The 54001-nt window shown below is 33.1% G+C and overlaps 2 protein-coding genes across 3 annotated transcripts; one reads left to right on the forward strand and one right to left on the reverse strand.

Annotated features, from left to right (window-relative positions):
• Window positions 1–6138: 6138 nt before the first annotated feature.
• LOC132741419 (C-type lectin domain family 10 member A-like) lies at window positions 6139–11880 on the forward strand. Its single transcript, XM_060729573.1, has 5 exons — window positions 6139–6271; window positions 6572–6654; window positions 8004–8094; window positions 11179–11398; window positions 11767–11880. The coding sequence occupies exons 1-5, from the start codon at window positions 6196–6198 to the stop codon at window positions 11786–11788; spliced, it is 492 nt and encodes a 163-aa protein (XP_060585556.1). The 5' UTR covers window positions 6139–6195; the 3' UTR covers window positions 11789–11880.
• A 1833-nt stretch (window positions 11881–13713) lies between these two features.
• LOC132741420 (uncharacterized) lies at window positions 13714–38744 on the reverse strand. 2 transcript variants are annotated; one of them, XM_060729574.1, is made up of 6 exons: window positions 38703–38744; window positions 26746–26784; window positions 26326–26367; window positions 24163–24190; window positions 19911–22411; window positions 13714–19514 (listed from the first exon to the last, which is right to left on the reverse strand). In XM_060729574.1, the coding sequence occupies exons 1-5, from the start codon at window positions 38706–38708 to the stop codon at window positions 19929–19931; spliced, it is 2598 nt and encodes an 865-aa protein (XP_060585557.1). In that variant the 5' UTR covers window positions 38709–38744; the 3' UTR covers window positions 13714–19514; window positions 19911–19928. The 2 variants fall into 2 exon arrangements, with proteins under 2 accessions (XP_060585557.1, XP_060585558.1); XM_060729575.1 differs by lacking the exon at window positions 26746–26784 and having other exon boundaries at window positions 38703–38742.
• Between the last annotated feature and the right edge of the window lie 15257 nt (window positions 38745–54001).

A 54001-nucleotide genomic window follows, 5' to 3' on the forward strand; every position in this document is an offset into this window, starting at 1 on the left:
CTTGTCTTCAGAACGTAATTCTGGTTGCTTTGCTTTATCTGCCATGCTGTTATAGTATATTTCTATTGCATTTTAAGGTAATCACACATTCAGATATACACTCACTTAAAAGCCTGTTAGAACCGTATCTTATTTGCCAATTCCGTTAAATGTACGGACAAAAGGCTCTTTTTTTTCTAGGTATTCGCTATAAAAAAAACCCGTCAGGTAGATAGGCAAACAGCATAATGTTTTTTTAATAAAAAAATTCTAAGAGATTTTGAAATATAAACGTTGCAATTTTCTATTAAATAACTGTAGAGTTCTAGGACCTGACAGTCACCGACAGGACGACCCTTATTTTGATCTTTAAGTGAGTGAATCGTTGGTTTCTATCGCGTCTCTGACACTGTATCAGTTTTTTACTTAATCAAAATTGTTAACGTGACTTTAACGATTTCAAGGTATAACGAAAGAACAGAATTAGCGGCGTCAGATGTAAAGATGATAGAATGTAATATTCCACAGAAATTATATTTGAAATATCTACTGATACGTTTCTTTTTCTTTTCTAACAAAATTAATTACTTGTCAGAGTTCACATACAACTTTGTATTGTGACGTCTTGTATGTGATATGCAGGCTTCATAAACTCTAATCCCCTTTCGAAATTCAATTTTTACAGTTTCGCCGATTGTTTTCTAGTTCAAGCCACGCATATTCTATTATTTAGGGACAATACACCGCTTTTCACGATATGGCACTTTCTTTAGGAATCCTCTAAACTTAATTCTGCGTATCGACTTGATTCCGAAGGATCACCATTCTTCCAGAGTTTTTAAAATTAATAATATTATTCAGATATAGTAGATGGCGGTCAATATTCTACAAGTTTTTGAATAAAGTATAATGTTTTCATTGGGAATCGGTATAGAAAAGAAGGTTTCACACCTTTCGTGCTGCTTAAGCCGATGTAAGGGAGCAAGGATGGTTGCTTGCACTTTCTAGTACCGTTTATGAACAGAGGCTGAATTCAACTGAGCCTGCAACATGTTCAAATTTGTTGTTTGAGAATATTTTTTGCGATTCTGTTTTTGACTACTTTAGAATGGGCGTGTCCTAAAGGAAACAATCAATCGACGAAACAAAAATATAACAGGCGAAACTAAATAAAATACAATTTTGTAGACTTCCACGTTTAATAGATCGTCAGCAAAAGATATATTATATCATTTCTATCTACAATTAAAACGATATCATAAAGATAAATTTATATATGAATTGCTTAATCAGCAACTTTGTATTAAATCTCAAACATATATCTATCATTAAATTGTCCGCCGCACCAGGAATAATAATAACTTACCTTACGCTAAAAGAATGTTTGGTCCACTTAAATGCATGTTTATTACACATTTCTTATGTTCTTTTCTCACAATAAATCAATGAGAAAAAAATCGTAAGACAATCATGTGAATATATATCTTAATAATCTGAAGCCGTTGAAACTGACACATGGCTTCACATTTAACGCATCGAAACTCTAAGAGGCCCAATCATAAAACTCTTTCCGTATTTTATGATAAAAGGCCTCTTAAGGTAAACCATTGGTAATGGGCACTATAATGAACTGTGAAATTGACAACATAAGACAGCTATGTTTCTTAAAGGTCACATGTATGCAAATTTAAAAAAAAATACCGTGTGGTTTATGAGTTATGGATATATTTCTGAACTAAAACTTTGCTCTATAATATCATTATAATGCAAAATGTTTTCCTATTGTTCCTTGTTAAAAACAAATAATAACATTCAGGTTACAAATAACAAGAATAATGATTGTTTCTAAACAAAATATTTTCATGAAAAATTATGTATAAAAAATTACTCTACACCACCCACTTAAAATACTTTTTTGATCATTTCCCAATATAAAAAGCCTTATTCAAAATATCCCTAAACTTGACCACAGTAAGGGGCTGTTTTCAAAGTTTGCCTTACTTTTCTTTAAAGTATATTAATATAGTTGATTATACGAGATATGATATTCTTTTACCTTATAGCATTGATTTTTATTAAACTTTGAAAATATCTGGTATCATATTTGCTATTAAATGTGGCATTATAAAGCAAATAAATACATACAATAATTATATAATTAAAATCAAACAATTTTTTCTTTCATAAGGGATCTGAGAGATACCTAAATAATGTAAAGAGGAAGAAAGAAAGAAAAAATTGTTGTCCCTTCTGGGGTTTGAACCCACGCCCCTCAATTTCAATGTAGTTGACAGGTGATTCTAGCCTATTGAAATACTCTTCAACAAAGTGGAGGTAATGCATTACCCATGGTCTACCTTAAATAGAACATGAATACACACTGGGTTTTAACGCAATGTATATCCCTTAGTATGGGGGACCGCTCAATCAATATGAAAATTAGCATTTTCGGGGTAATACTCTTAAAGTTACTTCCGTTTACAAATATATGGGACTTTTATTTACATAGGGTTATCATGAAGTTCAGCACAGGATAAATTATGTGCACAAGCACAACGTGCAATACTTTTTTATTTATAGTTATAAAAAACCATATGGTTATTTTCCAGCAAACGAACTTTTCATTTTATTTGATAGTATGGTTAAACCTATTTTATGCTATGGATCACAGATATGGGGATATGAATTTGTTGATTCTATCGAGGCAGTTCAAAATAAATTTTGTAAAAAGCATTAAGTGTAAAAAGAACAACTAATTTTAGTTTTAGGTGAATGTGGACGTTTGCCATTGTGTATAACTTATTTTGTTAATTGTATAAAATACTGGACAGGTGTAAATTGTTGACTATGCCAGATAATAGATATCCCAGACAATGTTATAAAAATGTTGAATTCCCTAGATGAGAGCGGTCGAAATTGTTGGGCATCTAAGAAAAAATCACTACTTTATACTTATGGTTTTGGATATGTATAGCTTGCACAAGATATTGGAAATATAGACATATTTATTTTAACTTTTTGTCAACGGCGGAAAGATTGTTTGAACAAATATGGCATAATGATATAGATATTGCGTCCCGTTGTTACCATTAAAAAAATTTTAAGAGTAAATTAAATCCTGAACATTATCTTTACTGTGATATTCCAAGAAAATATATGGTTGCTCTTGCAAGGTTTCGATGTTCCTGTCACAAATTAACGATTGAAATGGGAAGACAAAATAATATACCACTTCATAAAAGAATATGTTTGTATTGTTTTAACCAAAATAATGTAACTGCTATTGATTGTGAATTTCATGCCTTTTTTTCAATGTTCTAAGTATAATGACGTCCAAAATAATTATCTCTATAATTGGTTTTCAAATGGTACTACAATTAACGATTTTTATCCGCTGATGAATACACAAAATGACGAAAATATTTGTAAACTATCTCTGTTTGTATTTCACATGTTGAAAATTACCAGCTATTGACTTATTTTTTTTCTAATTTTATATGTTATGCAACAACATTCAATACATGTATACAATATTATATTTATACTGATGTGTATTTTGGGCCGGAGGCCTTTATTTACTTAAATAAAGTTGAGTTGAGTTGAGTTGAGTATTTAGGGTATCTATCTTTGTGTCACCTTCCTCTTTTACTTTTTTATTTGACCGAGTCGCATAGATGAAATATCAAAAAATAATGACTAAATGTTGAAATTTTACAACTGACATCATATACAATTACAAAATGACTTAGTTCAAAAATGTCGCCTAACTATGTCAAAGGTCTATTGCGCAACATAGGCGCTGACGATATCATAAAGCTAGAGGACATAAAAGTTGTTGAACTATACTTTTGTAAGCAGAGTCAAGCCGAGCCTGCAATTTTCACGTGTGATATTTCTATTCATTAGTTTAGCGCGTTTACTTCTTTGACATTAATATTTTGACTAACAATTATTTGTTACAGCTGTTAAAAGTTGATTAGTACGTCAGTTTTAGAGACTCTGTGTATATGTTTTGTTGTTCGACGTGAAAACTGACAACAATGTTGTTTAATGCTTAAATATGTGCTTCAATGTGTGAGATATGTACCTTCAAATAATGTTGAAATACCCCCACTAAACCGAGTCTGCAATTTTCCCTTACTTAACTGTTTTTTTTCTAGTTTGTCCCATTCTCTAGTTTTCGTACGGCGAGAAAGCTGTGAAGGGAAAAATTGTTGGTTTGGACATTAACGTCTTCATATGAGATATAAAAACTAACGAGTACATTATATCTGAATACATCTAAGGTCAATGCCACAATAGTTAGGTGCAGCACGAAAGTGATACGAAATTAAAGGTTAAGTACATACGGGTTGTAATGAGTACAGTCTGCTCACGATATAGATTAACTATTTACGCTATATATTTATATGCAAGGTCGTAAATATAACAACATTTGTATGTGCATGCATCGTGTTTATGTCCTAACATGAATACGGTTAACATAAAAAATTAAGTCTATGCATATAAACGTCAAGTCGTTATGATAACGAATATTGTATTATCATGCCATTGTATTTTTTGTTTGTTTGTTTTATAATTTGGTAAAATGTACATCAGCTAAGGGAAGGAAATCTCTTAGAGATAAATTTGAACATATGTGTTATATATTCACTTGTTTATCTTTTAACGTATTTTTAACGGAATCCCTAAAGAACGCCCAAAACGACAGAATGAAAATCATGAATATTCGGTTTGAGCCTGTTCATAGACGTGTACTTAAGTGTTCAACGTATAACTTAGTATTCGAAATGATATCTGAAATCAAGTAATATTTAGGTAATCATGTTCTTCCCATGTTTTGTTCAGCACCAAACTTCTCACTATAATACGAAACGTATAAAAATGATTTTATCTATTTTACATATATGGAAAATGTTTTATATCGAAAGACTCGCCATGGAGTCAAGGAAATCATGCATCTCCTGTTTTTATCTCGTTTTTTTTGTTTTAGTTGGAGCAGACGCATGACTTTCCCTCTACACAGATATAACAAATCTATGACTTTTCAAAGGTCATACAGTTTATATTTGCAAATTTGGCATGGCAATCGCTTTGATAAAGCAGCATTTTGATGTAACAAAAATTTGAAGAGCTGAATTGATAAAGGATAATGCGAGAGGGGTGCTCGTCGTCATGGTTTGCTACATCAAAGTATCATTGTAATGACCTTTTTAATGCTTCTGGGGTCAACGATACCTAGAAACTTACACAAAGGAAGTCTGGGATAGTGAAGACCCTGTAAAATGAATTCCATTAAAATTTTGTTACCGTCTCGTTTTGGAATGGGCGAGGGCGCATGTTAGGCAGACTAGATAAAACTGGAGACATGTTCCCCTTGATGTAGGTTTTTTCTAGAATTTTATTGACAGACGTGCGAGAGTACATGGGAAAATGTCTTAAGCCTGAATGTCTAAGCATTACGTTATGAGAATGTGTCAGTAATGATGTGAGGACCAACGTCTTTGCAAGGCTTAGCCTTGGAGCACTTAACAGGAATTGGTACTAAAACAAAGGTTTATCGTATTCTTATAACCAACCTCTTATAAATTATCTAATTAAAATAATCTAAACTTAATAGTAAATAGGGTTTTTATTTATAAAAAGCAATACTTAAATAAATTTTTTTTTAACCTACCGTCATGTCATTAAACTATACGTAACAAGATTGTTGGTCAGCATGTCTACCTGTGCATCTTGGGTATGTTTGTACATTTATTTAACATTTGTAGTGTTATTGTCTATTGACTTAGTAAAAAATACAAATTTTAGCTTTCACATAGTCTTAAAACTTTACAGAAATGTTTGTCTGCATGTGTTGTTGTGCACCTGGTTTGTTTGTGGAGTTATTAAGTATTACTTATTTCCCTTGAATTAGATAATTGCATTTTTCAACTTGTGTCACGCGTCTTCCAGAAAGTATCTGACCTTGAGTCATGAAACGTTACAGAAATGTTGGTCAGCATGCCAATTTTGCTTTTGGATTCACTTAGAAGGATTGTCAACCGCATACATAATTATATATTCATGCATGGAATCATTGCGAAAACGTTGTCTGTCAATATCTGTTACAATTTTTATAAAGTAGTCTGTAGAATGTCACAATATTGACCTTGGCAATTACAGTGTAACTTTTCTTTAGATAAGAAGTTCAAAATACACCATTAGCCTTATCTGATGTTAGTATATAGTAGAGCAATGTGGAAGATATATTTCATTTTTTGTATATTATGGCTTCACACGGACCAAATAGGTTGTGTTTTTATTACAATGATACATCTTTAACTTTTATAAGATGTGTTAAATTTTGATATTACAATTGTATTATTATTTGCCATCCTTTATTTAATTAACGCTATCTGTAAAGATTAGGGATAATATAAAAAAGTAATTGTTTCTACATTAGATCTTGGTTTGTTATTTTGGTCTTAAAATACATATTTTTATTGATAAACTATAAAGCATATGTTAACGTCTGGGAAACGTACTGAATTTTGTTGATGCATTTTTATCTTGTTCGTGAAAACAAATATCTTCTCAATGTTGAACATAGAAAGTTGCCAAGACGGCTGGGTGTCTCACGATACAAGATGCTACCATTTTAGTCACGATGAGGAGTCCCTCCCTGTGGCAGCCGTAAGTACACCTGCATATATTGTTAAGGCATCCATCTTTTATATGACTATACACAGATGTGGCCGAAAGTACAATTGCGTCTATTGTTGAGGCAGCCATCTTTTAAATATCTGTAGACAGGTGTGTCCGAAAGTGCAATTGCATCTTTTGTTGAGGCAGCCATCTTTAATATAACTGTAGACAGGTGTGTCCGAAAGTGCCATTGCGTCTATTGTTGAGGCATCCATCTTTTATATAACTGTAGACAGGTATTGCCGAAAGTGCAATTGCGTCTATTGTTGAGGCAGCCATCTTTTATATAACTGTAGACAGGTGTGTCCGAAAGTGCAATTCCTTTTATTGTTGAGGCAGCCATCTTTTATATAACTGTAGACAGGTGTGGCCGAAAGTGCAATTGCGTCTATTGTTGAGGCATCCATCTTTTATATAACTGTAGACAGGTGTGTCCGGAAGTGCAATTGTGTCTATTGTTGAGGCAGCCATCTTTTATATAACTGTAGACAGGTGTGTCCGAAAGTGCAATTGCGTCTATTGTTGAGGCAGCCATTTTTTATATAACTGTAGACATGTGTGTTCGAAAGTTCAATTGCGTCTATTGTTGAGGCAGCCATCTTTTATATAAATGTAGACAGGTGTGTCCGAAAGTATATCTGTGTCTATTGATTAGATGGCCATATGTAAATGAACTTTGTTCATGTAAAAATACATATGTGTGGCCGAATTTGGATTTCACCTTCTAAATCTAAAGAAAAGGCAGTCAAAATCTAGAAACCATTATTAGAAATCATTTGATAGTAAGAAATACAGATAATGAACTTTAATGAATGACTGAATATAAAGAGCGTATTTTGTATATTTAATACACAAGGACCGTGCTAAAGTTGATTTGATTATTAATTATAATGTGGAACTGTTTTTAAATATTGGCAATTTTTGTTTTTCTTCTAATAGTCAGTGGTATGGAATTCCAAATAACCATTGCATTAAATTTGAATGTGTAAAATTATAAAAATTAGTACATGGTTTGTAAGACGAAATTGAATTTCCGTGAACTATTGATCTTAGACTATACTTTGATAATTAGATATGGCAAGTAAGTCTCGGATATATTGAGGGACATATTATTCATTGCTTTTAATACTTGTACACCGGTGTGAAAAATACATCTTTTCATAAAGGACACTATTTTTAACATGTTATACACATTTTCTGGTCTTATATTAGATTTGAAGTCAGTCCAGAGGGCTGAAATTATAGGTTTTTTTTAGATCAGTCATTATTTTGTTAAATCTTGAATTAATGCTATTATAGCTAATTCAGTTTATACACAAATTACAGTTTTGTTTTAGCTTGTATGCCAAAACATGGGTGGGGAACTAGCAGAAATAGAAACTGCAGAGGAAAATGTTTTTCTGATAAACAAGGTTAAAATTTTGCAAAGTAAGTAAATTCTATGTTCTCTTAATATTCGGTGACAATTTTATGTATTAACAATTATCAAGACTTATAAGTTTATTTCATAAGTTTCAAAAATAAATATGAAAAAGTATAACCGTTAAAAATGTATTTAGGTATTTTAAACAATGCTAATTGAAAAATGGAAAGGGTTAATAGGAAATGATTACGGCATTTGTTGCATTCAAATCAAATATCTAAAACGAGGTGAGCGCATATGAGAGATATGTAATCGAATAAGAACATACCTGATAACAAGAGTACAAACAGGTTGTAATATTGAGAATAAGTTTGAGTGCATTATTTCATCATAATTTAATAAGTTCAGTTACTTAGTTATATAACCACAAATCATTGTCCCGTGCGTCATAAATTAACAAATTATGGATACTTCGGAGTTGAATGCTAATAATAATAATGATAATAATAACAATAAAAATCATAATAATAAAACACAAAAACAAATTTTAAAAGTAACGAATTTTAAAAGTAACATTAAAAAAAACATTTCATGTATTCTTTTGATTGTTAATTTATTTGCAGTTTCAAGATTTTATAATGCAGGCGTAATACTGTCCAGAAATTGACATCAAATAGGCATACGAATATGGAATTTGCTAATTCGCGCGAAGATGGCCCCGAAATTGGTCGACATCCCCTCAACAGCCGAAGCAAGTACGATTCTTTAGGTCACGCGTTCGTATCCGGTCTACACACGATTCCTACTGAAGTTCACACACTGGTTATTGTTGCTGGCTCGTGTACGGGTAGCGTTCATTGAACGCCGCCTTTCCTTTTTGATCTTGTTTATCATATTTTATTAAACTTTATCATGCCACCCAAGGTAGGCTTGTAGGAGTTGCTCATCATGTTTTCTTAGGTGTATCAAAATAAGCAATGCTGCTGCATTTTATTTTTCGGTTGACATCAAAGCATGCAATTCTACAAGAAATAAACTGAAAATAATTGATAATTAATTGCACATAATGGAGGTTTTTGGTGTCTCAGTACAGATGTGCAAGACTGACAGATAAGGAAGATGATCTGAGGCTAGCCTTTTAGATGTCCAACATCTTAAACATGCATCGCATGAGCCACTCGAATTTGCTGCCTTCGTTCTAATCGTGGTCCCATTTCGATGACATTGTACCAAAATACGATGGCGACATGACGGTATTGCGGGGGCTTCACGTAGTTGTGTACCCTTCTTAAGGCAGTCGGGAATGTTCGTATTTCCTTCGTATTGTCTTCTTTAGGCGATTGCACCGATACTCACACGAAGTAATGACAAAGGCTACATGATTTTAAAAGATGGGTTTACGAAGGCCTTACTAAGCGCAAAATTGGCATACGAATTCAACAAGAAAATTAACTTTCTAAATGTATTCCGGCAATATTTTGGCATGCCAAAAAGTCTAAAAAATTAGCCGGGGGTCATATGATGGCAAAAGATGCCCTCACGAATGACCTGATGTTGTAATTTGAACATTTCCTTATTCGTGTTACCATCTGATGCCTTATTCGGGACAGTTTGACGCCTGCTAAGTATTTCCCGTTATTGTAAGATGTCGTGGTTGATATGTACATACATTGGAATAAACACTTTAATGTAAATAAAAAAGGAAGATATCACATCACATGGATATCATTATTTTATATAACGGGCACTACAAACCAGAGTATATAATAAAGTGACAATTGTTAAGTGTAGTGGATGTGTGCATAAGACGCTTGAAGCTGTTGAAATCCCGTCCAGGTTTCTATAAGACAGATTTTTTCTGAAATTACACCATTAAACATGATGTCAGTAGCATGCCTCAAGGTCCATACTTATTTGTATAACAATTAGGAAAATTTAGTTTAAAGTAAATTATTGTTAAGTGTACAAAGTAAGTAATTTGCACATTGTATACAATCCACGTGAATTACCAAACAAATGTCAAATTAGACAAACTAGCCCGTACTGCATCAGTCACGCAGTAAACATATGGTGATATTTTATTTTGTTTGCGTTGTTGTTATATTAAAAGTACTCTGTCAAGTCGTTGTAATACTTTATGCTTGTAAGTGAAAGTCTGGCTTTTTATTTCGTAATATCCCATATCACTCATAGTATACATGATTCACTCATGGCGTTGTGAACAAAGCTTTGTCAAACTTTTTTTGTGGCAGTCGTATAATTTTACGATTCTGTTAATTCTAAAAGTTATTTGTGCATCTTGTTCTTTGAAGTATTATAAGTAAATGTCTTGATACAAAGACAATTACTGCGCTTAACTGTATATTAAGTCTTAAACTCTAACACAAGAGGGCCATGATGGTTTCAGGTCGCTCACCTGTATAAAGGCACCCGTTGCTGGGCCAGTTTAAACACCAGGGATTTTATTTAAACAAACTTGGAAGACACCCATTAGAAGATGTTTCACGATGTTAAGTTTAAAAAACACACATATAATGAAAAACAACAATCTACCCCTTCCTCCCCCCCCTTGGCAGGGTCAATTTTAACCCAAGGGCTTTTATTTGAACAAACTTGGTAGACACCCATAAAAAGATGTTTCATGCTAAACAACTAAGCTCTAGCTCATTGGGTTTTTTAAAAAGAAGATTTTTAAAAAGTTTTTACTATATGCGTATAGGGAAAATCAAAGGCCTCCTTGGGCGGGGGCCAATTTTGACCCCTGGGCTTTTATTTGAACAAACTTGGTAGACACTCACTAGAAGATGTTTCATGCTAAATATCTTAGCTCTAGCTCTTTGGGTTCTTTAAAAAAAGATATTTTAAGTTTTACTATATGCTAAATTGATAAAACAGTATAATCAACATTTAAAAATTTCCACGGCGTAAATAAAATTATCAAAAAAATATTCACACTCAAAAATATGGTGCTTAGCAAAATAAAATATATAATGTAACGTTATCTTATGTAAATGAACACTTTTCCTTTGGCGTGTTATTTATTGTATTTTCAACGTGATCAGAATGCAAATCGTGTTTGAAAATATATTATCATTTCATTGGACAAATAGCTATAAATAATTGCTATGTAAGTTTTTGATTTATTTTAGATTATTTCTGGATTGGCCTGACAGATATTCAAGAAGAGGGAATTTGGCGCTGGTACTCAAGCAAGCGTTTGCTGACTACTACTGGATTCTCAAGTTGGGCTCCAGGACGGCCAGACAATATTGGCGGCAAAGAAAATTGTTGTCAAATACGATCAGACGGTCTTTGGGGTGATGACCAGTGTCATGTATTTAAATTCTATATCTGCGAGAAGCCACTAGGGTATGTATTTAAGTATCATTGTTTTGTGTGTTTGGGGCGGGGATGGCAGTGTGGCAGGGTTTGGGAATGTAGTATACTTATCCTTATGGATTTTTCAATCATCATAATGATATTGCCTGCATTTTTCAGATCGTCTATTGCGACCTGTCTAGGATGCACATACATTGTTTCCTCTTTTAGGGCACGTGCATACGTTTACTATAGCCCATACGCCAAATTTCTAATAGAGGGCGTAGACCTGCCCACTGTGTCCTTCAATCAGTCTCAACCAAGCCCAGCATAATTTTCAATTAAAATTGAATTTAAAAGAGATTGTTTTTTTTGTTTTTTTTTGTACTTGTAAACTTGACAAAGCATTTTTGTTTCAGAAACACTGAAATCATCGGATGATGAATGATATGCATGATGAAAAGCAAGAAAATGTATATGTCAGTGCATTTTTATTCCTAATTGATTACAGGAAATAAAATATTTTCAAAGATTGCATTTTCTGTTGTCATATCTCTTTTATTGTATATCCTTATTTTGTTTATCATTCTTAAATACAGACACGATGCTCCACCATTGGTTACTTTTACTACTTACATCCAATGATTTTTTACAAGGGATATTCTTATGTCGACTCGTGGTAAATTATCTATAAAACAGTATACATTAAACACTTAATATTTCAAATTGCTCTGTAAGATTTCTTTATTTTTAATTATTATTGTGTGATATGTCGATAATAGTCAATGGTTCATGCTAGTATTTAATGTTATCTATTCAGATTATTATTGCATAATTACTGGGAATAAAGGGGAAGGGAATACGAGTTTGACTAAGTTAATATAATGTTGACATTTTATTTTATAATATCTCTAAAATCAAAAAAAAAACAAACAAAAAAAACACACAAACAAACAAAAAAAAAAAACAAACAAAAACTTAAAAAAACAAATTTATACAAAATAAAATTTGTACTTTCAATAAATCATTAACTGCACAGCTTCTCATAAAAAATTTGTACACAAGCTCAAATTAAATTGCAAAAGTATTTACAGTAAACATTAAATAGCGTAATGTGCACATACATTGTTGTTATTCCTTTTGCGTTTTGTGTTTTGATTGTCCAATAATTGACAATTAACTCATGACCAGATGGAAGCCTAATTTTCTCTGTTTTGGAATAGTTGGCAGATTAGATTTTTTAAAATTTTCCGCCGATGGAATCGGGAAGGGGATATTGCATTGACGATGTCCGTCCCTCCGAATTTCGTTTCTGCGCTCGCTACTTCTCTGCAACTACTGACTGGAAATCAACAGAATTGCAACCATCAATAGGAAGAGGAGATGCGCACATTATCGCTTTGTTCCCGTCAGACCCATCCATACAGAGTTATGGCCTTATTTATTATTATATATTATTTATGTACTATGCATAAATTGCAAATATCGTTCACCGCTACTTCTCTGCAACTACTGGCTGAAATTCAACTTGATAGGAAAAATCAATACCAAAAGGAGATGCGCATATGGTCGCCTTGTCCCTGTCAGACCTTTCAACACAGAGGTAGGACCCTTGAAAAGTTATTCAGTATGCATATATAGCAATAATCGTTTCCATTTTATTTCTCTGCAGCTACTGGGAGGTATTCAACGAAACGTTATTGAATCCTTGAATACCAAGAGGAGATGCGCATATCATCGCCTTGCTCCAGTCAAACCATAATAAAAGTTATTGCCATTGATTAGTTATGCATTATGCATGTAGGACAATATCGTTTCCGCGCTATTTCTCTACAACTATTTGTTTGATTTCAAGGAAACTTTATGGGAAGCATAACTACTAAGAGGATATGCACACATCCTCCTCTTGTTAAGGTCAGACCTTTCAACTCAAGAGTTATGGCCCTTTAACAGTTATGCAGTATGCATATTGAGAAATAGTCTTTTATGTGGTATTTCTCTGCAACCACTGGCTGGAATTTAAGGACACTTTGTGGATACAATAAAATACCAATAGCAACTGTGCATATAGTAACCTTGGTCCTGCCAGACCCTCCAACACAGAGTTATGGTCCTTGATTAATTATGCTGTATGCATAGAAAGCAATAATCGTTTCTGCGCTAATTCTTAGTCAAACCGTTAATACAAAATTATGGCAATTGATGCATTATGCATGTAGTGCAATATCGTTTCCGCGCTATTTCTCTACAACAACTGAATGGAATTCAATTAAACTTTATGGGAACCATTAACACTAAGAGGAGACGGGTTTGTCGCTGCCTTGTTCAGGTCAGACCCTTCAACACCGAGTTTGGCCCTTGATTAATTATGCTGTATGCATAGAAAGCAATAATCGTTTCTGCGCTAATTCTGAGTCAAACCGTTAATACAAAATTATGGCAATTGATGCATTATGCATGTAGTGCAATATCGTTTCCGCGCTATTTCTCTACAACAACTGGCTGGAATTCAATTAAACATTATGGGGACCATTAACACTAAGAGGAGACGGGCTTGTCGTTGCCTTGTTCAGGTCAGACCCTTCAACACAGAGTTTGGCCCTTGATTAGTTATGTAGTATGCGTATGGTTCAATATTGCTGTTTCTTTGCAACTGCTGGATGGAATTCAGCAAGACTTTATGGGACCGTCATAACAAAAAGGCAATTTGCATCTCATTGGCATATCCATATAATACTGCATAACGCGAAAGTATGGCGTTTTATGGCCCTGAATGTTGATCATGTACACAGCATATACTATTTTTGCCATGATACAGGCAACGTTTATAAGAAATAAATCTAAATGAACTAGTCGACACTCGTATACCATCAGACATGATACCAAAATATACCAGAATAAAACTAACATAAACAATTGGATTTATTCCTATCTAACAATTGCCAATGGCACTCACATATTGACAATATTAGTAATAAAGAATGGAACAGTTAAACATAATGAGAAAATTAAAATTTATATATGAAAAAATTCTGTCGAAAAATTGTATATGTCGTTTACAAATGCAATTCTCAAATATGTAGACGTCGTATGGGGAATGAACTGGATCTTTTAGATGAAACTGGGACTAATATAATCCAAAGTAATTTAGGAGAAACAACACACATTCAGGATATCTTATATTTTTAATGTAAAGGAGAATTAATCATACTTAATGAGACCTAACTTTGCTGATTCATCATGAAACAGCAAAGTGGTGTCATAACTTTCTAATTCTTTAACAATATAAGAATCATCAGTCAAAACAATTTTTATACAAATTTTCATTATTATAACTAACAAGTTACTGTTAATATATCTTTTTGATCATATATAAACTTCTAAGGCACTTTTGATTTTACTGCATCTAAGTTCATTCAATCTATTTTATAAATAAATAAGCTAGTCTATATTATCAATCGATCAGTTTTGTTCAATAAGAATATTTTCTTATTGTAATAGTTTTTCATTAACATTTCTTACATTTGCCTTAAATGAGCTATAAGAAAAAGTTTTACCTCTAATTTTCATTAGAAATGTCTCCAGAAAATTTTCAGCATTAATAACAAAATATTTGTATTTAATATTTAATCTATATAATAAACTGGTAATTTATATTATAATTTTCTTCTTTCTATTTTCTAAGTTAAGACATAAATATCATATGAATAAGCATAATTAAATTTTCAAAAAAAACAACTTTTCCATGATTTATAGAAACAAAAGAAATATCTAAAAATGTTTATGAATGACAAATCTATATAACTTACATCTATGTCACATTTACATATACACAGATTAATCTAAAATCTAATCTACCTTGTTCTATTTGGTTAGTTCGTTTCTATGTATATTGTTTGACATCACCAAGCAATTCTCTAAAAGGAATCATCAACATCTTTTAGTGAAAAGAAACAAGCCTTTATACAGTCGACTCCGCGTATAACGAAATCGCTTATAACGAGCTATCGTCAATAGCGAACTAAATATGACATCCCCGGCCAATTCCTTCATTATTTTATATAAAATCACATCGCTTAATACGTACTCGCTTAAAACAAATTTTCGGCTATAGCGAACCATTTTTGCTAGTCCCAAACGGCGAAAAAGATGTCAATTTCTTCGGTTAAAACAAACTGTTAATTATAATTGAAATATCGTGATGCTCTCTATTAAGATTATGACTACCGCTATCCGATACTTATTTAATTGAGTTATTTCACAGGTAAGATTAAGATTTTGATAAAATGTTCTCACGACATAATTTCCAATTTGTCATGGAAAATTTGTGTTTCGCAACCTCAGTTGATAAATTGCTGTCAATACCCAATAATTACCAAATAACCGATTTGTTGTTTTCAATATTAATAATAACAAATAAATAGTAAAAGACAACAAATAATAAGCACTTTATAGACAAGTACTACATGTCTAAATACATGTACCATGTACATAATATATTGTTCAATAAAATGACCTGCATTTAATTACCGCTGCCGTAAAATATCGATTATAACAGTAACCAGTGACAGGTATGCCTTTTTCACGGCAAATTTACCCACCTAAACAAGTCAGCATGTTTTGCACATTCGCTTTAAGCGAACCTCGGATATAACGAACGATATTTAAAGTCACACTAAGTACGTTATAAGCGGAGTCGACTGTATTATGTTTTTTTTATTGATAATCATGGTAAACTATGTCTGGATTCTAAACAAGATTTAAGTCACCACAAAATATTGCAAATTTCTTATCAATACAAAAAACTTAGTCATAAAAACTAAATAAAATAAAAAAATAATTATTTCAGTTTTTGTTGAATATGATTTAAATTATCACACCTATTTATGTTATCATTTAAACATCCGAAATTACAAGTGGAATTTTTAAAAATTACTTATTGACAATTGTTATCATAATGATATATTCATCATTGTATAGACATATGTACATTGTACAGAACAACTACATCTGACCAAACCTAATCCCAGTGAAATAAATCTTGATAATCTTCCTACCACAAAAAAGTTAAATTATACATGTACTTTAGCACGAATAAACTAAGGATATTTGGGACCTGTAACAAAATTCATTATGCATGAAATTACATATAAAAATAAATATAAGACAAGTTCTCGTACAGAAAAAAAACTTTATAAACAAGCAAATGAAATACACGTTTAAGAACTCAATGATAATTAATTCCTTGTGTCATGTTTTGTAGATTGTCTTTTAAATGTTAGTTGCAACAAGAACAGTTATCTTCTACTGTATGATAATATGTGCAACATAAACACTTTTGCTTAATAAAAATTGTACGATTTTAATGTAGAAGATGTTTTATAATAAAAGTGTTTTAAATAAATGACTGAATAGAAAATATATACTTGTATACTTTTTTTTGAAGCAAAAATTATGTATATTAGAAACTTTAATTCCAATTTGATTTGAGATTGGATGAAAAAATCAGGCAACTGTGCATGTACATGATTACGCAGTAAATATACAATATATGATTGTATAGTATATATAATAATAATTTATATAGTAATAATTTATACAAATGCCTTACATTCTACAAAACACATTAATTGTACTAACAATATTATGAAATCATGCCTTCTTCAATTTGTACACGCTATTTCACAATATAAAAATTGTACGACCCTGAGGTGAATTAAAGCTCCAAAATGAGTTAACATTTATATGACATATGCAAACTAAAAGAATTTAATAATAAATAATAATTTATCAGAAACCAATCAATAAATCAAACGGTGTTGAAGTACCTTTATTGATATAAACAAATTGTCTGTATACGTGTATAGTTTTTCGGAGGGGGGGGCAAAATTCTTCTTGTTTTGGATAATTTGTTTGCAATTTCATATTCCAATTTCCAAAATGCACCTATTTGCTACGCCATGATTTGATGAAATCTACAATCTAGAACCAACATGCAATAGTTGATAGTTAAACAATATTAGATTAGTTTCATAAAATAAGACTGACATATGTTTTCTACAATACAATACTACATAAACTAAGTGGCCCCATGGGCGGGGCCAATATTGATCAAATGGCCAACAAGGCAATGCTAAAAGTCAAATATCCAAGCAAAATATATTGCAATTCCACCAAAATAACACTTAAAAATGGATTGCTCATATACAAAACCTCGGGGGGGGGGGGGCCCAATATTGATAAAAAGGGGCATGAATAATGCCAGTTTTTTTCTAAAAGCGATGTTACATGCCAAATATCTCAGCGCTGGTCATCATAGGTGTCAGAGATGTCTTCATAAATTAAGTGACCCTTTGGGCGAACCGATATTGAGCCATGGGGCATAATTCATATCAGTTTTGTAAAGGTCAATAAGGTAATGTTACATGCTAAATATCTAATAAACATTGCGGAAATTTTAAAATTGATACAAAAGCCTTAGTGTGACCTTGACCTTTACACGGGAATTGTTAAACCAGAACTATGCACATCGTCTCATTATGATAAATAATTCACTGCCAAGTAGTTTCAAAAGAAACAAACCGACTTGAAAAACTGTTTACAGACAGACACCCGGACGACCAGGCGCATAACATAATACACCAACATTTTACGGGCAAATCAAATGAAACATTTTCAAAATAATTTAGAAATTCATTCAATGCACATATCTTGTCAAAGTATTTTACTCGTGAACACTACAAGTTTTTTTAACAAAAATCCGTTTAAAGCGGTACATCCTTAGATTTTCTTTCCAAAACATGAAAATGTAGAAAACGATAATTTTCATATTTGTGATGAGATGGGTAAATTTGTTAAGGACATAAACATAGGTTTTCACTGAGATCTTATAAAGTTACAGATTGATAAAACTGTATATTCCAAATTACGAAAGACATGTAATAATTAAATAAGAGGACAACTATAGGGCATTTGTGAGTAAAATAATGAAGTGCTTAAACATTAAAATTATATATTATATATTTCTAGCACCAAAAATCTTATTAAACTTATATGTGTAATATATGATATTTGATAGTTAAAGAAGTAATCTAAGTAAAATGTTAGCCTCACACTGTTAAATAAGGCTTATATCTCCACATTAACCTCTATAGAAGTTGCAACTATTTGATAATAAACGATGCTATATTTCAACATGCGATACATATGTATTTGTATTTTAAACTCTGTCACAGCTAACATATAATAACTCATAAAGCACAAATAAGAAAAAACAAAATCATTTGTGAAAACAAGATTGCTTGAAATCATTAACATTTACAGACAATAATACAATTATATTGTTATATGAATCAGTAATTACAACAGGTAATTGCTGGTATGGCTTTAAACAAGCATATTTCTATATTTTCTATATTTATTTATATGAGTTTTTAAAATACAACATTGAAAATTAGCTAATATTGTTATTAATCATTTATTGTTACCAAATATTGTCCTTAAATGCTTATTCGATTGCAATTCTAATAAGCTTGTTTGAAATTGAATTAATCAAGCTTCATGTTGTTTGTTTGTTTAATTTTACGCCTTTTTCCAACAGTATTTCAGTCATATAGGCGGGTAGTTTCCTAAGCATCGTTTCTGGAGAGTTACACCAGTACTAGACTACCTTCCTCCGCGCTAAACTACCAAAGCATCTCCCGGGGATCGAACCCACGCCAGAGAGGTAACTGGATTAGAAGTCATCGACTCTAACCCCTCTACCACTGAGCTTCTTGTATTATTAACAATATTGACGAATATTAAAATAACTGCCTAAAACTCGTCTGGCTCTATTGCTCAAATATTAATTAAAAGTAAGTGTTTAAGAAATAATAAGCATTAGAGAACCAAACACAAATGAACAAAAAGACTTGCCTGAGAGTCCGTAAGTAAAACACATATACAACTAAACATACTTATTATATACAAAATATTCAAAGACACTTGACTTGCAATGTCACAAAAAATGTAACATATCCCACTGATATGCAAAACAATTCATGACTTCACATGTGGCTTTTAGTATTCCCTCCCTAAGTGCAGATTTGGAATACAATTAATACTGTGAATCCAGCCCTATGCTTCACGACAAAACACTCAAAGTAGTCGTCACATCTGCTTAAAACTAGAAATGAAAAAGAATGAACAACAAATTTGATATGTATAAGTAGAAGTTTTGTTAAAAAAACATGTTATAAACTTCTTTACATTGTTTTAATATTAATACATTTAATTATAGATATTTTCAGTTTCGAAAGGGATATTTTATAGAAATTTTATAGAAAACATCGTTAAGAACCGTGATTTCAATTAAAAGTCAAATACTTAGGATTTCGGAGATAACACGCATTTTAAGCAATAGCTAAACTACATATATCTATAACACCGAAGAACATTTTATCTGCTCACCAAATGACACATTTTTGAGCTGATATGACATCATATATAAATTGACTAATTTTGATAGGAATTGATTGTAGATATTATACAAAAAATACTATCAACATAAAAATTAACATACCTGTTTAAAGATGTGTAATTATTTATCTTGTGTGGATGCTATTTCCTCAATAATGTTCATCACTTCATCCCATTCAACGGTGAGTGACTTTGTTGACTTCATAGCTTGAATGAGTCTATTGACGGTGGCATTTCCTTGCTGCCTTGCTTCCCATTTCAATAGCATTTTGAAGATTTTCATACTGCTTGTTTGATTGTCCATTGATATTTGATTAATTTCGGCATTACTCAAATCAAGTTCACTTCCAAGGAGTTCCCAGTTATATCCAATGGTTTGTGCTATTTTGCTAAGTTGTTTTTCATTAACCTGGCAGTCTTCTAAAAGTCCTATCGTTGAGATATCTTCAAACCATTCAGACAGTGCCTGTTTTGGGTGTATTTCGTGACTGACTGGCATATGAAGGCAGGGTTCAATGCTTTTACCTTTAAGGGTTTCCATCTGCAAGATTTCATGACTTCCATTTAGCCCATGGCATTCATCGTTGCATCTGAAGCATGTATGGAAAGGTTTACCTTGGATTGTAGATGAATGCCGCAGTTTACTGAATTCGCTGATAACCACTGACTCTGCAAATCGTCTGAACTTGTCTGCAGTAATGCTGTCTACATTTCGTGATGTGCAAAGGCTTATTACACGCATTTCAATTCTGTTCTGTTGTAATTCAACAACTCCAGCGTTCAGACTGTCCAATCTAAATGCTCCTAAATTTTCGTACAGTAAGAATTCCTTTTCTTGTTCCGATACGCTTATTTGGACAACTGACCACTTTGCTACCAGAGCGGCAACAAGACGACAATATACAATTTGCACAACTGGTGTGTACTGAAATAACATCAGAAACCTCAAAGATGTCTGCCTCTTTCCTTTAAGGAACTCTATAACTGTGTTGTTATCACTGTGGTCACGTAGAAAAATAGGGACAATATACCAGCCGAGTCCATTTGATGTTCCAGTGTTTTCATCGAAACTTTTAACTTCAGATATGATATAATGCCTTTGCATAAACATCAGAATTTCTTTCTTATGTTTGAGAAAATCATAGTTAGACTCCCAAACTCTGTCAATAAGCTCCATTGTCAACTTTCCTTGTTGTTGTAAAAGATTCCAAAAGTAGCGATATTGTGGTTCCTTTTTGCAAAATCTCTCTGAAGTAACAATACCTTTGAAGGCATCAATGAGATACTGGGTATCAAGTACAACATATGCCGATATTGGTTCTTCGTCAAAGAAAAAAAGTGTTCCTTTTGTATGGTGATAAATAAGGAACAATTTTATTTGCTCTTCTTCCTTTAATGGGAAATCATTTTGTGAATCGATTTCCACAACTTTGCTAAATGGAATTATCTTCATATATCTTAACTTAATTAGTTCTTTTTCAAGGGCTATCCACTTCGCCGGAAGTTTGATTTCAGATTGTTTCATACCAATACGTATGATTTCCTTTCGCAGCTCAACGATTTCCTTGTCGTTGATGTCAACGCTATTGACTACAAAATCTTTCGCCTGAATATGATTAAGAATGGGTGAGTCCTCAAAAATTTTTCTAATTCTTTCAAAGTATGCATCTGCATATTTTGATTTTTGTAATTCGTCCCCGGCTAATCTATCTTTATGTGTTCCAACAAGAATAACAGGAGGTTCTGAACCGTCATTTGACCCAACATATGAATGAATAGAGTTTATCCAAAACTTTATGAATTGTTCCATCGTTTTACCACCGGTTTCCATAGGGAACTCAGAATCTTTTACGACTTCTGACAATGGTGTCGATAAATCAAACACCAAGAGGTATACAGCGCGTTTGCTGTGGAATAATGTATGTGTGGCATAGAAGATAAACTGGCCAGCAAAGTCCCATATTTCAAGATTTCCAGCAATATTTGACACATAATCGTCAGATGAAAGACAAGTCGAGAATGTCTGAATTTCTTCCGGTGTGACGGTAACTTTTGCTTTTGATTCTAATACATTCTTTGTTTTCTTTTGTCTCTTTTTAGTCTTCAATGCTGATGTTTTGTTGGTATCTTCTGTAAATAGTTGTTTTGAAAATAATTCATCAGACGAATCAGTATCATATTCGGAAAATCCTTCGGAATATAATGACAATCGTCCATACTCGGATGCTTCAGTGAGATTTAGATCATCCTCAATAAACCAGCCAGACTGATTTTTTGCGACCTCAGCAATGCGGTCAATAATTTCAGTATCATCAACCTTAGACATCCTTTCAAAGAAGCTTACATCACCATTAGCCTCATAATATTTACATTGGTTAATTTCGACTCCATTTGTACTCTGAACATTTTCACACGTCTTTCCAACAAGTATTTTTGTCAACGATGTTTTACCTTGTTTAAAGTTCCCAACTACGTTCACTCTAATAGCTTTGTCAATTTCAAAACCACAAGAAAGCGCCTCTTGATACAAGTCAAAATGTATAGGATTATTTACAAACGCCCCCGGTACAAAATGTCCTCCAAAATTGATATCGCCATCCTTAACTACATGGAAATATATAAAACAGTTTCGCATTCAGTTCGTTTATATCTAAAAAGAATATTAAATTTCGGTTTTGATGATGAGTAACGTAAAATTTAAGAAATGGCAGTTGGTCAATTATGAATGCCTTGTCTGAAAATTTATTTTCTGGTCTAGTTATCATATTTGACGCTGGTTCGTCATGTTTACAAATTCAGCTAGTTACTACTATGATAAACAAAAAGGACACACTGCCACTATCTCATATAATGCAAACAAAAAAGGTTGCCCGATTTTGTAAGTCAGAGTAATAAATATTATCTCGCATGATATACATGTATAACATGTAAGGCTGCAGTTAGCATAAAGTGCCTTACCATTTGCAAAATAATTTAGAGGAACAAATGAGAATACTGAGGGTGATAGACTCAAATCATTGTGCGTCTAAAAAATTCAATATTGCGTCCAATATGGCCGCAACAAATCGACAAACAATATTTTACTCTTTATTACTTGATATTAGTCAGATGGAACATTCAGCACACATTTTTATATCCCTGTTTGTTATACACATGTTTTATTTACCATTGAAAGTATGATATCTAATAATAACAGAATTGCATTTGTGAAAAATGCTATTCGACCGCATTATATTATACAACACTAAATATAAGTTTAGAAACAGAAGTGTCGTTTTTGTTTCTATATTATTGAACTTTGCCGTAATGCAGTAAATTTGGTGATTAAGGTTATATATCAAATGACCTAGATTTCATGGCTGTACATCAAAGGAATAAAGAGTAGGTGACAACATCAAAATCTGGGTCAGCTGATAACAAAGTTAAATTTTACATTTAAAAGTGTACATATGGTCCTAATTCCATAGCTTTATATCCAAGGACAGGAAAGAAGGTCACATGTCAAAATCTAGGTCAACTGATATTTTACATTTCAAAATGAGCACATGTCCAAATTGCATGGCTGTGCATCAAAGGACAAGTAAAGATCTCATTGTCCCCTTGGGCAGGGCAACATTTTGACCCAAGGGTTTAATTCAAACAATCTTGACTCAGGTCTATTGACATTGACTTTAACCCCGAAAGCTCTTACTCCATAAAAAGTTAGATGACAACTCAAGGTATCAATCTACGAAATATGAAAGACATAATTAATAAGTGAAGGAATTAGGACAAATTTAAGATAATTCTAACTACCCGGAATGAGTTATTAAACAAGGCCGATTTTCAAAGTGATAAAAAGGGAAATAACTAGAGAAAATTAGACGTCACAGTTATAAAACTTGCCAATATCATGAATAATTTTTATTGATATGAGAGTGTGAAAATTAAGAAGCCATTAGTATATATTGAACTATACAGAAATATTCTAATTGCCGGTAAAGGTTAATTCTAACAAATTGCTGAAAAGGGCAAGAACTTAAAAAATAGAAGCAAAAGTTTTGTTACTTTCCCATGATCATGTACTTTTGAACATTATATAGCCATCAGTAGAACTTAATAATAAAAAAATGCAAGTTTCCATTAAGTTTAACCTCGTACGGACAGACGGATATAGGGATTAATTTACTGTATGCCAGGGGTATACAAATGCGCACTGATGTTATCAATTTTTCACATGTCATATGGATTCATATGAATAAAAAAGAAATATGCATGACATTGTATAGTAAATATCAATGTTTCATATTTATAATCTTGAATAAACAAACTTTCAATAGTGATAGAAAAGGAATGCACACATTTTTTATACTTACAAAAGTCGTAGTTTTCACCATCTTGGAGCTGAAAAAGAATTATAATTACATTTTATTCATTCTTTAATGAGTAATATTGTTGTGTACCTTTGTACACAAAATTAAAATTTTAACGTTTTAATAATGTAATTTTATGAGTAAAAGTACGTCTTAATTAATCTTTGCTACGCGGACAGCCAAACAAAACAAGGCCGTATACGCCTTCTCGAATGAGTTGAATGCCTTTTTTGTGATGGTTATGTTACCAGTACACAATAAAAGTGGATGCGCTAATAATAAACAAGACGAATCTTTTTAGGTTTTCACTGACCATGTATATACAAATAAGCAAAATCAATGACCAAGGGGCGGGCCAATTTTCAATCTATGTTTTTTTATGTGAACAAAATTGGTAGACATTTACTATAAAATGTTTCATGCCAAATATCTTAACTCTAGCTCTTTTGGTTATTTAGAAGATTTATTTTAAGTTTTCACTATATACATATAAGAAAAATCAATGACCCCCGGGCGGGGTCATGTTTTACTCTATGACTTTTATTTGAACAAACTTGGTAGACATCTACTAGATGATGTTTCATGCCTAATAACTAAACTCTAGCTCTTTCGGGTTTTTACAAGATTTTGTTTTTAAAGTTTTCACTATATATACAAATAAAGAAAATCAATGACCCAGGGGCGGGGCCAATTTTCAACCTAGGGCTTTTATTTGAACAAACTTGGTAGACATTTAAAATCTATTTCAGTTCGCGAATTCAGAATTTCCAATTCAGGAATTCAAGATTTCAAGTTCATAAATTAAGGATTTCAATTTCAGAATTTCACGATTTTTATTCATGAATTCAAGTTTGCAAATTTACGTTTTAACTTCCATTGAAGTTAAGATCGTGAATTCGTTAAGTTCATGAAGTTGAAAATTTGCCAGTTTACGCAAAGGAAAACATAGGTTATGAAGTTGAAGTGTGCTCTCCAGTTAATCGTACAAAACAATAAACTATATCCTACTAAGAGGTTCTTGGGATGGCGACAAGATTGTTTAAAGCGATGTATATTATTAGCTACTTCTTCCACGGCTTTATTATCAAATGTACTTTCATCTACGTCTTGTCTTTTGTTCGAAATTCTAAATATTGTGTTTCGCTTTTAAAGCTTCATGTATAATTATAAATTACAGAAAGAAGCGGTGTTACATGTGTATTATTAAATGTAATATACTTTTTCAAACACAAAATGAAATAAATGATTGATTGCAATTCATGTTACTGACTTTAGGAACACAACAAACGGATACAGAAACAAATGAGCAAGTTTAAAATGAGTAGAAACTGAAGAATAAATATGTGAACGGACACACATATCACGCAACAGGCAACGCATAATTGAACAGTTTTTACCACTGATTCTACTAGAATTAAAATTCTACAAGTATAATTCAATATTCAGTGATTCGGTGCATGGAATTGACTTTTGTCTTGTATATTGTGAATAAAAAAGGATTGAATGCTCCCTTATCGCATTGATACCGATGAAACTTATAGCAGACACTATAAATGTCTGATAAATACAGATATCCTGAATCAAATAACATTAGTATCAAGTCACCAGCAAACGACCTCGCAACGACTTAATGTTTTTTTTTTTGTTCATCCGTTTTTCCTAAATCCTCGTACAGTATTTGTGGGATATATGGTCACTGTTTTCTTTGAAAAAAAACAACATAAGCAGCAGTCATTTTTGTTTCAAGTTATGCGGTCTTAACACTTAAACTAGTAATTTTACAATATTTACTCAGAACTGTCCCTGTTTACATGTTTCTAACATTTATTTATAAGGACATATTACTAACAGTCCCAAATATAAATATCGTTAGATAAATACTGTAAGGCAAAAAGGGTCTACATAGAAATGTTAATTGAATAAGCATAGAACTAACAGTGTGTCCAAAGGTGTCCGTTGCACCACCATTCCTCTGTTTTGTCAGATACATCCTAAACAAATACTCAAGTGACTTTACTACTTTACTGGTATTGTTAATTGTAAAAGTATTTTATATATACTGTAATGTTTCAATCAGACAATTATCTAGTATCTTGAAAGAAAATACTCTGCAAAAAAATTCTTATAACACAGTTTTTGTTTACATTATTGTTATAATGTACAAACCGAAACTATGCTCCAACTGTCTGCATTGTCTTCATGGCCGCCCTACAATAAGAAAGTAAGAGAAAAAATATAATGCTTGGATTTCTTTTCAATCAAGAATTAAATGCGATCACATGACTTCTTTATAATGAAGACATAAATGTCTTTAAGCAACATTGTAATGTATTTAAGCCTCATGCCGCGTTTAAGCCCGTTTAGATGAATTATAGTTTTGCTTTGATATATCAAGAAAACAATAAAACAATCTGGCTTATAATCTGACTTACAGCCTTACTAAAACATATATTACATACATTTAGCAAAACGTAAAATTTAAGATAATATTTATGGTTTGATGGCGAAACTAAACATTTTAAATCTACAGTTTAACTGCTCTTTAACTGAATTAACAAAATTTTTTAGTGTTTTAAAGATACAAACGTGTTCCCTCCTTTTCTCTTTCTTTCTGCGGCGAAAAAACTAGAAGAGAAATATCAAATATCTAAAGCAATCACATGACCATTTTACAAAAAAGAATTTTATATTGTATTTATTTTAAATGGCAAAATCAGAATTGATTAACTGTAATGGGATGAATCTAAATACTTATAAGTTACATCAATTCTACAAATGTGTCTGAAACACAGAAATGGTTCAGAGGTTACTCTACAAACTTTTGCGAAAACTTTTAAGGCAATGCCACATGGCAAATGTTAAGCAGAATTCAATGTGTTTTCATCTACAATAAGGAAGAAATTATTGACGCGGGCCGAGATAATGGGTCGAGCAATTAGCGATCAAATGTGTCAGCCTTGTTTTGTCAGCGCTCCGGGCTAAATTGTCCTTAAGGTGACGAAATGTCATAACAAAACAATTTCATTGAGTGATTAGCACAAAGGAAGCGGCTAATTTCTTGCGGTGTTATTCGGTGTTCGTGAGAAATGCACTGCGTGACTTTTGAAAACGAATTTTAAAATGTACATATTAATGAAAAAACACACGCGGTTAGACGTAGGTTGTGTTTTCATGTTTTGTTTAAATTCTATGATAGCTAGATATATTTATATACATGTATATTTAAATAAAACAAAAACTTCTGATTGCAAAGAGTTACCTCCCATTATATACTCTTCAAAAAGGATGCACGCGAAAGCGAAAGTAGAAATAAATGATGCTCGACGGTGTCGGATTTCTCAATTTGTTCTGTCCCGGTTATAACGAGACCCGGTTATAACGAGGAATCGTCCGAAGTCCCGACGATCTCGTTGTATCCGGAGTGCACTGTACATGTAAATGAGTACATGTAACGAATGATTTAGGGCACCAATGTATCAACATAGTTTTTGTAGAGGGCAACAAGGTAACGCTACGCGCAAAGTGGCCGTGTTTAGGATATCTGTCCACGAATTGCATGTACCTTTGTAACACCATAAACTGCAGGCCTCCAAATATGTTTCATTCATTTGAATTGAAAGTTGAACAGTGAAACACAAAGCTATTATAAATGACCATTATAATGTGATTGATATACATGTATAATCACCTACAACTAGTTGTTACTAAATATTAAGAGGATATTTTTCGTTTGCGTGAAATATGCCACGAGCCAGTACGGCGAGTGAAAATATGTGGAATTGTATCATGATGAGTGAAAATATATACCATATTTCACGAAAAACGAAAACAGAAACTTTTTATTTGCGAAATCGGCTTTTTGTGGCATAACAGGTAATTGGACCTCATATAAACATGAATTAAACATGAATTACTACTACTCGCTTTAAACCTAGACTGATATCCGTTCAAGCACCATTTGTATTTTCAATATAAGACGCCGATGTAAGGACAAAACTCCACCTGCACCAAAGCACCTCCCGTCCTGCAGAAATGATGGAGCTAGTCGTATGCCGCTCTCACAAAATACTCCTGCATTAAAGTCAGTACCATATGTGTCAACATTAACGTACATAAACTTGCGTCTACCAGAGCCAGCATGATACTTGATTATAATACTTTGTAATCGAAGTAGACGCCATCTGACACATGCGGAGCCTTTATGCTTAAATATTGCAATCAATGCTGCAACAAAAGTAATGGAAACTCCATTGTTAGGAGAAACCATGTGCCACTTTTAACTTCTCTCCTGTTGTCAGAAATTTGAACATGACAGTAATCATATACGGCCTGACTTACCTCTCGCAACTTTTAGCGACGGTGATATGGGCCACCCGGAACCAACATGATATCACATGTCCGAATTCCCTTTGGCACGGTACATGCAAAAAATGTCAAGCCTCAATTCAGTGGACAGCTGATGTTTTTTTTTTCAATTGATGTTTAAGGCCTAAATGATTTATATGTTGAATTATTCCATTAAAGCCGTTCTCTTACCAATACATTTCTCCATTTCATGATTGTCTTCTTCTTCGCTATCTGACTGCTGTCAATGCATTTTATATCGCAACAGTAGCAATGAGACATCCTGAAACTAACAGCATGGCAAAGTCGAACTAGAAATGTGTCCATAGGACACGGGTGCCCCCACCGCGCCACTGTCCTGTCAATTTTTTTACAAAGTCAAAGGAAATAACTCTACAAATACTGGATAAATCCACAAGCGAAACCCCAGGTGCAAATCTAAATATGCTGAGCAGCCTGCCCGGAAGGTTTAATGAATATGTCAAATCCTTTTTTAGTGACTTGCGACACAAGTTGAAAGTTGCAAAAATTTTCTAAGTGAAGGACAATAACTCTAAAAATACTAAATAAATCCAGACGAAAATACCTGGTGCACAACTGCACATGCTGATCAATATTCCTGTAAAGTTACATGACTCTTGGTCAAATACTTTTTGAGTTACGTGCGACACATGTTGAAAATTGCAAACTTTTACTAAGTCAAGGGCAATAACTCTGAAAATACTAAAAATATCCAGAAAAAAATACCCAGGTGCACAACTACACATGCTGATCAACATTCCTGTAAAGTTTCATGACTCTAGGTCAAATACTTTTTGAGTAACGTGCGACACAAAAGTGAACGAACGGACGGACGGAAGGACGGACGGACGGACAAGGGTAAATCTATATGCCCGCCACTAACGTGGGGGCACAAAAATAAGCGTCCAGTGGTTGGTCCATTTCAATGATGCCTTACCACTGAAACTCGAATTTTCATCGGGCTTCTATTTTTGTTAGGCTATTCTTATTTCTTTATTGCCTTTCGAAACAGTCATACGATTTTCGCATGAATTTCATGCGTAATTCGCAAATACAAAATTTGGAAATCATGCTAAAAGAAGACAAAAGAATATCGTGCGATCGTCGGGCGATATTCTCGCAACATATTTGAGAACATTTTGATATAGATTACCAATCGCAACTTTACGGCCCTTTCTGTCAGTCTTCGGGTAAGGACCTTGAACACAGTTTATGACCATCTAAAATGAGTAAATTCATAAAAATAAAGGTAAACGATACATTATTTCAAAACTTGTTAGTTTGGTTGTAGAAACCGAAAGTACAAAATGCAACCATGTTGTCCTTTAGTCAGATTCGTTTAAAGTTGTACATAAGTGGGTATATTTAAATTTAAAATGGCTGTCCAACATTTTTTAAATAATTTTTGTACCGGGAAGCCTTTATATAGACCTTTGGATGTCAAATATGTATACTAATCAAAAGTTCTAACGCTCGTCTAAAAATTGACTTTATTTCAAAACAAAACTAAAACAAAAACATATGAAATATTCACCACACGTATATTATCATATTTAGTTATTGTCTACATGTACGTTTTGATAATAGCTTCATGCTTGAAAGCACACAAGCTTGGCCAGTCAAAATCGTTTTTTCTTGTGCATAAACGCTTCATGTGAAATTTCAATCAATAAAATTCGAACAAAACACTTCTAAGCGTATACCAACATGTAGCCATTTTATTGAATGATTCCATTATCATGCCTAAGCATTGAAAAAAGAGGACGTGTGTTGCAACCACTATTGAAATAAAACCACTATTGAAATAAATTATTTCAATAGTGGTTGGGAATGCATTTCATTAGAAAAATCACTTTGCAACCACTATTGAAATAAAACCACTATTGAAATAAATTATTTCAATAGTGGTTGGGGATTATTTCATTTGAAGAATCACTTTGCAACCACTATTGAAATACAACTACTATCGAAGTAATTATATCAATAGTAGTTGGGGATGCATTTCATTTTAAGAGTCACTTTACAGACACGTTTAAAGACTAATGTTTCTTTTTTTTATTGTAGACGATAATGAACTTTTTAGAAGTATTACTTTGTTATTACTATTGTAACGCAAGAAACACTTTATCTAACGAACAATATCAGATATAAAAAGTGGGTATTATACTTGCATATTTTACGGTATTAATAATCAAGACTAAAAGGAAATATGGTATAATGTTACAATTTTCACGGGTGTGCAAAAATATATAACCAATTCGCGCAAATTAAAATGCAAATAAAAGGTATTAAAGACTTATATTTTACAGTAATTATAACCGAGACTATGAATTTAACGTACCTCTTTTCGGATTTTTACTGTTGTGCAGAAATAAAAAAAAAATCTCGTAGAATGATGTATAGAATTGTTTACATATTCTTTTTTTACCTTTTTCTTTCTATTGATATATTATGTGAAAATCGTAAATTATTTGTACAAGAATTAACACATTGGAAATTACCGGAACTTCAACTCAAACCCCCTGTATATTAAAATAAATCAATTAAGGATACATGTAATTATTAACATCACCATTAAGATAAATTATTTCAATAGTGGTTAGTGATGAATTTCATTACGACCACTATTGACATAAATTATTTCAATAGTGGTTAGTGATGAATTTTATTACGACCACTATTGAAATAAATTATTTCAATAGTGGTTGATGATGAAGTTTATTACGACCACTATTGAAATAAATTACTTCAATAGTGGTGGGTTATGAATCTTATTATGAGAAATAATTTGCAACCACTATTGAAATAATTTATTTCAATAGTGGTTTTATTTCAATAGTGGTTGCAACAGACGTGCGATTGGGATGTTTCAAACCGGATCGCGCTTAAGCAATGCAGCAAGGCAAATAAGATGTGCTGAGAGTACAATACGTAGACTGTACAGAAAGTTTTTAGCTACAGGTAATTTCTTTTATTTTTTATTTATTTGTGGTTTTGTCAAAATTAATTTAATTTTATCACACAAACAGCATGCTAAATCAAGGAACAACACTATCGAAACAATTGATGGAAACCCTAGTGGTTTTCTAAAGTTACTTTCTCTAATCTTATCCCAGGTTCTGTTGCCGATCTCCGGAGAGCACCAAGACGGCGAGTTACTACACTTGCGCAAGATAATAGACATGAAACATCCCAGATGCAAAATCGCACAAGACCTGCATCTAGCGCATCGCTGCCGTTACCATCGGAATACATGGCAGGCCCATATCTGGCCAAACTGTGAGAACCGTTTATGTGAACGTGGTATTAGGGCTAGATGTCAGTACGTAGGCTGCGTCTTGACGCAACGCCATCGAGCTGGAAGGCTGAACTGGTGCACACTACATCGTCGGTGGACCAGACAACAGTGTACAAACGTTCTTTTCAGTAATGAATCAAGGTTTACGCTATATAGCAAAGATAGTCGCACTATGGTTTACAGACGTCATGGGGAACGTTATTCGGATGCATGAGTAAATCCGGTCAACCATTTTCTCGCAAGCCTAATGGCGTGAGGTGGGATAATGTAAAATGTTTGATGTATACTTATCAAAAGTTCTAACGCTCATTATAATTTGGAACTATTTTTAAGAACTAGAACTCCGCGAGTCGGATGTGTCGCCTTGTGAACAATGTAGTTTAGGGGAAATGGCCAGGACAAAAATGAAATATGAAAAATAACAAAGGGCGATAACTCAAAAAATAATAAGTGCAGAGCAGCAGTTTCTGTACACTGCACTTCTTATCAATAAGATCTATCATTCTATGATGTTTCAAGTCCATAGCTTTCATACTTGAGGAGAAATGACCAGGACAAAAATAAAGTAAGAAAATCAACAAAGGGCAATAACTCAAAAATAAGAAATGCAGAGTATCAGTTCTTATGCACTGCACTTCTTTTTAATGAGATCTATCATCCTATGAAGTTTCAAGTCCATAACTTTTATACTTTCGGAGAAATTGCCTTGACAAAAATTAAGTATGAAAATTAACAAAGGGCCATAACTCAAAAATTAAGAAATGCAGAGTACCGATTCTTGTGCACTGCACTTCTTAATAATGAGATCTATCATCCTATGAAGTTTCAAGTCCATAGCTTTTATACTTAAGGAGAAATGGCCCGGACAAAATTAAAGTATGAAAATAAACAAAGGGCAATAACTCAAAAAATAAGAAATGCAGAGCACCAGTTCTTGTGCACTGCACTTCTTCTTAATGAGACCTATCATCCTATGAAGTTTCAAGTCCATGGCTTTTATACATTAGGAGAAATGGCCCGGACAAAAATAAAGTATGAAAATTAACAAAGGGCAATAACTCAAAAATTAGGAAGTGCAGAGTACCGGTTCTTGTGCACTGCACTTCTTAATAATGAGATCTATCATCCTATGAAGTTTCAAGTCCATAGCTTTTTTAGTTGAAGAGAAATGGCCCGGACAAAATTAAAGTATGAAAATTAACAAAGGGCAATAACTCAAAAAAATAAGAACTGCAGAGTACTGGTTCTTGTGCACTGCACTTCGGGTTATTGAAAGAAGCATGCATACCAAGTTTGAAGTCAATCAGACTTATAGTGACTGAGTTATGCTCCGGACAAGCTTTAGGGGACGCCGACAACGACGCCGACGCCGACAACGACGCCGACACCGCCGCCGACACCGCCGACAAAAGTAACCCCTATATGTCACCTTTTCAAGGCGACACAAAAACGGTATAAAGTACACGATTCCAAAATTTAAAATTTTAAACGGTTTCTCACAGTTTGGCTGCATTGCTTACGCGCGATCCGGTTTGTAACATCCCAATTGCACGTCCTCTTTTTTCAATGCTTAGGCATAATAACGGAATCATTCAATAAAATGGCTACATGTTGGTATACGCTTAGAAGTGTTTTGTTCGAATTTTATTGATTGAAATTTCACATGAAGCATTTATGCACGAGAAAAACAATTTTGACTGACCAAGCTTGTGTGCACTCAAGCATGAAGCTATTATCAAAACGTACATGTAGACAATAACTAAATATGATAATATACGTGTGGTGAATATTTCATATGTTTTTTTTTAAATAAAGTCATTTTTTAGACGAGCGTTAGAACTTTTGATTAGTATACATATTTGACATCCAAAGGTCTATATAAAGGCTTCCCGGTACAAAAATTATTTAAAAAATGTTGGACAGCCATTTTAAATTTAAATATACCCACTTATGTACAACTTTAAACGAATCCGACTAAAGGTCAACATGGTTGCATTTTGTACTTTCGGCTTCTACAACCAAACTAACAAGTTTTGAAATAATGTATCGTTTACCTTTATTTTTATGAATTTACTCATTTTAGATGGTCATAAACTGTGTTCAAGGTCCTTACCCGAAGACTGACAGAAAGGGCTGTAAAGTTGCGATTGGTAATCTATATCAAAATGTTCTCAAATATGTTGCGAGAATATCGCCCGACGATCGCACGATATTCTTTTGTCTTCATTTTAGCATGATTTCCAAATTTTGTATTTGCGAATTTCATGCGAAAATCGTATGACTGTTTCGAAAGGCAATAAAGAAATAAGAATAGGCTAACAAAAATAGAAGCCCAATGAAAATTCGAGTTTCAGCGGTTAGGCATCATTGAAATGGATCAACCACTGGACGCTTATTTTTCGACTTTGCTTTCAGGATGTCTCATTGCTACTGCTGCGATATAAAATGCATTGACAGCAGTCAGATAGCGAAGAAGAAGACAATCATGAAATGGAGAAATGTATTGGTAAGAGAACGGCTTTAATGGAATAATTCAACATATAAATGATTTAGGCCTTAAACATCAATTGAAAAAAACAACATCAGCTGTCCACTGAATTGAGGCTTGCCATCTTTCGCATTCACCGTGCAAAAGGGAATTCGAACATGTGATATCATGTTGGTTCCGGGTGGCCCATATCACCGTTGCTAAAAATGTGCGAGAGGTAAGTCAGGCCGTATATGATTACTGTCATGTTCAAATTTCTGACAACAGGAGAGAAGTTAAAGGTGGCACATGGTTTCTCCTAACAATGGAGTTTCCATTACTTTTGTTGCAGCATTGATTGCAATATTTAAGCATAAAGGCTCCGCAGGTGTCAGATGGCGTCTACTTCGATTACAAAGTATTATAATCAAGTATCATGCTGGCTCTGGTAGACGCAAGTTTATGTACGTTAATGTTGACACATATGGTACTGACTTTAATGCAGGAATATTTTGTGAGTGCGGCATACGACTAGCTCCATCATTTCTGCAGGACGGGAGGTGCTTTGGTGCAGGTGGAGTTTTGTCCTTACATCGGCGTCGTATATTGAAAATACAAATGTTGCTTGAACGGATATAAGTCTAGGTTTAAAGCGCGAGTAGTAGTAATTCATGTTTAATTCATGTTTATATGAGTTCCAATTACCTGTTATGCCACAAAAAGCCGATTTCGCTGTAAGATACATATAACAGGCATGTCAAACTTATACCCCTAGGGGGTAATTTTAAATGACAACGTGATTATTTCACTCAGTGCAATTTACAGAGAGTATCAGCCAAGGAAATGAATTTTATGTCAACAGCAGGTCATTGGATATCGGTCAATGAAAACCTAAACGTATAGTAACCGGAGACAATACCAACAGTTAAAGCAGCCATGATAAAAATTGCTGGAGCCAAGAAAAGAGTCTGTCTGCCTAGACGTCACTGCTTACCGCGCCTGCTTATCTGTCTGTCTGTATCAGTCGTTTCCTGCACAAAGGGTACATAACCTGGACAAGTCGTCATTCATATATTTTAGGGTTATAATCTGCCTAAATGTAATCTTTAAATTTAAAATTCATTAAATGATACTTAATATGTACTTAGTCTACCTTTGTAATTCTTATTATTTTAACAGGAGGTCAATATGACCATTATAATATGCATCATGACGACAAACTAGGTGTTGAAGACAAAATAAATGATCATGTCTTTCGGACGGACTTAACTGACTGATAAGCTTTTGCAAACTGGTGAAATATTAATTGCATTATAATACATAGTGAGAGTAACCATATGACATAGAACAGATGTGTTATTTTGTTTGCTTTTCCGCTGAATGTAGCTTTAGTGAAACAGGTGCTTGTCTCTATTCTATATCATACTTCACAGATAAATTGAGGTGAACTTATACGGCTGTATTTGTTACGTTTTGGGCCACGTACCGTGCATATTCTAAAGAATATGTCTTATAAGGGGTCTGTCGCACGAATTTTGTTGATAATTCAAGTGACAAGAACACTAGAAAAAAATCAGAACTTTCGAAACATTTTTAAACTATTTCGCGAATGCCGTTAGCAGCTGTGTTACTCACACTCGAAGCCCATTGTGATATGGGTTTAAGATTTCGCTTTCGTGCTTTTAAATAAGAAGCTCTTTTTTAACTACGTTCAAAATAAGGAAAATTAATGACGCCCGAGAGGGCAGGGCTATGATTTGAACATACTTCCAGGAAGTCCATAACACAATCTTTCATGCAAAATATTTAGCAGGTTTAGTCTCCATAGTTTTTTTAAACGTAGAAATATTTAACTCTATACATTATATATAAAGGAAAAAATGACCGCCCTGGGATGAAACCAGTTTAGTCCCCGGGTCATAATTTGAACAAACTTGGTATATGTATGTATACTAGACAGAGCAAAATAATGTTGATGTTAAACTTTAATTATATACATATATAGGAAAACGCACAGAACGAAATGACACAAGGGCTGTAAGTCGAACCAATGTTATAGAGGTTCACTAAATAATGATGCATGCTAAATATCTAAGATGAGCCAATGGACTCCTGTGGGATGCAATATAACCCATGTGCTAAAAACGATTTTCGTAGAGTGTTATGCAAGGAAGATACCGGGAAAACTATCAAATTTGGGCGAGTTGAATCAGGGGAAATATCATTTGAAAACTACGTTAACAGCGGACGTACATATGCGCTATCAGACGACATACAAATTGTAATCACAAACGCTCACATTGGGCACGTGTTCAGACGATCTAAAAAGCGATAACCCGACCGCCGTATTGTGAATTACATTCATTGACAAAACAGTTAAATGATTATGTTTTGATTGTTTTCATAAAAGATAATGTTAATAAGCTGTCTTTACTAATAGTAAACAACATAAATATTTTTAAGTTAATCTTAGCATTTCATAAAGAATGCGTTTAAAGGATATATTAACGTAGATATATTTGGAAAAGTAATTTATTCCTGATGACTACCATATTTTAAGGGTTTTCGCTTTACACTTATTAAATCTGAAAAATTATTTGGCATTTAAAGCTAATTCGAATTCTTACACACTATCATTTGTGGTAGCTGGTAAATGACATATCGAATTTAAACCGTGTCGTTTCTTAGTGTTGCTTGTATGTCCGCACTTTTGCGGTGAAGAAAACGAAATAACGACAAGATCAGAAAAGCACACGATACATAAAATAACTATGTTTTATATTTTTGACACGCCTGTTTTTGGCAAATTCAACCTCTATTTTTACACACTTTATAAAAATGAAAACTGCATTACATTGTTATATTTACTAAAATGTTGTAAAGTTTAAATGTTTTGTTTACTACGTTCCCGTGAATTTATAATATCAGTTATGTCTTTGATTTTCCGGAGAAAATGCAACAAAGCGAAACAGGAAGATACGACACTTATGATGCTTAGTTAAATTTTCGATTTTTTAAACTGTCACATTTTCTTGTTTCAAATCCTTGTATCGTCAATTTTTTGCAGTTGTTACTTTTTTGATACATTGTCATGTTCCGGTTGTAAAAGAGCACGCATCGTTTGAGGATGATAGAATTTACAAAGTGGCATAACATATGATACTAAATAAGATGTTAACATTATTTCAACAATTGTAATTTCAGTTCTAAATCAACTTGCTGTTAAATCCGTTAAATGTGTCGCCATTATTCAATTATGCTATGACATGAACCACATATGCAATATATGGACATGCATAATCGTTAAATTATACAACCGCATTATAAAAGAAAATGCGAAAAAAGCAGCAAAGCAAACAAAAAATAAAGTATACAAAAACACCGGCAATGTTACAATATTAAAATGTTACAATGCGAAAGAGCGAAAATACGAAAAAGTAAATAACCCAACTTGCTTTTTCTTGTGTTTTTAGAGATGCTACCATTACTTTGTGTCTTTTTGTGTGTTTTTTTGTGTTTTTTTTTTGTGTGTGTGTGTTTTTTTTCCTTATTCCACATTTGCAATTTCATGACGAAAAGCAAAAATCAGCATGGCCTTAAAAGCAGCACGCCTCCAGACTAATGCTTATTTTCAAAATTTTGAAATTTTATTTAACGGTATAATATTGTTTAGTTACCAAAAGGTAGCAACTTACACGTTATCAACTGTACTTACCACCAACGTAAATTACAAAAGGAGGTAAAAAAATGCAAAAAATACCCCCATACTGCGTTAGTAACGCAGTAGGACTATAGTTAAAAAATAATGAAAAATCAGTAATTATAGTATTTTATTTTATGTAAAATTTTACTTGAACCTTGCATTTTTCTACTTTTTTTGAAATCTTAGTACATTGTTTCAAGGTTGATTTTATGGAAATATTTTGGAGCATCTGGATGCATGCCGCTTTAATCAGTCTTCATTCACATGTATACTGTATTGGATATTGAAACTGAACACAAAACAGTTGTTTAACAACAAATAAGGTCATGGTGAAGGAACCACCTTTTGTAGGAAAATATCAAAGCAGATATAAGTTCTACAACGTAATAAATTAAAAATAAGATTAATATACTAAACATATCGGGTATATTACTAAATACATGAAATGTAACTATTATTCCTTGTCTTTAGTTAGCTCTTAAAGTGATTAAAATAAATGCAATTTTATAAGTAAGATGCTTCTGATCATCCAATATATACACTCGCTATGACGAAACATATAATAAATACTTCAAGGCGAAGGATCAATAAATGGCATTTTTAATACATTGTTAATGAGAATATAGCTTGAAAAGCACTGTATAGCTAATTATTTTTCAATCTACAATTTAGTTAATTGTCAATGCAGGATATAAGTCAGGGAGTCTTACCTCCATTTTGTTTCAAGATGTAACACAAATCTGCTCCAATCTGAAAATAAATAAATATATAAAAAAATAGATAAAAAGAAAGAAAGAAGGAAAAAAAATTGCCGTCCTTAAAAGGGGTCAAACCAATTATTATGAGCATATTTGATAAAAGACTACCTTACAATGCTCAAACGGTTTGGTGTTCATCCATCAATTAATTCAGTAGAAGCAGACGTTTATATTTTTATGCTCTAGAGGCCCCTAAAAGGGACCGATCAAATTATTTTGAACAAGTTTGATAACATACAATATAAAAATGCTACAAACAAAGTTTGGTCATCACCCATCGATTAGTTCAGTAGAAACAGGTGTCTCATTTATTTTTAGCTTTAGCGGTCCCTAGCAGGGGCAAATTTAATCAATGTGATCAATTTTGAGAAAAGACTGCATAAGAATGCCACAAATAAGTTCAATAGAAGAGATATGTAGAGCTTTTTCCAATTTTAGCTTCAACCCGAAAAGGAGCCAATCATAATAATATGAGCAAATGTGATGAAAGACTACCTGAGAATGCTACAGACAAAGTTTCGTGATCATCCATCAAATTTTTCAGTAGAAAAAGATGTTAAGAGATTTATCTATGTTTAGCTCTGTTGATCCCTTAAAATGGCTAATTAGAATGAAACGACTAAATTTAAGTGTGACTGTCACAAGGATGCTACAGACATATTTTGAAATAAATCTGCTGACCAATTTCAGAGATGAAGGTGAATGTTGACGCATGACGACAGACAACGGACGCAGGAGCATCCCCCTTTGATAATAATAGCTCACCCTGAACTTTCGGTTGTAGTGAGCTAAAACGGCGAATGATATATCTAGAAGGCATTTACAGTAACATTCGAGCGTATCTAACTCGCTCCTTCTACTGGCTAGATCTTAAGCATTGGGTATGATCCGGTAGTTATTCGCCTAACTTTCAATTGATTCTTCAGAATCGTATCGGTTAACCCTTATGACATGTATGATATCCATGCGATATGGGCTAACTAAAAAAGTCAGAGTCTTGCATCTTTGTCACGATAAACTGGACTGTATGAATCGATAATTGAATTGTGTCCATTTTTGAATGTATGATTTCACTATCTACACAGTTGCCTAAGATGCTTTATTGTTGCCATAAATGTTACAAATATCACTATTATTATTTGTTATAAAAGATGTTGTTAGTTTTGATTGGGCTTCTGTGTAAGCCATATTTTACATTTACTAATGTAATTACGAAATCCATATAGTATCACATGAAAAAAAATATAATATTGGCAATACGTGATTATACAACACAAAAGGCGTTATAACGCGAATTGAAAGGCGTTATTAAGCGGATCAAAAGGGCGTAAAAACGCGAGCAAAGGCATTATACCGCTAATCAAAAGGCGAAATAACGCAAACAAATGCGTTACAACGCGAAACAAAGGCGTAATAACGCCAATCAAAAGGGTTGTAATGCCAATAAAGGCGTTATAGCGCGAATCAAATTGCGTAATTACGCGAAACAAAAAGTGTAGTAAAGCGTATTAAGGCATTATTACGCGAATCAAAAGAAACTTAACTACGCGAACCATAAGGCGTAATAACGCGAATCGAATAAAAAGGCATTATAATGGCATTGAATACAATATCCTTACTAATCAAATGGCCTAGTAACATGATAAAGTAAGAACAATATTGATCTGAGTTTATTGCTAAAAAAAAACACTCGTATATAATAAAATTATATACATGTACATTTACAATAACCATAATTCCATTTCCGCAGTAATAATGAGAACCTGTTGATATTTGTCAATATAAGGTGACTTGATGACTCATATGTCTATCGGTCTGGATGTAGATACAGTTGCTCTGAATTCACATGTATCACATCATTGATTTATAATAAATAAATTTCCTTATTCCTGATCTTTTCTCATCTTATCTTATCGTGTTCTATATGTGCGTCATATGTTCAATTATAAGACGCCACGTGCGTGTATTCAGCAATGGGGAAAATTTTTGTCTTGCTTCTGTGTATTTTTTAACAAAATCACAATGTTTTCATTTTTTTTATAAAAATAGCTTCTTTTTTAATGTCCAAAATGTCATCGAGCCTTAAGGAATTAAAATAAACGTTTAACTGAAGTGATAGTGCCTTGTTTGAATATCATATTCTTTTTATCATTATCTAATTGTATTATCCTAATAAATTACATGAAAATAAGCCAGTCTATAGTCTATCGTTATAAAACATAACGGTTGAAAGAGGTAACTCACTTCATTTGCACCGCCTCTGTTGAAGTACGGCTCCGCTTTAAATTGTCGCCAAATTTAATATGATGCTCTGTATGCTAGCATTTACTTCGTTGACGGAGGGAAGGAAACCAGGGCAACTATAATCAATATCATTTCCTTACAAAATTAGGATGAATCATTGAATTGCAAGTTACAAAGCCTGAAAAAAAGCCAATTATCAGAGAGGCGGGTCTCTCTCAACCGTTAAAAATTTCAGCACGGGAACCAAATTCGGACAGGGAACACGGGGTATGACTTAAATACGCGACGGAGATTCTTATTGGCGCTACTCAAGCGTCATGGTCATAGAGTTATTACTTCTGACAAAACAGGCAACGTGGTGCTTACTCATAGAATATTTCTCATGGTATTATAACGAGTTTATACAGTTATGAAACATATTAAAATGTGGGTAAAAAGTACGTTTTTGACTTTAAAATTTTCTACAATAGGTATTTGCCAATATGAATTCTTTTTGAAAGAATTAATGTTACGTATGGTCTCTTTTTGCCTGATTTATTATATTTGAGTTTCTAACTAGATTCGGCAACTTGTAATCTTTTGTTTAATGAAGTACATTAATAGTTTATAAATAAGTTAACAATACCTTACTTAGAATTAATTATATTTAACATAACTATTATGTGATATTTCCAACCCATAAAAGACCATTAACATACACCTTATTATATAAGTAGAATTTTTTATTATTCTGATTCCTTTAACACTGCAATATCGTGCAAAGTAAAGACAATATTCAAAGACTAGTACTATGTAATGTGTTATTTATTATATATTTCTTGCCTTCTCCAACTTTAAACACTAATTTTATTTTAATCAACAATAGTGCCCAAAATAATCCCAAATCAGTTCAGAAACGGAAAGAAACTATTCCCAATCAGCACGAAACGATTACGCATCGTGGTTAGTGTGTTGAAATTGTACATTGTATAACCCCAACTAAACACTGAATCTTCACGGCTTCTTGTTCAGTTGAGGTACACATTTGTACTACCCAACATTTATCGCGCTACTCAGTGTACTGTTTAAAAAGTGTAGAAAGAGTGCCTAAAAAAGCTACATATTACTGCAGTTATTAAACTTAGATTTGATGTAGAAAATTCCGACTTGCATATATATTCCAGTGAAATGTTTAATCAGTCTATGCTATGAGGTCAATTCCGCCTGGTGAGGCGAACACAAAAAGCAGCTTTCGCCTGTCCGGAGTACTATTACACCTGCAATGCTACAGTCCATGTCCTCTCGAAAGGTTTATTTTAAAAAAATTATAAAGCGGTAATAAAATATCTCAAGGAGTATTAGGCGAAAAATATTGATATATTAACCTGGAGAACCTGATAAAATATATCACAGTAAAACCTAGACAATTAAATGAAGGATAAGGTAGCGTATGAAAGAGCTGTTGTTTGCAACGGTCAATGGAATAAACTATATTTACAAATTTACATAGAGGTTATTCGAGCACATTTATAATCAAACTAAAGTCATAGTAAGGATTACATCAAGTGTCGTGTATGTTCCAAAATAACACACATTTGGGATAAAGATAACTATGCTTTAAACTAAAGAATTTGAATTACCAAAAACAATCATATTACACATACTTGCCCTACTATTTCATTTCAAATCAATAAAAGTCTAAGGGAAATTCCAAAATATGACTCAACAGGAAAAGCCATTGAATGCAAAGCATCAAAGGGCGTAAGTCGTCCAAAAAGAATTTAATCCAGGTTTAGCCATCCTAAATACTTAACAAAAGATGTGTACTTTATAGGCAGTAACCATTCTCATTGTGACCTGGAGGCTAGGCCCAGTTTAAAGGTTGAAACTTGTAACACACCCAAAAAGAAAAGAACTCTGTACTTGCCCAAAGATACACAAGACAATTAATAATAGTCAATTAACTAATCTTACCGATTTATTTTACCAGATACAAGGAGTAAACCTGAAGTCATCATCTAATATATATGCACAGGCGCGTGTATTGTGACCTGGGAAGATATAAACGTATGACCAGATTGATAAAAAAACCTGCTGTTTCATACTTAAAAGTGATCAAACCTAAAAAAAAAAAAAAAAATCGTAAATAATGACGCCCTTTAAAAAATATAAACTATTCAACATTAAAGTATATTTTTAGGGGTCATCTACTCTTACATTATTTTTTTTGGTGTTTTGTGACAATGTTTTAAGATGAACTCTTAGGAACAGAGTTTTTATCAAATCCTTCGGTCTAATAATTATTTTCTTCACCAGGACTCTGATACTGTGCCTGTGCTAAATGTTAAAGCTAAAAAGCTATTGTTAGGTTGCATGACATGCAAAATGTATTCCTCATATGATATATGCAATAGACATAAGAGGACTAAAATGAACTCATAGGGGGAGGACATTTATAAAGGTACTTCTCAGAGCAGTCTAGTCAGAGGAAGGATTAGACCCGACACATCAACCAGCTGCTTATCAAGAAGATAAGACTCTTGACCATGTAAGGTATCATCATTACATAATGGCAGATGCTTGAAGTTCCATGAAGAAAGAAATAAGAACTTCTACAATGTGCATATACAGTGTGATACTGTATCAATGCATTAGTATAGATCTAAAAGCATATGTCTATACGCTTTGTCCATTTCAAAATAAAAATACAATCTATTAATTGAATCATACATTTTCAGTTGTAAAACATCTTAAACCTGGATTAATTACACTGACCTGAACCGATCGAACATGACTTTAGAAGACCAACTGTGAGCGTATCGGCCGGTACACTCATTTTAGTCTTAATAATGAAACTAGTTCTAACACACTCATATATTTCCCGCACTCTAGTTGGTTTATGTCCATTGAATTCTGATGTTTACCAGAGCATAACTGAATTTAACTCATGGTTATAGTTGCTCCAAGTCAACTGGATGAGAAAAACTTTCTACATTGACCCTCAGGACTCTAACCTGTTGCACCCAACGGAAATATGTATCGTAAGTTCTATGAACGAGTGTGGCTGTAAAGCGATTGAACTATCTGGCCGCTTACACATTTTTCTGGCCTAAATAGTGAACAGTTTCTAAACCGTGACAGATATTTAGATTTTTAAATTAACAGATAATTAATTCTTAATTAATAATTGAGAAATAAAAACCTTACATACTCATAGTCTAAATTAAATAACAATTTATATATTATGTATAATTATTTTTACTAAAAAGGGCTTAGACAGTAAACTATTGGTTGTGCCATTATTTATAACAGGTTAATTTGAAAGTGAACATAACTGTGCTAATACATGTACAATATCTATTTTTTGTACCGGATAAAAAAACTAACCCTTTTTCTATGATAAGAAATTTTATGAAGGCTGATTTGTATTTTGCATCAAGGGCACTGGGCGAAAAAACATGTAAATGCAACAAACACACCACTTTGTGTCTGGCGCCCTGTTACTTTTTTGTACTTTGTTGGTTTTCATGTGGCACCCGCTATAAAATTAAGTGTACAAAATTTACTCAAGGGCAAGTAAAAATCTACTCTATGAAAAGTCTGTTGCCGGGTTGATCAAGAGACCTAAGCTTGGAAATTGAGACCGGTGTCCCTCCATTACAAATAGATAAGACAGAAAGCTGTCCTTTTCAATCTATGCACATGTTAGAAAAAAATTAGAATAACCATTCAAAATATGATTTTTTGAGACTTTATCAATTATATTGCTTGATCCAAGTTTCAGGACATTTTCAATCAATACATGTATTATCATTTATAACTTTAAATGAAAGTCTCATCCCTTTAATAATAATGACATAACTGTAACTCTTTAAATTCAGAAATATAATAAGTCCCATCAGTCATCATATCAATAAAATAAGATATACATGTATGCACATAACATTAATAATTCCCAGTTTCTATTAAATAAATATGAAATCCTAACATTAACATTGGTACTAATGGATGGAATTCAAAATCTAGTAGAATATATAAACTCTGTTATAGATATTATTATTAGCCAGCTAACACTGGGTATAAAGAGTTATAACCTGTAGACTGATCAATACATGCATTATCATTTATAAATTTAAATGCAAGTCTCATCCATCATAACTGTAAGTCTTTAAATACAGAAATACACATTATATCCATATACTATGATACACTTGTATGCACATTACATTAATAATTCTCAGGTTCCATTAAAATAAATATATACATCCTATTAACAGGAATTCATAATCTTGTAGAAAGAAAACTATTTTGTTTTTGTTTGTTTGTTTGTTTCATTTTACGCCTTTTTCAACAGTATTTCTGTCATATAGGCGGGTAGTTTCCCTAACCATCGTTCCTGGAGAGTTACACCAGTACTAGACAACCTTCCTCCGCGCTTAACTACCAAAGCATCTCCCGGGGATTGAACCCACGCCAGAGAGGTACTGGATTAGAAGTCATCGCGACTCTAACCCAGTCGACCACGGAGGCGGTAAAAAAAGTAATGTACATGATATTGTATATAGTATAAAAGTAAAAAAAAAAAATCTCAAATAGTCTATATATCATGTCATACAGATTAAGTTGTGTTAGTGTCTAAACATTAAATGCATATCTCTTACAGTAACAAATACTGTCCCTCTTTTAACCTTCCATTAGACTTTACTATACAATGTTATAACTAACTCCATATAATGTAATCAAGTGTTTAAAATGAGCACCTATATGTATAGCTTTTAATATTCTACCTTTCAATTTTTACCAAAGGTTATTTTAGTAACAATTCATATACAAACACATAGAAAATGATAATTTCACATAGTGATTAGAAGATGCTCTAGCAGAATACCTATAGGTATGTTCCAACTGAACAAACTAGAAAAATCTGGTCTAGGGTATATCAAGCCAGTAAAAATATATATCAATATTCACTCATCAGGGCCTCTCTGCTTTTGATGACCTTACAACTGGTAAATTTCATAAAAAAAAACAAAAAATAGTAAGTAATACTAAAGATAGAGTAGACAGAAAAGAACAAATAATTTAGTAAACATGAGTTACTTCCCCTTAAAAAAGAGAGAAAACCTGAAACCCAAAAGAACACCCTAAACATTAAAATTACGAAATGTTGCAGCTCAGTCAGTTTTATTAAGCCATGAAAATTAATGGTTAAGTATTCATAAAAAAAATAGATGACCATGTGACAGCAGTTATTGCAGAAAATCGGATAGCTTTCAACATCCGGATACTGGTACACTTTGTAAAAATAATCATTCTGTGCAATAGATTAACGTAATATGGATAAAATCAATAGGATAATCGTTTAAAACAGTTCCATTCCTATCCTTATACTCATTTGCAGGTGAACATTCTTTTTGTAGGAAAATTTTGAAAAAACATGAATGAAAAAGAATACGGCATCAATGTCATGAATGTAGACCACAACGATATTCGAAATCCGGGCTTTAGTATTGCCAATAAAGCTAAGGGACAAGCTGTTAAACTGAGCCTGCAATTTCGTGAAAATTATATCACAATGCACATGCTTTTTACATGAAGTTATTAAATACAAATATAACAACATATTTATTTACTTGATTTTTACGAATCAAAATAAATCTAATTAACTCAACATGAAATTAACTGCTAATAATAACAGCTCCTTCCATAGGCAAAAATAAAAAGCATTCCATATAAGACGACGCCGCTCACCGGCGTCGCCAATAAATATAATCGCAAATACTCGGCCGTTTCCGTCATTCTTCGATAATTTGCTTTAACACGCGAATCAGTATTAGTTATGCGGATCTCGATACTGAAGAAGAATTTTGAGGGGATCCGTTGTGCAATTACTTGTATCTTAAGTGCATTATTTTTAAAATAATACGCACTTCTGGAGTAATGTCTTGTCATATGCGAAACACTTGGGTATTTAAATGTTATGAAGCAATATCTTATGAATTGATATCATAAATATAAAAAGTAAATTTATGATGTTTCTATGGTGGCTGATTTGTGTCGTTTGTGTTTTCGACCCGCGGCCCTTGGAAGCGTGCTGCTGTTCGCGCCGCCCGCCAAATTTTTCTTTTAACGCTAGCAATAAATATTTGGTTTCGTGGCCTCGGACAATATATCGCACAGGTTATTAGCGTGTGTTCGCTCAGCGCCAAGCTTATTTCAATTGATTTATTCTCGACTTTATGTTATTGGCTTGGCGGGATCACGGGGCGAAAACACGAAATGATACGAATCAGCAACATATGTTCCCATAATCTAATGGTCGTTTCTCGAAAGATATATAGCATACATGGCGACTGTTTGTTAACACAATAAAATATTCGGAACAAAATTTGCAGTGCTATTTTAAAAACGTTATAAACCTTTTAGCAACGATTTTGTGTAACGCGCAATTCGCTACAAATTACATGTTTAATTCTTAAACATATTGATGGGCATAATATCACTTTACTTTATGATTTTCTAAACATTTATTTCAAGTTATATTATGCAAAATATTTGTATCGCATTTGACGTATCTATGATCTAGACTCGTATGTGACTGAATTATACAAGAATATATATATATATATATATATATAAAAAAAGAATGTCGCATGTGCGTATATCATGCATGCAATCGGTAAGTCTGTTGGAAACTGGAAACGGAACACTAGCATTGTACTTTCGGACCGGGTACGAAATCATTCCCAATGTTACAATAATTGATGAGCCATTTTACTCACAGTAAATTTGGTATTTCTTTATAAGTCTTTATGGTATAACAAACCTAATGTAAAACTGTTTTCATAAGTTATCTTTATTGTTAAGTAAGTCTTGTATATATGTACCTGATGTTTTTATTTGACCGCAAAAATCATTTATCATATTAGCACGGTTACTCTTTCCTAGTCATGTTTAAGATATCTTTATTTTACTGTAAATAAAATGGACGTTTATTCAAATCAAATTAACACAATAATCAGCTTTCGAAGTAGTAACTTTCTTTCTATAATTTATGATGTCTAATTTACGCCTTATCTACGGAAGCGTATCAGGGCCTACAATTGGTGAGATGTTTTGCGCTTAGTCGACTTATTTTTATTTGCATTGATAAGATGTTTATAATTTATTACCATAGCGCGAAACAAATAATTCGGCCTTTCACGAAGTGAATGTCATATCTATTTATAGCTTTCATATACAGCAGTAAATACTAACATAACCCACTGTGTAATGCAAAATACTTAGTAATTTCATGTAGAAGTAATTTTATGTAGAAAATACAAATGTAAGAAATATATTTACCAAATTTAAAGTTTACATTTTTATTTTGTCTTTTATACTGCTTTTATATATAGGTAATTTGATCCCGTTCTCATCCATTAATATGACATACTGTGAATCACCAAATGGGAAACCAATATATGACCTTACATAATTGAAATCGAAAGGAATTCTTGCATCCGAATTTATTTTTATCTGTAAATCGAAGGGATTAATTGATAAAAATCGGGTATATGGACACAAAAATAGTCAACACAAATAGCTCCGCGCCTGTGAGTGCGGAGCATTAAATAGATAAACTGCTAAAAAATAAATATAATCTCAAGATTATTGCTCCATACAATATTAAATCTAAGTATATTAGGACGCCAACAGGGCACATGCAGGGTATGGAAAACTCCTAGGTGCTCGATAAGCTAATGGTTAAATGTTTCTCAAGAAAATAACAACGAACACAGTTATAAAAAAAAATGACTGTCTTAAAATTAAACTCATATTCATCAAATACGGAGATAATCTAGCAGTATTTTTACATTTGCAAGTAGTAGTCAATATAAATACCAATAAACAACTGTTTTATAAACAGTGTTCAATTCGTAGAACAAGACAGAAGAGAATATACTCTTACTTTGGAAGACATAGATTACAAAATATTTGATTTTGCAATAGCATGTGAATGTGGAAATTTATAAATAAGATTATAAGCAGTTGGAAAGTCAACACATAACTGTGAAAAAAAAATAAACAAACAAACACGGTTAACATACAAAAAATATTGTTTATGGGTATTGTTATGACAATTTGTAATAGAAATAACTGATATAACATTCAAATATAGTGTTGAATCTTTTTTTATTATTCGAATGAATGGTGTATTCATTTTTACAACTGTAATTTGATTGAAATAAATGTTGTCTCTGGATGGCCCTAGAAAATTTATCGTGAAAACGTAATTAAAATTGATAGTATTCACTTTTGGTGCAAAAATAAAAACTAAACTAGAACTCCGCGAGTCGGATGTGTCGCCTTGTCAACAATATAGTTTAGGAGAAATGGCCAGGACAAAAATGAAATTTGAAAATCAACAAAGGGCAATAAATCAAAAAATAAGAAATGCAGAGCAGCAGTTTCTGTGCACTGCACTTCTTATCAATAAGATCTATCATCCTATTAAGTTTCAAGTCTAAAGCTTTTATAATTTATGAGAAATGGCCAGGACAAAAATAAAGTTTAAAAATTAACAAGGGCAATAACTAAAAAAATAAGAAATGCAGAGTACCAGTTCTTGAGCACTGCACTTCTTCTTAATGAGATCTATCATCCTATGAAGTTTCATGTCCATAGCTTTTATACTTAAGGAGAAATGGCCTGGACAAAAATTAAGTATGAAAATTAACAAAGAGCAATAACTCAAAAAATAAGAAGCGCAGAGTACCAGTTCTTGCGCACTGCACTTCTTCTTAATGAGATCTATCATCCTATGAAGTTTCAAGTCAATAGATTTTTTACTTTAGGAGAAATGGCCCGGACAAAAATAAAGTATGAAAATTAACAAAGGGCAATAACTCAAAAAATAAGAAGTGCAGAGTACCGATTCTTGTGCACTGCACTTCGGGTCATTGTAAGAAGCATGCATACCAAGTTTGAAGTCAATCCGACTAATAATGACTGACTTATGCTCCGGACAAGCTTAAGGGGACGCCGACAACGACAACGACGCCGACAACGACACCGCCGACAAAAGTAATCCCTATATGTCGCCTTTTTCAAGGCGATACAAAAAGGAGGGTAAAGTGATAAACGAAGAATATACATGCGTAGTATTAAATTGACGATTACTGCTTATGATTATAACCATATTAACATTTTGAACATATAACGCAGTATCATGGTGTGTGAAAAGTATTGAACAAAACGAATATAATATTTCAGTAAAAACGCGAATCATTTTCAACGTATAAATAGAGAAGTCTAATGCTTAACAACAACCAAATTAATAGGAAATGCACGAATACTTGAATACTCTAAATGTTTTGGATGAAGGAAGATGACAAAAATAGCTTTACATGACGTTTTCCCCTTAATAAAAGTTGGGTAATAATAGATAAACTCTTCTTAGTGCTTTATTATATAATTGAATTGAATACATTTATAATGTATATTATAGAATAAGTTTTCAGATCGGGGGAAACTGGTGGACTCCGCCTACTGAATATAAATGGTAGTAGTTAGTTTTTATCGCTTGTTAACTGCATTGCCGAGTTTCGTACAGACCTGGTACAAAAAACTACGGAATGCCGTTAGGGCCATTGCCTATGAATGTGTTGATCTGAAACGCAATAGTCGATAGTACGATGGTGAAAACGCGAAATCACGAAACTACGATGGTGAAAATGCGAAAGCACGATGATGAAAACGCGAAAGTACGATGATGAAAACGCGACAGTACGATACTACGATGATGAAAGCGCGATAAACTATCGTGTTTTCACCATCGTACTGTCGCGTTTTCACCATCGTAGTTTCGTGATTTCGCGTTTTCATCATCGTACTGTCGTGTTTTCATCATCGTTCTATCGCGTTTTCACCATCGTACTATCGCGTTTTCACCATCGTACTATCGCGTTTTCATCATCGTACTGCCGTGTTTTCATCATCGTGCTATCGCGTTTTCACCATCGTGCTGTCGTGATTTCATCATCGTACTATCGCGTTTTCATCATCGCACTATCGCGATTTCACCATCGTAGTTTCGTGATTTCGTGTTTTCACCATCGTACTATCGACTATCGCGTTTCAGATTAACACATTCATAGGCGATGGCCCTAACGGCATTCCGGAATGCCGTTAGGGCCAGCGCCTATGAATGGTTTGATCTGAAACGCGATACTCGACAGTACGATGATGAAAACGCGAAATCACGAAACTACGATGGTGAAAACGCGACAGTACGATGGTTGTCATGATGCCTCTCCTCATGATGAAGGTCGACTTTATAATTTAAATAATTATTTTGTTGATGATAAGCAGAAGTTGATTTCGATGATAATGATTATAATCATGACGATGATGATAACTATATTAAGGATGATGATCGTGATGATGTTGTAAACTATAGTATAATATATTTTATAGTTCATTACGTAAGTGGCATATGTTTATTCTTATGTACAGTACGATGGTGAAAACACGATAGTTTATCGCGTTTTCACCATCGTACTATCGTACTGTCGCAATTTCATCATCGTACTATCGCGTTTTCATCATCGTGCTTTCGTGTTTTCACCATCGTAGTTTCGTGATTTCGCGTTTTCACCATCGTACCATCGTGCTGTCGTGATTTCATCATCGTACTATCGCGTTTTCATCATCGCACTATCGCGATTTCACCATCGTAGTTTCGTGATTTCGTGTTTTCACCATCGTACTATCGACTATCGCGTTTTAGATCAACACATTCATAGGCGTTGGCCCTAACGGCATTCCGTAAAAAACAGTGTGTCAGGTTTACCGCAAATAACAATAGAACTTTTTTGTTGCCTTATTTCATGTGCAATCCGGTCTAACTCGGTTTGTTTGAGGTCCATGAAGCAAAATTTTAAGTTGTCACATTGTATCGGATCCAGATCATTAAATACACAAGTATCGCGTAAGTGTTTGAAAAAAAATCCACCAATGGATTCCATTTTTCTCGTAATGTACACCACCACTTCTCAATGCGTTGGTTAGATGTGCTTTTTCCAGCTACAATGCTTCGAGTACCAACTATCGGATCTGTAGAATCGTGTCTGAAGTATTGCTGCAATAGTAAAGCAATGCAGTTTTCCGTACCAACATCACAACCTAGTAATTGGGTGAGGGGGACTTGATAATGTTCATTAAAGGTGTCTAAACGTATCTTGCAATAAGGTGTGGGCCAAAACCTCTAACCATGTTATTTTTCTACTTTACCCATTCACAGCACCATGGATATAAAATCCTTGTAATTTAAGTTTGTCTTAACCGTCCATATGTCATATAAACCTGGTTCTTTGGCGTAGTATACGCGTCGGCATAAGCGATGAGCTTTCCGCATCTCAATACCATCCGGATCAAGCGCTCTCATTATTTCCATGACGTCGTCTCCCTTGACGTACATGTGGTAATCCAGCATTAACCTACACCATATTGTACGGTATTCTATGCGTTGTCCATTTGTTTGTATTTCTCTGTTTATAACATCAGACACAGTCTCAATAGGAGTATATATTCCATTACGCCGTTTAGAATTTAAGCGTTTAAAAAGTCTATTCACTGTACTAAATGACGTTGTAATGCCATGACGTACCAGAAAGTACTCTATTATCAGCAGAGTTTTGTTTGTTTTGATGTTGAGGGTAGGTATCTTGGCACGGTAGCTTTGGTAATGCTGAACAGTATAATGATGAAGACACAGATCAACATCAAGGTTTTCATCCTCGTTACCTTTTGTCCAGTAGTTGTGTCTGAAATAAGAGTTTATCTTTTATCTAAATCTATACATTCATATTATATAAAATGGGTAAATCTCTTAGCTCCGTTTTTTAAAGATTGATAGGTGCGAAAAAAATATTTTAAATGCTTACTAGTAGGATATTTTGTTCTAACTGGTTCTATATCTACGTTTATTCTTAAGTGTTCATTTCTCAATTGTTAAAATATTAAACAAAATTAGACGCAAATGGTGCTCGATTAAAATTTTAAGTTAACTTTGTACTTGTGTGTATGAATATAGCACTTGCCGTTCTTAACTGATTCCTTGTTAGCTCAATAAAATGCTGAATTTCGATACATGCTAATACTGTGCACCATGCCATTTTAAGACGTAAAACTTGTATTCCCTGTCTACTTGTAAAACAGTTATTTTGTTTGTTACTCATGGACAGATTTTGTGATGAGGACAAAAGATGTATAAGCACTAATATAATGATCATATTTAGAACATAGAAGCTTGTACAAAACACACAGTCACACTTGTAGAATTAAAGACTGTGATATGTTACCACTATGGGATTATATCAAATAATATTTAATTCCCTCCTTAACACATCCTCTCCTCCATGACAAATCTGCATCAAATCTGAATAAAATTATTTAAAACGTTTTAAAACATACCTGAAACCAAAGTTTCTGCTTTCAGCTTCTAGAGCACGTGTAAAATGGGTTAGCCAAAAGTCATAAGACGTAAGTCACAAATCAAAAGTCAAAAGTCGAAAGTCAAAAGTAAAATATCCGTAAGTCGAAACTCAAAAGTGACCCTCCAAGGCTTCCATACATAAACCTGCCCTTTTAACTTGTGTCTTATGACTTGCGACTTGTGACTTTTGACTTCTGATTTGTGACTTACCTGTTTGACATAAATCGGCGCGTTTTCGAATGAAATATGGCAGACGAAAACGCTTTATATTCTAGAACAATTTTTCCATTTAATTGAGGCGTTTTATAACACAGTCTCTTCTAAAATAGTATTTTATCATCTGGATTAGCTGCAATTTAAAGGCTGCTGAGCCTCTCGTATTGTCGACAGTTGTCCTGACTTATTCAAAATGTAAGTGTTATACAAACCTCTCTCACGTGTAGATTCTCTTAAAATTTATTGTTTTAATGACGGTTGTGGAAGCTGTTCATATCCTGTAAATTAGGTATCTGATAAATTCGAGGGTTGATGGATTTTTTAATTTTAAAAT

This window comes from Ruditapes philippinarum, unplaced genomic scaffold, assembly GCF_026571515.1.
Source record: "Ruditapes philippinarum isolate M1 unplaced genomic scaffold, ASM2657151v2 ctg6271_1_1_1_1, whole genome shotgun sequence".
Lineage (NCBI taxonomy): Eukaryota > Metazoa > Mollusca > Bivalvia > Venerida > Veneridae > Ruditapes > Ruditapes philippinarum.

Bases quoted from the DNA above. Each gene is read 5' to 3' on its own strand.
- LOC132741419 (XM_060729573.1), top strand. From the start codon at position 6,196: ATGTTAGTATATAGTAGAGCAATGTGGAAGATATATTTCATTTTTTGT. The intron at 8,095-11,178 runs GTAAGTAAATTC...GATTTATTTTAG, and splicing joins CAAGGTTAAAATTTTGCAAA to ATTATTTCTGGATTGGCCTG. The intron at 11,399-11,766 runs GTATGTATTTAA...TTTTTGTTTCAG, and splicing joins ATCTGCGAGAAGCCACTAGG to AAACACTGAAATCATCGGAT.
- LOC132741420 (XM_060729574.1), bottom strand. The intron at 26,368-26,745 runs GTTTGTATCTTT...TTCTTATTGTAG, and splicing joins AAGAGAAAAGGAGGGAACAC to GGCGGCCATGAAGACAATGC. The intron at 24,191-26,325 runs GTTTGTACATTA...ATTCTTTTTCAG, and splicing joins ACAGTTGGAGCATAGTTTCG to CTCCAAGATGGTGAAAACTA.